General features: G+C 41.8%; 3 protein-coding genes and 1 long non-coding RNA gene across 7 annotated transcripts in view; 3 read left to right on the forward strand and 1 right to left on the reverse strand.

Annotated features, from left to right (window-relative positions):
* The first annotated feature begins 6536 nt into the window (after window positions 1-6536).
* On the forward strand, window positions 6537-10866 carry SPRYD4 (SPRY domain containing 4). The gene is made up of 2 exons (XM_081940656.1): window positions 6537-6691; window positions 9349-10866. The coding sequence occupies exons 1-2, from the start codon at window positions 6598-6600 to the stop codon at window positions 9894-9896; spliced, it is 642 nt and encodes a 213-aa protein (XP_081796782.1). The 5' UTR covers window positions 6537-6597; the 3' UTR covers window positions 9897-10866.
* Window positions 10311-37750, reverse strand: GLS2 (glutaminase 2). The gene is given in 17 exon segments (XM_081961556.1): window positions 10311-11057; window positions 11681-13167; window positions 14713-14726; window positions 15525-15674; window positions 18858-18989; window positions 21191-21367; window positions 24709-24819; window positions 26237-26296; window positions 26678-26814; window positions 29011-29177; window positions 29931-29989; window positions 29993-30010; window positions 30993-31122; window positions 32807-32919; window positions 37100-37124; window positions 37479-37572; window positions 37575-37750. Coding segments are annotated over 16 exon segments (1644 nt in total). The 5' UTR covers window positions 37675-37750; the 3' UTR covers window positions 10311-11057; window positions 11681-13010.
* Window positions 37751-56391: 18641 nt separating this feature from the next.
* Window positions 56392-63992, forward strand: LOC309389010. The gene is made up of 3 exons (XR_014174875.1): window positions 56392-56490; window positions 62585-62759; window positions 63737-63992. It is a non-coding gene; the product is annotated as an uncharacterized lncRNA (long non-coding RNA).
* Window positions 63993-68263: 4271 nt separating this feature from the next.
* RBMS2 (RNA binding motif single stranded interacting protein 2) overlaps window positions 68264-72089 on the forward strand; it is an 82134-nt gene continuing 78308 nt past the window's right edge. Inside the window, exon 1 of one of the 4 annotated variants that reach the window (XM_081955387.1) lies at window positions 68264-68453. In XM_081955387.1, coding sequence (XP_081811513.1) covers window positions 68388-68453 — 66 coding nt within the window. In that variant the 5' untranslated portion in view covers window positions 68264-68387. The remainder of the gene's footprint in view (window positions 68454-72089) is intronic. The other 3 variants (XM_081955385.1, XM_081955386.1, XM_081955388.1) reach the window with 3 other exon arrangements.

Below are 72089 nucleotides of genomic sequence, written 5' to 3' on the forward strand. Positions count from 1 at the left end.
AATATGGCGGGGAAGAGGGAATGGCCTTGAAGGCAGGAGGAATAGCAGTTATTAAGGCAATAGTCAAGAGCAGATTGAGGCTGGGCCAAATATACATGAGAAAACATCTCAGACAAGCCCCTCCTAAATTCACTTGAAGATAGAGGGAGGGAGGGAGGGAGGGAGGGAGAAGCACATTCAGATGCTGTTACAGTACAATAAAAGTAGCCCTGATCTACATGGCATTGGTTTCTTAATCTGGAGACCTCCCTGCTTCCCCCCCAGCTCCTGCGAAGAGTGTGGCTGCTTCTGTCTTAATTGAAGGAGGAAGGAAATGTACCCCAATATCCAAAGTGCACTATTAGACCTGTCCCCAGAGGAAACCTGTACTTGAGGGCAGCTCAGATTAGGCAGCAACAGGAGCGTTCACCACAACAGCTACTGGAATCTGAGAGGCTCCAGCCTTTGCTTGCCATGTTGTTTGCTGTCATGTCAGCATCTGACTCAGCAAAAGCAAGGTCTGGTGCTGACCTCTGGCTGACCTAGGTTCCCCCATCTCTCTGTTTGTCCCCTTTCTGTGCCTGGTCTTTGCTGACTTACTACAAACAGCTAGAACAATCCTGCCAGTGGAAAGGTAGCAACCAAAAGTCATCCATCCACACCCTATTGCAGTCATGTGTCCTTGTTGCATTGAAATAGGGTTTAGTGGAGACTCGGAAAGCCACAAGGAAAATGAAGGGAGCAATTCAGAAACCATCCACAGGAAAATAGAGGCAAAAAACGAGGTTGCCAAACATTTGCAGGAATTTGGAGTAATATTTTCCACATTAAATCTGTAATACCAGGGAACACCAACAAAAGAACACCTCGCTCTGGAACATCATCCCCACAGAGATTAGAATGGCTCCCAGTGTAGCACTCTTCTGGAAGGCGCTGAAGACCTGGTTCTGCCAACAGGCCTGGGGAACCCAGAGCGGGATGGAACTTATTAAATGGCTTGTGTGAGGTGCTGTCACCTGGGCGGAGGATGAGGGGGGGTGATTTTAGTATATTTATTTATTATATGACTTATTTTATTAGTTTTATTGTTTTTATATGGTATTAGATCGGCGCAAATGCAGCAGGCGAGAGTCGCTAGTGATTTCAGCACTTTTTATTTCCAGCAAAATGTGACTGCGCTCTGCCGGCTGGGCTGCCGGAGCTTGCCCTTTAAGGAGCTCCAGGCAGACTAGCCAGCCAATGACAGCAATTCAAATTCCCCGCGGTTGGGACAGCCAATCCGCAGCGAACATGACAACATGTAGATTCTAGCCAATCCGTGGCGAGCATGAAAACTTATGTAGATTTCTGATGTATGTCCATACGTAACACCCCTCCCCTCCTAGAATGAACAGTGTCCAATCCCCTGCCTACATATGTGATATAGTTCTCCAGGTAGGCGGGGTTCGCCGACTTCCTACTGGACCTGCGCAGTTCACTTGTCCCCGAGATTTCGGCTGCAGCAGTCGAATCTGCTGTTCCTCCGGCTGCCTGGGTTCCTTACCTTCTGGAGCTCCTCAGCCCACGAGTTGAGTTCCGGCCTGATTCCTTTGGCTTCCGAGACTGTCGCTTCGCACTGGATACCCTCGATCCCAGATAAGTGGTCGCTGCTCAGGTTGGCATGTAGTTCCCCTGTTGGGCCATTGGGTAGGCCTGGTTCCCGCTCATCTGCTTCCTGGCTGGTGGGTGAGTGTGCTTCTCGGGGTGGAGACCTCAGGTTCTGCAAGGGTTGCTCTGGCCCTCCGGTCGCGGTCCAGTCGTCCTGGTTCCTCAGCTCGGTGTCCCCCAGGTGGTGACTGAGTTGGTCGATATGCCACCTGCAGATTCGCCCGTCCTCCAGCTCAATGCGGTATGACTTGGGGCCAGTAACAGCCACGAACTCGGCCCGCCAGCCAGGTCGGGTACCCCGCATAGTTGTGTGCGAATACCTGGTCCTGTATGTTGAATGCCCGCATGGGCCATGCAGAGTCCAGAGGGGTCTCAGGAAAGTAATCTGGTTGGTATTGGTCAAGTCGCGACCTCAGCCTTCTTCCCATCAGCAACTCTGCTGGGCTCTTGTTGGTGGTTGCATGGGGGTAATGTGTTGAACGAGGAGGAACTGATTGACTTTTTCCTGCCAATTCCCTGGGCCCATTCAGGTGAGGGTTTCCTTGGTTAGTCTCACCATCCGCTCGACCTGCACATTGCTTGCTGGGTGAAAAGGAGATATGAATACAATATATGAATCCCTAGGGTTCTGCCACCTTTCTGGGTACACGCGGTGGATGGTGTTGTCTGCGTCATCCCAGTCATCATCGTACTCAGGGACTTTGGTTGACCAGTCGGGCTCCCAGTATGTGTGGTGCACCCCGCTGGTCTTCCTCACATTTGCTGCCGAGTTGTCTGGTGATTCATGAGTTTGGAATGCCTCCTAATCTAGGAACAGCCACAATTGATGCATTAGATCAGGAGTTCCAAACTGGCAGCCCACATGCCGGAAGCATCACAGACAGGTCACACCCACCCGAGCTCCGCAAATGGGGAAAACATCACGAAATGTCACGTGATGACAACGTGACACGGCGAGTTTGACATCTGTACATAAGATGAACCTATATGGAGACCTCTTGGCTATAGCTGCCAACTTCTCTTTTGAGTTGGAATTGTAAATTCAAGATGACCTTCAGATTGAGCACCAATCTCAAATGGAGAAGTGTCCCAAGTATTACAAGAATGTGCAAATTCAGGTGAAGTGGATTAATTTTGAAGAAAGCAAGAATTTTCTTATTTTCTATATAGTATTGCATTTTTATACTACCACACATTACAGTGTATATGTAACATCCACACCATTACTATACTGTAACAGTGAAACCCCAAATCCTCTAATTGAAACCACATGCACTGATATATAAAATATCTGCATATCTTAATCATTTAGTTGTTCAGAAGTGTGGGGCAAGAGACGTCGGAGGAAGATTCATGAATCTCAGAACTATAATACTCTAGTACACTATGTATATAGAGCAGTGATGGCGAACCTTTTCGGCACCGAGTACCCAAACCGGAACATGCATGCATGTGTGGGTGCCAGAGCGCCTGAAACCAGAAGATCAGCTGGCCAGTGCGCATCCATGTGCCAGCCAGCTGGACTTCAGGTTTCTGGCATGCAGACAGCTGGTGTTCATGCGCACTGAAGCACCAGAAACCTGGCCGGCGTACGCATTCCTGTTTTTGGCTGTTTTGGGGAGTGTTTGGGGGCTGTTTTGGGGGACATTTTCAGGCCATTTTTGGGCCGTTTCAGACTGTTTTGGGGGACATTCTCAGGCGCTCCAGTGGCCTGCGTAGATGTAAGGACTGGAAACCAGAAGAGCAGCTGGCGACGGTTCGTGTGCACACAGAGAGGGCTCTGCGTGCCACCTGTGGCACGCATGCCGTAGGTTCACCATCACGGATATAGAGGTGATGTTTGGGCTGTTGTGCTTGGATTATCTCTGCATAAGGGCAAAAATGTGGACTAACAATGTTTGTCATTTCCGTACTAATGATTTATTACATCCTATAGTAATCTCCAGCCATTGCTGTGCAAATATATCAGTAATGAGGACAGGCTTTGTATCTCCCTGGTGCTGGCTGGAGGATTTTATGTTATATATCTCCATTGCCTTGTCAAATTATCATAATGAAGTATGCCCAATGAATATTAAAAGATCTATCCAGAAGAAGCTGCTGCTTTACCAAATTATTTCTTTCCAGAATGACAGGATTAATTATTCTTCATACCCAATACTGCTTCTTGCATGCAGCCCATGGGAAAAAGGAATAAATTGCTGTTGAATTCATTTAACACTAGTTCTGCTAGCCAAAGCAAGAGCAAGCTGTACATTTCTAATTGTTGATTCAGCAAGAAACCAGTTAAAAAGTTGTAGTACGATCCAGTCCCTGAAATCCAGGAAGTTTTTTCGATGGCTGCCAAAAGTCACCATTCCTTTCTTTAAAAGATTTCTTCATCAAAAGAGTGTCACTTCCTTCCACCCTCACCGAAAATGAACATCTTGGGGGAGTAATTCATGTTGGAAAAAATAGCACAAAGGAAAGGCTTACAAAGATTCTCATATGACATAGTGCAACAATCCTAGAATATATGAGTTGGGTTGAACTTTATAGGTCCGTGATGGCGAACCTATGGCATGTGTGACAGAGGTGGCACACAAAGCCCTCTCTGGGCATACAAGCTGTCGTCCAGCTCAGCTTCACCACACATGCATGCGTACCTCCCGCCGGCCAGCCATTCTTCAGGTCTCTGCCACACATGCATGGGGGGGGGGAAGGGATCATGAACGGGAGATGCATGCACATGCGAAGGGTTGCGCGCATGCACAGGTACATGCATGCATGCATAGGGCCATGGGAACATGCACATACATGAGAGCAGGGGACATTGAATTTTGGCGAAGTGCATGCGCGCTTTGGGCACTCAGTGCTAAAAATGTTAGCCATCACTGTTATAGGTCATGTAATTCAATTTTCTACTCTATGCAGAATTCTTGGTCATCCTTCACAAATGCTATCCAGTTGTATTTAAAAATACAACTCCCACAAGGGAGTTGATCCCTGTTCTGTGCTCAGTAGATCAGGAGTCCCCCAACCTCCAAGTGCCAGATCGGTACTGTTAGGAACCAGACTGCAGAAGTGAGTAAAATTGCATCGGTGTATACACAGGGTGTAGGTAGCATGTGAAACAATCCCCCTCTGCTTCCCCCTCCCGCCATCTGTGAAAAAATTGCCTTTTTCAGAAACTGATCCCTGCTGTGAAAAAGGTTGGGGACTGCTGAAGTAGATTGTTCCATTGTTTAATCAGGAAATTTCTTCTAATATTCAGGCTGAGTCTCCTTTCTTTTAATTTCAGCAGGTTGCTCCTTGTCCTACTTTCCATTTCAACATAGAAAAACCTTGCCTCTCTCTTGCATATGATCGCCTTTAGATATTTTAAAGATAAATAAAGATATTTTAAATATTTTCCCTTAGGTTTCTCTTGGGCAAGCTAAACATATTCAGGGCCTTTAATAGCTGCTTATAAAATTGGATTACCAGAGCCTAAAATCATTTTGGCAGCTCTCATATGAATCCACTCGTTTCTCCAAATCTTCTTTAAGAGATGGTGTTCAGTACTCTAAGGGTGCTGTAACCAGCACACTTTGCAAAGGAATGATTAATTCTGGGAATCCAATACTTTTTTATAATACACCTGAAGTCTTTGCTCCATCACACTACTACTTCATGTTGGCTGGGGTCCACCAGATATGTATAATTCAGTTCCTTCTCTTCCTTTCCCTTATCCAACACACATTTCTCCTCCTATTTTCCCCATAACAAGAACCCTGTGAGGTGAGTTGGGCTGAGAGAGCGCAACTGGCCCATTTTAAAATCACCCCCAAACTTGAATTACATAATTTTGCTAAAATCTTGCTTTAGGAAAACAAAACTCTGATCCTTCTTCCAGACATTCAATTTCTTAATGAACTAAACAAGATGGAAATTGAGGTATCGGACAATACATTTTTGGCTATGAAGCCAAGGATCAACTACAATAGTACGATATTTCGTTCCCAAGTTTAATCATTCTTTATACTGATTTTTTAAAAAAAAACTTGAGCCCATTTAGATAAACGTGATTTTCACGTTTGTTATGATATTATATTACTAGAACTGCTGGATTTTCAGACACAGTATCATTTTTTTTCTGATACAGGTAGTACTTAACTTATAACTGTAGTGATCGTTCGAAGTTACCATGGCACTGACAAGTGACTTATGACCATTTTTCACATTTATGACTGATAGATTCCCCAGTCACATGATGTACATTCAGGAGCTTGACAACTGATTCACATTTATGACGGTTGTAGAGTCCTGGAGTCATGTGGTCCCCTTCTGGACCTTCTGACAAGCAAAGTGAATGGGGAAACCAGGTTCACTTAATACTCGTGTTACTAATCTAAGAACTGCAGTGATTCACTTCACAAATGTGGCGAGAAAAATGCGCTTAACAAACTTCTCACTTAATAACATAAATTTTGGCTCACTGTTGCAGCCGTAAATTGAGGACTATCTGTATTTCCAAACCCCAGAAGCATGTTTTTCCTTCTTTCCTTCTCCTTTTAGATTTTTAATCATTTTTCTGATGAAATTGTGACAAAAGGCCAAAGTTTGCATTTTTAACCTACTGTGGATATAAATTAAAGGATATATATTAAAGTGGATATAAACTTTTTTCTTCTCTCTCTCTCTCTCTCTCTCTCTGAGAAAATCGGCCTACTTTTACAAGCCATTCATCGAGCATTTAATCAATGTAGGCACGTGATGCCAGATAGTCCATTGGAAATGAAGCTTCTTTGCAGATTAAAATGGCTCCGCCGGGATGTTTTCTGAAGATGCCGCGCCCTAAAATAAGATGGCGGCCCCTAAAACGCGTTCGGTATCCACAATCCAGCCCTTTGAATTTCAAGATGGCGGTTGTCATCTATAGGTTGGCTCAGTTATGCCCGCCTCCAAGATGGCTCCCATATTTAGCTTCAGACCGCTAGTTTCACGTGACTTATGAATTCCAAGATGGCGGCGCCCATCCTGAGAGGCGTGAGAAGTCAGGGCTGGGGTTTGTGCAGCCTCGGATACCGCCAGATGTTCCGGAGAGGTAGAAAATTTTGTCCTTCGCCTAGAAAGCTGGCTAATCGTAGAGAGCGGCTAACGCTGCAGCCAACGCTCCCACTGTTTCTTTTGTTCCTTCAAGACTTTGGCCACGTATTTGGCACTCCGATTTATTCTTTTAAAGTGCTTCTGTGCCCTTCGCTACTTCGGGAGCTGTAGAAATTCAGTAGTAAAAATCTCTTCAGCCAAAGCGTTTTCTGTTGAATTTTTCAGTCACGCTGCTGTTTAAAGTTACACGCAAGATTTAAGTTGAGGATGCATGGACTTTTTTTTCTGGTAGTCTTTTATAATATTATAGTCTGATATCTTTTGGAAATTAAAGGATTTGACCCGACAATATTTTTTTGTTGAGGCAAATATCAGTTTACTTCTTTTAGTAACGGGATTATTAGCAGAGCTCCAGGATTAAATAGGCAAAGGGGAAAAGAGTGCAGTTTTTTCTAGTTTCGGAAAATGTGTATTTTTCAAGTGAATGTGCTATTCCTCAGCGTGAACTGCACCTACTCATAACCATCTTAAGTTTCATTGAGATTGTTTCCAAGTAAGGTTGTTTAGAGAGCCCGTATGAATATTAAAGCATTTAATTAGAAATATGCAATAAACTGGAGTGAGACTTAAACATGTTTTAAAAAGCTTTCTGATGCTAAACTCTTACTTGAATTGACAGTTTTCTATTCTCCTATAGTTCTTTATAGTCATTATATGAGAGGGTAATGTATTTTTTCCGCTTTTGTTCTTTTTCCAGTGGTTCACTTGTTTATATTTTGCTCCATTGTATTTTTACAAACTCATTGCTATGAGTAACACTTTTTGCCTAGAAACAACTTTAGAATCAATAATAATTGACAGACCTATTCCCAATTAGCATACAGTGGATAGCCTTCAAAAATTGTCCTGGAATCAGGTGGCCACTAATAGTATTATACACTATTATTCTGCAAGTGACTGGTTACTTATCCACATTTTTTAAAAAAATCTTCCATCTTTATATATGCTGTCACGGAAAAATAATGATTGCAAATAAATTATAGCTACTGCCTTCTGGAACACCATCACTTCCCCCCACCCCGCCCCCATATTAGATTGGCCTTGATCTTACTTAACATCACTTCAGTAAAGCATTGCAGAAATGTCTGTGGTCCAGGGCACGGGAACAGAATGTTAAATGGTCCATGAGGGCTGACACTAGTCTTGTTGAACGTTTTGACAACTACTGTACCACAGTTTTTAAAAAAGTTTTGTTGATGCTGTTCTCTTTTATTTTTTGTAATGTGTTATGAACTATACAGAATTTCATTTGTAAATTGGATATCCATAAAAATTGATTTACTAAATACAATTCTTTATTTGGTGACAGGTGAAATTCCAGTGAGATGTAGCCATAACTACATCTCTTTTTAAATATTAAATGTCTGTTATCATTAACATCTTGCCATTGCTTCTCAATACTGCTACGTTTTCATAGGTTAGACTTCTCTGCTCTACATTTCACTTGTTAGATTGTGAGCTGTCAAGAATCGTTGAGTCAGTCAGTATACAAGTTTTGTAAATTTATTTATGTAAGATTTGGGCATAGATGGGCGTTCCACTCCAAAATACTGAATTCCCTCCAAGTATATTAACAATTACAGCACTTGTGGGAATCAATTCTATGAGAGATATACCGGTAGGTTTTTGGTAAAGTTTGCTATTAATGTATTGCCATTTTCAAACATATTTGGTATAATTTTAATTATTAAATCTTTTAAAATGTTGGTTACATATGTACGTATTATAGCAAACTTTTTCCAAAATAATTTAGTTATAAAGTGCAGCTGCGTAATTTTAAGGAAAAATATTTTGTACTATAACTGCAAACTGATGCAAGCTTAACTCAACCCGCTAAGTATATTTAATTGAATGAAAGAGATGCATTTACTAAACTTATCATGGTCTCATACCTTCCTGATACTTTGAACTGGAACTCCTAGAACTCTTGACCTTTGGCTATGTTAGTTAGGAATTCAGGGTGTTCTCAAGCATCTGGCAGATACCAGATTGGAAAGGCTACCGTATTTTTCGGAGTATAAGACGCACCTTTTTCTGTCAAAAAAGAGGGTGAAAATCTGGGTGCGTTTTATACACTGAGTACAGCATTTTTTTTGCCTCCCGAAACCCTGCCTCCTTCACCAAAATGGCCATGCATAGCCTTTAGGAGGCTTATAGAGTGCTCCTGGGAGCTGGAGAGGGCAGAAATGAGTAAAAAATGGGCCGTTTTTTGTTCAATTTTGCACCCCCAACCCCCAGGAGCACTCTATAAGCCTCCTAAAGGCTATTCATGCCCTTTTTTTTAAAGAAAAAAATGTGCCCGTTTTTGGGAAAAACGGGCCTGTTTTTGGGAGGTCTACAGAGCGCAAAAACTTTTTAAAAAAAATCTGTCTCTTCAAAATCTTATACTCTTATACTCCGGTGCATCTTATACTCCGAAAAATACGGTAGTTAGCCAAAATATAACATTATTGAATGATTAATAGAAATGTATTGCTGTCAACAGAAGTTGGTAAATTGTTTATCTAGTTAGGAAGACAATTCTTAAGAACAAAGGAGTCACATATAAAGGTAAGGCAAAAGTTTGGTCCTTATATATATTTTTTCTTATTTCAGAGATCAGTTTCAAATTAGATGAGAAAACAGCCCACAGCAGCTTGGATTTATTCAAAAAGGACACTGGGGTCCTCTATCGTATGCTGGGGATTGACCCCACCAGAGTGCCCCGAAACCCTGAACGCTTCAGAGACTGGGCTGTAGTTTTGGGTGACACCACCATCTCCAGTGGCTGCCATTACTGGGAAGTGACTGTGAAACGATCCCAACAGTTCCGCATTGGGGTGGCAGATGTGGACATCTCCCGGGAAGTCTGCATAGGAATGGATGACAATTCCTGGGTCTTTGCCTATGGAAATCACTGCTGGAATGCCATGTTTGCTAATGAAACCACTCCAATCACTAACATTGGCCAACCAGAAAAAGTCGGCCTATTCTTGGACTATGACCGCAAAAGATTTAGCTTGATAGATATACGACAACATATGTTTATCCACAATACGTCGCCAGAGTTCCGAGGTCCCGTAGTGCCTGCCTTTGCCCTCTGGGATGGTGAATTGCTCACCCACTCAGGCCTGGATGTACCTGAGAAGCTCAAGCAAAGTTGAAATCTATTCAAGAGTATTGATACTGAGAGGTTTTTTTTTCTGTTTCCTTGTCTTTCGTGAGTGAAATTTGCCATCATTTACTTGTGCCATATTTATCTTGCACTGCTATTTTGGTTTTGTCAGGAAAGGGTTGCTTAAAAAAATGAGCTTTTTTAAGGCAGCAATTGTTTATGTGATCAATTGCACCATTTGATACCTTACCTCATAGGCCTCTAGTTCTGTAGGAGTCAGGACATTCCCTTCTCTTGCTGTGTTGCAGAACCATTGTTCTGCCTCAGGACAACCAAAGAGCCAGCCAAGGTCATTCCCATGAACAGTAGTTGCCTTGGGGTGGATGGTTTTCAAGACCTCTACAAATTCTGTTCCTGTCAATGGCCTCCATCAGGAAAGCTCTGGAGCAGCTCTATGTGAATATGGATTCTTCCTCTAACCCCTCTGCATCAAACTTAAGCAAACAATATCTCAGTCTGACTATAGAAGGACCACTTTATGCCTTTTAATTATGTAAGATTTCCTTTTCCTGTTAGAAATGTTTGCTCAAGCTTTCAGATATTTGAAGGGCGTTTCCATTTTGATAAGAACAATGATTTTTAACACAAAGGACCTATTGCCTCCTGTTGGTGGGGTCAGAAGACAAAATTAGCTTGGAACTAAGCAGATGGCATCTCATGACCAGTGAAAATCCAACTCTCCTGAATTCATAAACAATACAGTACACAAATTAATGTTGTAGGAATTACTTTATTAATACCAGCCCCCGATTATCTTTTGTTAGATTGGTTGAAAGAACAAGAATCGTCCCCATATACATCTGCAGTTACAGATATTCATCGAAAAAGAAAGATAAAGAATTTGCGACCGTTTATTATAATCACATTAATTAAAATTAGCTGAAATCAACAGATATTTAAGCAGTGTTTTCTTTTTCTTGATGTTGGATGTAGCAAGAGCAGTTCTGTATGCTGTGTAAAAATAAAAGCATCTAAAACAATGTTATTTTATCTGGACTTCTGATTGCAGATATCCACTGTTTGGAAATCTTGTGATAAAAATGCACACAGTAGTTAAAAATTCTAGATGGATAAATTAGCCTACCAATCTTGTTGGCAGCAACATTGAAACATAGCATTGTACTGCTTCAAGATTCCTGTTCCATAGTGGCTGATATTTTTTTTTTCAAACAAAAGTTTTATTGGTTTTTTTTCAAATATTTTGGGGAAAAGGGTACATAAATGTGGGAGAAAAATTTTTGACAGCTACATCATACGGAAGGTGGTACTTCCCCGGAATCTTACATCTCTTCATGTTTTATATATATCAAAATATCATTATTACATTTACATTAGCAGTTATTTTACTCAATTCTTTAGCATCTTCAACCATATTTTATATCACTTCCACATTTCATTGTATTAGCAATTGCAATATGTTTTTAAGAAGATGGAGCTGACGCTGGCTTGGGTGGGGGCTTTTTTGGAGACATTTCAAAGTTCAGGAAAAGTTATAATTCAAAGCAGGAAAAAAATGGCGTCTGTAGGGATGCGCCGCCGGGCGGGACCAGGAAACAGGCAAAATCTAGTGTGGGATATTGATCTTCAATACAGCTCCCCTCTAATTATATTTAATTTTCCCCAATCCAAGGGGTTATATAAAGAGATTCCTCTAGGTTCACCCAGGTTTTATAATTCCAGCCCAAAGAATTTTTCAGAGACGGCAGTTCATTTGTAACAACAACACGAGCGCGGGATGAAACGCCATTTTGGCTCAGCCTTCCCCATAGTGACTGATTTTGTGATGGGTATTTTGCCATTCTATTCCAAAATAACCGACCACTTTTATTGGAGCTGCTGAAAAGACAGGTGCAGGAAAAATGATAGTGCCATTTCAAGCAGCTGATGGAATGTCTTATGCCACGTTAGATTGCACATATTAGCCCTCAAAGGGGACTTATTTCCTGTGTGGTAATGAATGTGCTTAAGATCGGGCAATAGTTTTCTGTATATAGGGTAGTGGCTGGACCTGGAAGTATCTTCCCATACCTGTGATTAATTTTGGGGGGAGGAGGAGAGAAATGACTGATTGGTGGGTGAACAAGTGTTTGAAGTAGTGACTCAGAATATGAGAGAGCAACGGTGTAGATAAAGGTAGAAAAGCTATTTCCCCGTTTTTGCTTTCCATTCTGGTGCTTGTGTAAATTATTTTTAGCTTCTTGAATTTGCCTTTCTGAAAATGGAGGTTTGTGAGTGATTGCAAGTATCATAGAAGTCATGTTGTGATTGTGCATGTGATGAAAATTTTCAATCAGACAGTCTATCAAATCGCACAATCCAAATTTGACATCGTTCATTTTTTTTTATGGAAACAAGAAGCAGAATAGATGCACTAAATTTCAAATTTGGTCATCAGCTACTACACTTTAAAAACCAATTCCCTAAAAAGCAAGAGTTATATCTCCACATCCTCCAGTGGCATAACTGTATTATGAGATAACTCGGCAGCCTTCCCAGATGGTATGGTGTGTAGGAAAGGGAATGTAAGTGGCAATAATAGAAATGGTTGACTATTTTTGAAGGTGGGGACAGACAAAAGTCAGAAATCCTTAAAAACATTAGAGACAAGTATGTTTTCCCTTCTTGCTTAAATATCTATTGGGGGAACGGTTGGACAAGGGAGAGAATGGATTCATAGTGGAGGAATTGAAAACAATCAATGTGGAGGCTTCATTAAGTTACGAAATTGAAGGTCGGAATTGAATACTTTCAGCATTTATAGTGATAGCTACTTTGAATTTTATCAGGCAACCCAAAATGGCAGTTGAGCATACTTTTTCTCCTTTTTCTACACCTAAAATTAGTTTCTCACCAAAAGTTGCTAACTCAGTTCCTGGGGATTTTATCTATTTTACTTGTGCTGTCGAAGGGGAGTACTGAACTTTCATACAAGGTTCACCGGAGAGAGTCTCTTGTACAAGACAATTGTGGAAAAATACAACTCCGCCTTGCTCAACCGAATGGAGTAATTTGGAATGAGGAGAATGTCGTTTCTCTCTGTTCGTCTATCTTCTTGTTCGAGTCCTTAGCAGGGCTAACAAAGCAATTGTAGAAACTACCATTCTCACACCATACTTTCCAAATTCTCCTTGGAGAGATCATCAGCTGCCTCCTTGGCCTTTCTGGGACCCAATATGTAGCTTTCTTGATAATCCTTGAGCAACTTCACCACTTCCAGGTGATGAAACTGGATGGCATCATCCAAGGCAATGTTTCCCCATCTGCAAAGAAGGCAACACTATGAAGATTTGTATATTGTAATCGCTGTCTAGTGAAAGCAGCTTTTCTCAGCCTGATGGCCTCTAATGGGTTGAGGGTATAACTCTTGTAATTTCTAACAAAGGCCATAATGATTAAAAACCCTGGGAACTATGTTCCCAACATACGCTGGAGATGCCAGAATGGGAAAGACTGTTCCAGGTGCTGAGGAACAACGGAAAGCTTGTATCCACTCTTTCTCAACTAAGCAGATTGTCAACCCTGAAACTGATCTGACTGAAGCCATTTTTGACAGCTTCATTATCACACTGGAGCTGAGGGAGAGGGATTTGAGATAGTTGGGATTCTGGCATTCTGTAGCCAAAACAAAATATTTTCTCTTGGGAACCAAGGACATTCTCAGACCTGGTCGGAGGAAGGCGGAGAGATGTCACCCGGCACCTTAAGTGGACCATGTGACTGATTATTTTGAGAAAGTGGGAAACCTTTTATTTTTAATTAAGTGAAAACCGTGGAAGGCTTCGAGTCGGTTTTCCCCAGATCTGTGCCAATATGGTATTTCCAATAAGCTATTGTTTGAGAAATCTACCTACCTTGGAGTTTCGCTTGATATGGAATTATAACTTGGAACTCTGACACAGATCCAAAGTAAGTATTTGTGGATCAGATTCCCTATTGGCTTAAAACTAGGACAATTCATATACCCCACCCCCCAACCACTACGTTACAAAGGTTACTAGATTGTTTTGTACTATGTTACAAAATAAAGATTACTATTAAAACAAGTAGGGCTTTTTATTTCTGGAGTATCAAATCATATTGTATGCACTAGGAAGGAGACTAAGTTCTTAGGCCATCAACGAATCAATGAATCTTTCTCCCAAAAGCAAGATACGTCAGGTGATAACATTTCCCCAAAGTTATGGCACACCTTATTGACACAAGGAATCTGACAGTTTTAGTACTGTTATGGAAGTTCCTAATGTAGCAGGGAGAAATATAATAGAGACTTGTCAATATCCAATTCTGAATTAACAGAGCATACTAAATTGAAACAACAAATTAGACTTAAGTTTAGCAATATATGAACCTTCTTTCTACTCTGGATCATCAACTGTAATGCATCTTTTTTTCACAAAGAAAGGAATTTTAACAGATTAACAGAGTTGGAAGGGACCTTGTAGGTCATCTAGTCCAATCCCCCTACAAGCAGGAGACCCTACAACATTTCTGACAAATGGCAGTCGAACCTCTTCTTGAAAGTCCCAAGTGATGAAGCTCCCACAACTTCCAAAGGGAAGCTGTTCCATTGGTTGATTGTTCTCACTGTCAGAAAGTTCCTCCTTGTTTCTAGGTTGAATCCTCTCCTTGGTGAGAAGAAGCTAAATTACAGTTGAGGCCTTTAGGTATGCACAGATGTCACGATAGTCACATTGCACAGACTAAACTTTATTTTGTTCACAGTTCTGTCCACAACTGAGGCCAACCAGTCCTAAAACAAGTTATGAGTATGCAAACTTCTTGAATAACAAGAACATGAAACTGACCTGATCAAGGAGTTCTAGACAGAGAAAGGGGAAATATATTATAGGCAGCTGCTGGTGGAAACAGTTCCTTATGCCGAATAAGGTCCCGGTCAGCCTCTGTTCTTGGTTACTTGCTTACGGCTGCTTTGCTACGCTTGCTTGCTATCGGCTGCCATAGGAACCGGGGGTGGGGGGGTTTCATAGTTTTGGGGAAGGGAATTATATTGTACTGGAGGAGTCTTGTTCATGAAGATGAGTTATTGTAAGCCAGATGCACTCAAAATACATTATTTTTCAACAAATATTCTGAATATATATCCCAAAACAAAATTCTTCCACAACTGGGTTAGAATTGAATGAATGGATGGATAAATGAATTCTTGAAACCAAGAAGGCAAAGATATCCCATGTTTTTAATATCTGTACTGCCCTCCTGAACTGAGAGTCTCACCCCTCTAGGTTGGCAATAGCAACAGCACTTAGACTTATATACCGCTTCACAGTGCTTTCCAACCCTCTCTAAGCGGTGTAAGGAATCAGCATATTGCCCCCAACAATCTGGGTCCTCATTTTACCGACCTCGGAAGGATGGAAGGTTGAGTCAACCTTGAGCCGGTGGGAATTGAACTGCTGGCAGTCAGCAGAAAGAGCCTGCAGTACTGCATTCTAACCATTGCGCCACCACGGCTCAGAGCAATCCCTATTCTGTGCTCTCTAGGACTTCAGGTGTATCAGTTTCTTGATAAAATATTGCTTTTATGCATCTTAAGCCCTGTGCCATTCACTTACCTCTGCTATTCTAACCTTCTTAAGTCCTCTGAGTTTCTCTCCTATTCTAGTCCACTTAAATCTGTAGTATCTTTCCAATACAAGGGCCCTTGGTCTCTTACCCTAACTTCATCTCCTTCACAGCTTGGGTCCATCTTGCGGGTGCAATGCAGCAAGTTGTCATAGTTGTGAAAATTGAAGAGGGACACCAATTCCTGAAGCAATAACAGTCAAAAGACAAGAATAAGCATCAATAAGGAATGAAATGAAAAGTTATGAAATAAACTGTAATGCTTTCTAGTAATTGGTTAAAGAAGACGGAAGCAACAGCAGCATCCAAGATGCCACAGAACAGTGGTTCTTAAACTCTGGGCATTTTCCTCCAAGAGGCTAATTTGAACATATCCTGGGAGTAATGAAACAATTTGTAGCTGCTTGTTAATGACTTGATGTTCCAGTTTGGAACTCCTGCTGCAAAATGCTTATGTAAAACAACAATCTGGGGTTTTTTGCGTGTAGTGTGTGAGGGTAATGACATTTGAGACCAGGAAAGGGGAGTAATTAGGTTTATTTATTTATTTATTATTCATGCTTCTAGACCGCCCCCTCTCCCAAAAAGGGACTCGGGGCGGTTAATCGGGGCGGTTAATCGGTTTAAGAATCATTCCGTTAGAAGATATTCCCTACTTACAAAAATCTCTACATTAGAAGATAAAATCAGATAAGCGCTCTGGTCATTACCAAGTCCAAAGACAATAGGAATTGATGAAATAGCTACAGATATGTGGCCAACAACAGAGGAAAAACCAGTCAGTTCTAGTTTGGCTCTAACCAAACCAAGCCAGCAGTTCTGAAGTACGAGACCCTAGCCAATAGAGTCAGTCTTCTAGTACCAATATCAAAGAAAGAAGACTTAATAAAATGTGCAAACAATTGTCCAGTATCCTTTACTCCATATGTCAAAAAATAATGCTCAGGATCATCCAATGCAGATTGGAGCCCCTTGTGAAAGGGGAAATACCAGATGTTCAAGTTCATTTTAGAAAAAGCTGAGAATCAAGAGGCAATCCTGTTGAGGCATGCTGGAAAATCTAAACATCCAAAGAACATCAGAAAGAATCAATTATTTATTTTATTTTTATTTATATGCTACTTTTATTTTTATTTTTTAAATAAATTATTCAAGGAAGTGAACATAGCGCATACTCCTTCCCCCTATTTTCCTCACAACCCAGCCTAAGGCAGGACTAGAACTCACAATCTCCTGATTTCTATCCTGATATCTTAACCAGCAGACCAAACTGGCTTTTAGCTCATGCTTCATTGACTGCAAAAAGTCAATTTAAATTATTTTCCTAAGTAATATCCTTAGGAAAATGGAATCCCAAATCATCCATAACCTCATGTGAAACGTATATACGAGATAGAAAGCCGCAATCCTGACAACATGGAAAAACAGATTGGCTCCATATTGATATTCCATACAGAAATGGAACAAGGCTATAGATTCTCGTCTCCATATTCACCCTGTAATATGCTTAATGTACAGTAAAGGACATTATCTGTCAGTCCTAGAGGAGATGAACCCTGATTGCCCTTTAGAAGGCCAGATCCTGAAGATGAAACTCAAATACTTTGGCCACTTCACTGGCGAAGAGCCTAATGCTAGGAAAGTTTGAGAGCAAAAGAAGAAGGGGACGACAAAGAATGAGGTGGCTGGATGGAGTCACCGAAGCAGCCAGGGTGAGCTTAAATGGACTCCAGAGGATGGTAGAGGACAGGAAGGCCTGGAGGAACATTGTCCATGGGGTTGCGATGGGTTGGACGTGACTTTGCGACTAACAACAGTACAGGAGGCTGGATTGGAAGAAGATGAGAATGGTTTTAAAAGTTAAAGGAAAAAACCTCAATAAACTGCACTATGCTGATGACCCTGCTCTGATGGTTGACAATAAACCACAAGGAGTATCTAGAAAATTGGATTAACTATGTGTAAACTATTAAAAAGTACAGCAGCCAACCTTCATACTAACTGAAGACAGGTAGCTTCTGGCTTTTAGGACTGACTGCCTAGCAATCAAGAAATAAGTCACAAACTAGCATTTGATAGAAGAGAAATTAAAGCCTTTAAAAAGATACGACAATGTGGCTACCTATAAATATCAGACTCATGCATGATATTCTTTTCCCTGGGACAGGCTAGAGAAGCAAAAGTCAAACTCTGAAGAAGCAGGATAGAGTATTGACACTTTTGAATATAGGTGTTAGAGAAGCTTCCTGAGAATACATGGATAACCACCAACGAATGGATCAAAGGACAAATCAATCCGGAATTCTTATCTGAGACTCAGATGATCATGTTTTGGATTTATTATGCGAAGACTTAGCCCCTTGAGAAATCCAGGATGATGGAAAAAGGGGAAGAAAAGAAAAAAGAAAAAGAAAAGACAACCAATAGCAAGGCTGATGGATGTGATTTCCGCAGCCATGAATGCATCACTGGAAAACCTGAAGGGCCATGTTGGGGGACAGATCATCTTTGAGAACTTTTATTATGTAGTTACTAAGAATCAACATCAACTTGATTATCAATACCAATATAATCAAGAATTTCAAAATTTGGCATAAAAAAGTGGGGAGACTTCAGCTGTTCAAGTGCTTCATGGTAAAACTATTTGTACTTTCTTGTAGGTGTTCATTCTGATATGTTTTCAGGGTTATGACATAAAATATAGCCCATAAATTCCAGAAGCACATCAGTTACCGTATTTTTCAGACTATAAGATGCACTGGTATATAAGACGCACCAAGATTTCAAAGAGGTAAGTAAGACAAAAAAGTTTTTGTCCTTCCCCGGCCCCCAGGAGCACTCTGCAGGCTACAGCATGGCTGGGGGAAGGCCAAAATGCCTCTGTTTTTGTGAAAAATGGGTGAAAAATGGGCCATTATTTGCAAAAACGGGGGCATTTTTGCCTTCCCCCAGTCCTGCTGAAGCCTGCAGAGTGCTTCTGGGGTCTGGAGGAAGGGAAAACAGCTCATTTTTTTTTGCAAAATGGGATGCGGGGGTAGGGCTTCGGAAGGCCAAAAATGGCTGTATTCGGTGTATACGATGCACTAACATTTCCACCCTCTTTTAGACGGGGAAAAGGTGCATCTTATACTCCGAAAAATATGGTATGTTGTCATTTTCCCCCCAGTTACCCTTCATTTAATAGGGAGAGCGTTTTTCATTTCTATCTTTATTACAGTGTTACTCATAAGAAACAGAGACTGGAGAGCGACTTGCACAAAACCTCTGCCCACCCATCAACCCAGTTCTGTCACTTTTCCATCCATGGTTCTCACAGGCTCTCTTAAAAAGGCTCCTTCTGTCATGTCTGTAGTTTCATGAAACTTACCTGACAAAATCCAATTCCTCTCGTGCTGTTGCCAGCTTTATCCAGAGGGGGCGATAGACCCATCATTCCCATAACATTGGGCACCAGCAGCAGGATAGCCCCAGAGACTGCAGATTTGGCAGGAAAGCCAACCTGGTAATGAGAAAGAGATTACGTGAAGGATATAACAACCCACATTTTAAGTATCTCAAAGCTCTTCCTCCTATTCAGCGTTAAACCAAGTAAGTACAATTGAGGGACAAAGAGATAAAGTTGATCGCTGCCAATGGCAAAGCAGATACCCAATTTGCAGTATATTCCGGTTGTGTTATTAATTCTGGAAGCTCTTTGCAGGTGTAAATTGGGCTTTGCCTGGTGCAGAATTACATTTCATGCTGGGCTGGGGAAATGAAAGTGGTGGCTATTACCATGCAGATGAAGCATGGAAATAGCACTAGAGAGAAGCATTTCGGAAAGCAGAAGTGAATGTGTATACAAGTACTGTAACCACAATTCTGGTCTGATACACGCACACCCATTTTTAAGAATGGTGCATTTCTGGTTGCCCCTCCTTTGCAAAGCACCATGCCAGGATGACTGAAGAGAGTGGATAGATGCTACAGACAGTGATGGCTAACTGCAGAGCCCAAACCATGTGTGCATGCACACAAACGCGTGCATGCATGAAACTCCAAAATGCAATGCAAGTGCCCCCTGTGCATGCACCTTGCTCCCCATGCATGCATCCTGCCCCGTGCATGCATCTGCCCCCCCTGTACATGTGCCCCACCCCCTGCACATGTGCATGCATACCCGTGCATGTGCCCCCCCTCGCCCATTTTTGGCTTCTAGGTTGGTGCAGGAGCTTTCTAGGCCCAAAATCGCACGTGGCAACCCCCCAAAATGCAATGCAAACACTTCCCCGCACATGCGCCCCGCCCACCCACATATGTGTGGCAGACAGCAGAAAATCAGCTGGCTGGGGGGAGGCATGCGCACAAGCCTGGTGGAGCTGGGCTGGGGCAACGGTTAGTGTGCCCATAGAGAGGGCTCTGCATGCCACCTGTGGCACATGTGTATCAAGGAACAAGTGCCCAAGAGAGGAGATTGCATTGCATAAATAAATTGCCCTATGTTTTTCCAAAGAATGTCAGCATACAGCTGTCAGAAATGAGCTGAGATCAACACAAGCCAAGAAGTATCCTACAGCATCTCAAGCCTCAGCACATTACAGCAGCAAAGTGTCTTCCCCACTGCTGAACCACAAGTCTCCAGCATGGACATAAGCCTCTCTAGACAAAATTGTACCATCTCCTGATATCTTGAATATTTGGGTGAGGCAAATGGAGTATGTGGCAGCTGGTACAACCTTCCCAGATCTAGTTCACACCTCATACTATGATATCATGTGGCATATTTGGTTTTAGCCGACTATGTCATTTGAACCCAGGCAACTGTACAGGTAGTCCTCCACGTACGATTGCAATGAGTCCCAAATTTCTGCTGCTAAGCGAGACAGTTGTTAAGTGAGTTTTGCCCCATTTTACGACTTTTCTTCCCCCGGTTGTTAAGTGAATCACTGCAGTTGTTCAGTTAGTAACACGGTTGTTAAGTGAATCTGGCTTCCCATTGAGTTTGCTTGTCAGAAGGTCTCAAAAGGCGATGACATGATTGTGGGACACTGAAATCGTCATAAATATGAACCAGGTACTAAGCATGCGAATTTTAATCACATAACCATAGGCTTGCTGCAATGGTCATAATAAGTCATAAGTCACTTTTTTCAGTGCTGTTGTAACTTTGAACAGTCACTACATGAATAGTTGCAAAGTGGTCTACCTCCGTTTTGTTAAATGAGTCAAGCCATGGCATAGGCCTCAGCATGGTATAGGGACTTTCAAAAGTGTTGTTTCCGCTTCATTTCCGTCTACATATGGTATTTCTTTGGTCATGTGAGATGCTCAGTAGCACCTTATTCATCTGACCGTTTCAATGGATAGGAACAGCCTTTAGAAGAGAATTCCCACCGAGATCAGCTGTCATAGCAAGAGCACTTTAGACTTATATACAGCTTCATAGTACTTTTACAGTCCTCTCTAAGCTGTTTACAGAGTCAGCCTATTGCCCCCAACAATCTGGGTCCTCCTTTTACCCACCTCAAAAGGATGGAAGGCTGAGTCAACCTTCAGCCTGGTGAGATTTGAACTGCAGCTAGCAGTCAGCTGAAGTAGCCTGCAGTACTGCACTCTAACCACTGCGCCACCTTGGCTCACATGAAAATAGTCCCATCCTCTTTCTGGATGCTCACTCCTGTGTCTTCTTCCAACCCCACCCAAAACAGAGCAAAAACTTACATGGAAGGCAAACTGCCCCGAGAAGTTGTACATGCCACAAGAATGCATGAGGCTAAGGGTATTGCGGATGGCTTCCTCACTGAGGACACACTCGCCTGTGATAGGGCAGATACCACCATTGGCAAGTGTGGCTGCCATGACACTTCCAGACTCACAAGTCACTTCAACAGAACAAAAATTCATAGGAGGGGGCAAAGTTGTTTTTTTTTAAAAAAGGAGAAATTAATTTTAATAACATCTTAGTAAGAAGCCCAGAAATCATTCCTAACCAACGCTTGGAGTGAAAATTCAGGATCTATACACAAATTTAACACAGAGAAAACACCTGATATAATATTTCTTGAAAAATGAAGGATTACAGATGTGAATTCTGATTATGTGAAAGTCTCTTTTCAGGTGAAAAAGTAATATGCAATGGAACAAAGAATGTGGCAACTTGCGAAGCTTTCCCGACCGACTCTTGAGTTGCCATAGGCAGGGGGATGGGGAATTGAGCCTTGCAGCTGTATCAAGGAGTTTGCACCTCAGTCAAAACAAAGCACATTCCAGACAGCAAATGTCAAGGCCATCTACACGGAGATCCATAGTGGCCGGAGGGAGTGACTTTTACAACACACAAAATTGCTTCATTGGGGAATGTAACGGATGACACACCTTGCGGGGGAGGGGGAAACAGGGTCAGAGCCAAGGCCCAAATTAAGTGAGGTCAGAGTTGGCTTCACTTGGATTGTGCCGACATGATGCTCCTAATAAATAACTGGATTTCTTTTAAACCTCGGCTTGAGATTCATGTTTTAATTAGGGCACTGGTTGGAATCCTGACAATAAGGTTCTGGCCAAATATACAAAATCAACCTTTTTGACCTGATGCCTGTCTTATGCATCAGTGTAAATTGTCAATGCCAAGAATCTGCTAAATGGGGATGATGGGGATTATAGTTTTGTAGATAGTTTTGAAGACACTGGTCTGTGGGATATTAATCTACAGCAGGGGTGGGGAACCATGGCCTCTTTATGACTTGTGGACTTGGGAGTTGAAGTCCACAAGTCACAAAAGGGCCATAGTTCCCCACCTCTGATCTAGAGGAATAGGTTTGGAAAACTTATTCATCCAGCCCTGTAATATTTACTTAAAAAAAAAAGATTCACCCTGAAATGGTTTTTTTTTTGCCTCCCTCAAACTCAAAAGGGTTGTTTTGGATATACCAGCTCAGCTGCAGTTCAAAATGCAACTGTCAGGTAATGAGGATTTAATAGCTGCCAGCTGATGTAAGGTTGTAACCTGAAAGCTGATGCAATGTAAGACTGATGCAATGTGGTGTCTATATATATATAGGAGTATATCAAGGAGTATATGAAATCCCATGCCCCACCTGCCCCACCACATACATCGGACAAACCAACAGAAGAATAAAGGCACGCATTGAAGAACACAAAAACTCAGTCAGAAAGGAGGAACCAACTTCTTCCCTGGTCCAACACCTCAAAGCCACAGGACATGATATAGACTTTAAAAAGACCAGAACTATTGCCAAAATTGAACACTTTAACAACAGAATAATCAGAGAAGCTATTGAGATAGAAAAACGACCACACAGCATGAATAAACGAGATGATACCTCCCGCCTACCAGCCATTTGGAAACCCGCCCTCACTGACAAACGAGTCCCTAACACTAAGAATGATACCAGACCCACACTCACGAAAACCACACAGGATGTCACTATCACACATCCACGCAAAAAGCAAGCCCAAACCCACACCGATAATGACCACAAACCAGAAGCCCGACCACAAACCAGAAGCCAGACCACAGCTGCATTATTAGCCACCTTAAACCCCTCCAATCCATACATGAAGCAAACTGATGCCCACCACGGAGATGTGGCACGACCACAAACGCGAAGCCAAACAACAGTAACGCAGCTCACCAGCTCAAATCCCTCTGCAACTCAGACTAACACAAGCACAACCAGGCCCCCACCCAAACAGAACACGCCCCCATCCAATCAGAGCACAGCCAAACTCCCATCCAATCAGAGCACAGCCAAGCCCCCTACCAATCATAATACACCTCTACCCAATCAGAATGCAGCCAAGCTCCCACCCAATCAGCACAAACCCCCACTGGCAGTTAAAAAGAGGAACCGGCTGAGATCTCACATTGCTCCTGGAAGCACCAAGCCAGAAGCACCAAGCCGGAAGCAGCAGCCTGAAGATGATGAATGAGACTTCATCGAAACGTCGTGAAGATACTTCCAATTCTACGCGGGAGAAAACCCGAACAACCAAAGACATATATATATATGTGTGTGTGTGTGTGTGTGTGTGTGTGTGTGTGTGTGTGTGTTTGTGTTACAACCCCTGGTATGACCTAATATGGGAGGGAGCTCACTCCTCCCTCTTTCTGTCCTTTCGGCTCATCACAGAAAACCATCCAGGCTGAAACCCATATTTTTATTTTTAATGTTGCCTTTTTATATTTGTGTTGTATTTGTGCTGATAAAATAAAGGGAGACTAGTATAGATCCATTTTGAGCTATTTAGCTCTCATATGGCTAGCTGATGAGAGCTAAATAGCTCGAAATGGATCTATACTAGTCTCCCTTTATTTTATCAGCACAAATACAACATATATATATATATATATATATATATATATATATATATATATATATATATATATATATATATATATATATATATATATATATATATATATATATATATATATATATATATATATATATATATATATATATGGTGTGTGTGTGTGTCCATTAGAGGGCGATTCTTTCTCTCATCGTGTATCTCATTCTCTCTTTGTGTCTGTAGCTGAGTGATAAGGTGATAAACTACTATTAACTATATAAAGGCTCTGTGTGCTGTATGCTCTGTTTTGCTCCTGGGTTTATCTCATAATAATAGTCACGCTGCCAAAACTCGGACAGCAACTTACCTGGAAATCAGTGACGTGCGGTGAGGTTTATGGCTGGTGAGGCTGGTGACATCATCAGGAAGGCGGGGAATGAGACCACCTGTGCAGGAGGCTGAGGCAGCCTCAGCCTCCTGCACACGTGGTCCCATTCCCCACCTTCCTGAGTCAACATGAAGGGGACCGCAGAGTGAGAGCTGCGGGACCGCAGAGCGTGCTCCGCAGTCCCCTTCATGTTGACTCAGGAAGGCAGGGAATTGGACCACGTGTGCCTTTTCCCTTTTTTTCTTTTCATAATGAGAGCGGTGAGGCTCTGCCTCCCCTGCCTCCCCTGACCGCACGTCCCTGCTGGAAATACAAGTCAAGAGCTGCCATTGAATGCTCCTGCAGGCTGCAGCTTCCCCGTTCTAATTGAATCCATCAGAAATACTGCTTGCCACTTTGTCATTTAGAAAGCATGCCCTTGTGTTCTGCATGTTTTTCACCCTTCATTGCTAAATACTCCAGGAGATTGTTAAACAAATGACTAAATCACACGGCAGGATTGCATTGCAAGATAAATGACTCGATCAGCCCGCGTTGCCAGAAAATCAATTTCTCCTCCAGCCCTGAGGAAGGGCACTATGGAGTTTTCCGGCAGGGAAATGAAGATCACACTCAGGTAGTCAAACTTCTCTGCTTTCTTGCAGCCCATCTAATGAAGAAGAATGGAAAAAAATGAGAGAAAAGAATCAAATTGCCTTTTGAGACAGAGTTTAATCTTGACAAATGTAAGCATTGGTTAGAAAGTTTAAAGGTAAAGGTTCCCCTCGCACATATGTGCTAGTCATTCCCAACTCTAGGGGATGGTGCTCATGTCTGTTTCAAAGCTGAAGAGCCAGCGTTGTCTGAAGACGTCTTCGTGGTCATGTGGCTGGCATGACTAAACACCGAAGGCGCACGGAACGCTGTTACCTTCCCACCAAAGGTGGTCCCTATTTTTCTACTTGCATTTTTACATGCTTTTGAACTGCTAGATTGGCAGAAGCTGGGACGAGTAACGGGAGCTCGCTCCGTTATGCGGCGGTAGGGATTCGAACCGCCAAACTGCTGACCTTTCTGATCGACAAGCTCAGCGTCTTAGCCACTGAGCCACCATGTGTAGTTTAGAAATACATTATAGGTTTAGCCATGCATTCTAAAGCTTCTAGTTAAGATAGCTACAGGGGCCCCAGATCAGTTCTTGAAATGGATAGAAGAGCTGTTAAATCTTGTGTAGAACTTTAAGGACATGGAGGGATATTTTGGCTTTGTGAGAGTTTTGGGTAGATGAGAAGATGCTTGAGCTCCATATGCATCTGCCCTATGAAACAAGGGATCCCTCAACTTTGGCCAAGAGTGAAAAAGCAGGACAGTTGCAACTCGGACAAAGGAAGAAAACCAATGGTGAAATTCATTTTTTTTTTACTAATTTTTTTGGGGTGTGGCTTGGTGGGTGTGGCAGGGGAAGGATATTGCAAAATCCCCATTCCCTCCCCATTCTGGGGCCTGCCAGAGGTGGTATTTGCCGGTCCTCCGAACTACTCAAAATTTCCGCTACCGGTTCTCCAGAACTGGTCAGAACCTGCTGAATTTCACTCCTGATGAAAATCATAATGGGAAGATAATTGTAGCGACAGCATGTTGTAGCCTATTGGTAATGGCAGCCATGACTAGAGTGCAGCAAACAAACCCAAACATTCTGTAACCTCTCACCCTGGAGATAAATTGGAACCAGAATCCATCTTTGTAGGACAATATCAAACCTCATCCTTATGGGATAGCCCACATGTTGTTTCTGGGGTAGGAGAAGTAGAAGTGACAATGTGTGCATTGCAATATAGACTTTGCAGTTTGAACCTTATGTAGATCCCCTTATATGGCAATGGGAATTATTCACACAGTATCCAGAGTTTATCAAACACAGCAGCTAATGTGTTCAAGTTACATGCTAAGCCAAAACCAAACCAACCACATTCCAGCATTTGCAAAGTGAGTCCAGAGACGATAATGTCTTTAATCTGAACTGTATCCGGTGTCAAGGGACTCCAGCCCATGTATAATGGCGGTACTAGAGCCGAAGAAACTTTTACCTTGATAAGAGAGCTCACCACAATGGCTCCTGCATTCACCATGCATTCAGTGTGGAATCCCTGAATGCAAAGGAACGGATTAAAACAGGAGTCTTTGAATTATGCATCATCTTCCTCAGTTAAGGTTTCTCTAACTCACTGGCCTTCCCAATATGTGGAATCGGTGTTGATTGGGAGATGGAACTGCCAATCAAAACATGGTCATATAGGGCAACTCCTTTCCGTTTACATTCTAGAGAGAAACTGAGGAATCATGGATTTGGGAGGTGTAAGTGAATGGGCAAATCTGAGGAAGGCTGAGAGTTTTAGCCCTGGAAATCCTCCATCAGTCAGGGAGACAGGATTAGGGCTCTATTTAGTACTAGGTAAGCAAGTCATGATTGGCTGTAACTGTACAATAGAACAGGGGTATCAAAATGGGTTTCTTTGAGGGCATTGTACTCCTATGCGGGCTGGCCGGGAGACAGGACGGATGCCTTCTGCAGCACCCCGCTGGTGAAAATGGGGCACAGAAGGGCGCATGTGGCCCCCTGCACTGTGTTTTGGCCACCAAAAGGTGCTGTAGGAGGCGGTCCAGGCTTAAAACAGGGCACGGGGGAGGGGCACGCACAGCCCCTGTGCCCCGTTTTGGCTACCAGAGGCACCGTGGGTCAGTCCTTTGCTATTTCCAAGCCGGCCCCATGGGCCAGATTTAAGCACTCTGCAGACCAGATCCAGCCCACAGGTTTGAGTTTGACACCCCTGCTATAGAATCAGGTTAATTTCTTTAATAAAACTATTTAATAGCACTTAGCAATAGCACTTAGACTTCTATACCACTTCAGAGTACTGTTATAGCCCTCTCTAAGTGGTTTACAATCTGGGTCCTCATTTTACCCACTTCAGAAGGATGGAAGGCTGAGTCAACCCTGAGCCGGTGAGATCTGAACTGCAGAAATGCAGCTAGCAGTCAGCGGAAGTAGCCTGCAGTACTGCACTCTAACCACTGCGCCACCTCGGCTCTTATTTAATGTAAATTTTAAAGTTCATTTATTTCTTTGTGTTCAAGTTAGCCAAGTAACAGTTGTCTGTTATCTTCCCACATGTTCCACTTTAGTCATGTTACCTCAGAAATAAATGAGAAATAAAGCTGCCTGGAATCTTTCTAGTTTGACAGCCTTATAAATCTAAGAAAAGAAAAAGAGAATTTCTAAACCTCAGCAGGGTTATGATGGCAGGGAGACAAATAGATCTTGCAGGGATCTTGCACAGTTTATGGGATGCACTTTAAAATTCATTAATTTTACATATTAAAATTAACAAAAATAAAAGGATACTCTCCTCAAGAGGTCTGATTGGTGCCAGGTTTTTTTTTTTAACTTTCTAATTGGTTGAGTTTTATAGCTTTGAGAATGATTTTATATGCTTTTTAATTTTTCATTGGGAGCTGTCCAGAATTGGTTGAAAGATGGGAGGCTTTATTAATGTTTTTAAATAAATAAGATGGAACCACAATTCTCAAATCCTCACCCAGTACTGACCAACTTTTCTGGCTGAACTTTTTAGCATCTATAGAAGCCACCGATCTGCAGGAGCTCTGAGTTGGTAAAAAGCCATAGTAGTGCAGTGCTTAGAATGCAGTATTGCAAGCTGACTCTGCCTACAGCCAGGAGTTCAATCCTGACTGGCTCAAAGTTGACTTAGCCTTCCATCCTTCCGAGGCTGCTAAAATGATTTTTGGGGGCCATATATTGACTCTATAAACTGTTAGAAAATGCTGTAACTGAAAAAGAAAAAAAATCACAATTACTTTAATAAAGGATGCATTTTTTCATAGGTTTGTTAAGTACCATTCACTTCATAATAAAATCATAATAAAAAGTAGGACCAATGAACTGTTAAACATCTACCTAATGATCAAACACATAGAAAAATAAACATATAATGTTTGTAAGCTATTCTCATTTCCCCCTTGCATATGTTCTAGGAAATTTTGCATGGAATTTAAAGTGGATTGAAAGAGGAAAAGTTTTAATGGGATAGATAAAGATTCAGGGAAAAGTTCTCCTTCTTACTTTCCATGAGAATATTAATAGGGGAAATAGAGATATTTTATGACCAGCATTTCCATACTACCTTTCAGTATACCAGGGCTTGTACAATGTTACTATCCCGGAAGGTTAAAACAAATATTTCACACACAGTACACAATAGCAAACTGTGGCTTTTCTTTCAACAGCGGTTGCACCCTGACTCACTCATTGGAGGTATACAGATGTTTTCATCACAACTGGAATGGTCTCATTCTCACGGTAAGGCTTTCAGTTGTCAAAGGGGCTGACAAAGGACAGCAGCTGTGTTACAACTGGGTGTGCAAACATGGTCTGGGTCAAAGGTTGGCAACCTTAAACACTCAGAGAGCCATTTGGACCCGTTTCCCACAGAAAAGAAATCACCGGGAGCCACAAATCCCTTCCCGCGACTATTTCCTGAGCGCCCCCAAAACCAGCATATGTATTTGAATTAAAGGTTCTGCTTTCTTCTGAAACTTTTCTTTTCTTGGATTTATCCATGGTTGGCCTACTGGGGGTCGAAAAGCTCAATAAATCGCGTGCTGGCAGGTGTCGCACATTGGCAGTTGTGACACATATTTTGAGCAACAGGGAGCCGCAGCAGAGGGATGAAAGAGCCACATGTGGCTCCAGAGCCGCAGGTTGCTGAACACTGGTCTGGGTGGTCCATATTTGGGTGGTCTCCTGTTCCCCAGCACACTGGGGCTCCTCTCCACTACTCACCTTCTTCATTGAGAGAGAGTTTGTCGTAACGCAGCCCACTGGGCTCTTTGCCCACATACTGATGGACTTGCTCTGTGCCCAATTCACTGACAGCAACAGCATATTTTAAGGGCTTGACACATGACTGCAGGCAGAAGGGAGTCTTAGTGTGGCCCCCTGTGGAATGCCTAGGGAGATAGTGAGAGAGAAATAATGCCAGCCCTTTTGTACTCAGTGACAAAGACATGGTGACCTGATCCTTGTGCAAAGGTTGGAACGCTGTTCCAAAAACATTGTCTTATACAGGTAGTCCTCGACTTACAACAGTTCAAAGTTACAACGGCACTGAAAAAAGTGACGTAGGACTGTTACTCACACTTACAACCATTGCAGCATTCCCCGTGGTCACATGATCACAATTTGGATGCTTGACAACTCGTTCCTATTAATGACAATTGCAATGTCCCAGGTGTGTGTGTGTGTGTGTGTGTGTGTGTGTCATGTGATCACCTTTTGCAACCTTCTGACAAGAAAAGTCAATGAGGAAAGCAGATTCACCCAATAATTGTGTCACTAACTTAATAATTGCAATGATTCACTTAGAGTGGCAAAAAAGGTGGTGCAAAACACACTTAAGAAATATAACTCACTTAGGAACAGAAATGATGGGCCCAATTGGACCCGATTATAAGTCAAGGACTGCCTGTATTACAATTCCACTGAGTTTGTGCTGATGATTAAAACGCCCGGTAAGAAACCACAAGATTGTTTTCAGTCCCCGTCAGACAGAAAAACTAGCTTGATGACTTTGGGCCAGTCACTCTCTCTAAACCCAACTCACCTCACCAAGTTGTTGTTTTGAGGAAAATATTTTTTTCCTATTCTGTAAGGTTCACATACACACACACACACCTTTAGGCATCCCGGTTCTTTATACATACCATTGTCCGTACACTGTGCAGAGAGATACACCCCAGATGTCTGGATTATATCTTGCCATTTATGGAATGTAATTTGCTACCTATATAAAGGGAAAGAGAAATTGTTCGGATGTGGGACAAACCCTAGGGCAGTGATGGCTAACCTTTTTCCCATTGTGTGCCAAAAGCGGGGAGAGCGTAGGGGGGTCATGTGCAGACGTGCCCACACCCATAATTCTATGCGTGCAACATCCCTGCGTGCATGTTTTTGGCGCATTATGGACCTGTTTTTCACCCTCCCCGGGCTCCAGAGGCTTTCTAGGAGCCGGGGGAGGGCGAAAACGGCCTTTCCCACCCCCCCAGAGGCCCTTCAGAGACTTCAGGAGACTTCCCTGAAGCCTCCGGAAGGTGAAAAACAGCCGAAAATGAAGGCCAAAGTCAGCTGGCCAGCACGCACATGCACGCTGGAGCTGACAGAGCAACGCCTCGCGTGCCCTAACAAATGGCTCCATGTGCCACCTGTGGCATGCTTGCCATAGGTTCGCCATCATGGCCCTAGTGAAACAGTCATTAACCCTTTGCAGCCTATCTAACAGAGGGCAGTGGAGGAAGTTTCCCCCAGCCTCCGTTCTACACCAGTGAGATTGTAGGATTAAACTGAAACTTAGAGCAGCAGCCTGGATGAGTGCACTAACAAACAAGATCAGCAGCCAAGGAAGAAATCCTAGACTGCCACATACATTTGTGGCTTTATATTACCATGATAATAGCCCTCGACTTACAACCATTTGTAGTAACCATTCAAAGTTACAACAGCACTGAAAAAAGTTTTGCAGGGATTTTAGTAAGAGTTAAGGGCACTTAAGGGTACTTAATTCAAGTTCCCTCTTCCTACGCTGGTTGCATAAAACAATCTCTCTCATTAATTCTAAGGCCAGCCAGTCATTCTCTTTGCTTTCTTATCTGCCACTCTCATATTCTACCCAAGCACTGGGGAGCTTTCCATACAGATTTTTTTTTTTGGAAGATAGCAGAGGGATCGTATCATTTATCCTCTGGCTAGGTGCAATCAGATCTTTTTACCTTGCCCTCCCTAAGTCCTTTGGTACGCTTAAAGATCTGCTCCACATGTGATGTAAACTCCTCAAAGTCGGGGATGACAAATTTCTTCCGGAAAGCCTGGGTCAAGAGAATTATATTGCTACTCACACACCTGAAAGCCAAAATTATAGATGAAATAATTAGTATTGGCAGTTTTAAATTTCTGGGCATTTATATCTCGGAGGACCAGTCATGGACTATGAATGCTAACATGCTTGCGAAGAAGAGGCACGAAGAGACTGTACTTCCTGAGAATGCCAAGGAAGATAAATCTATCTCAGCATCTAATTTTGTCCTACTATCGCAGCACCATTGAGAGTGTCCTGACATACGGCATTCTTGCATGGTATGGGAGTAGCTCTGCAGCAGACACAAAAGCTCTACAGAGAATCATTAAAACTGTCCAGAATATCATCAGGCTGCAGCTACCAGCCCTGGACACTGTTTCAGGAAGTTGCACAATATTCTTAGAGACTCCTCCCATCCGGCTTACCATCTTTTTCGACTGTTGCCTTCTGGCAGAAGATACAAAACAATGAAAACTCAGACTACACATCTTCTGAATAATTTTCATCCCAGAGCTATAACTGCACTCAACGATGAGCTAAAGGGCCACCATCAGGGAGCTGTTGGACAGCATTACTTGGTCTGTTGTGTGGATGTTGGGTGGTTTAGGGGTGGGGAATTTTTGGTGGGTGGGGTGTGTTGTGGATTGTCATGTGTGTTGGGACTGGTCTCTGGGTGTTATGTGAATTTCGTTGTACAATGATAATGAAGTATTCTGAAATATTGAATGGCACATAGGAGAAGAAAGTAAGATATCTTATTTAGTGACCAAGCAGACATGAAAATTGTAATGACTATTTTATCTTCTACTTCTTTGCCTTGAAAAGCAGCTGACTTGACAATACCATCCAAAGTATGTTTTCTCTTTTCTTGCCCTTTGAACATCTAAACTTAACAAGTTAGCCAATTTTTGTTTAAAAAAAGAGCTCCCAGTTTTGAAATGCTAACTGATTTATCTCCTCTCCTATCTTTCTCTATAATTCTTTTTTGAGATAACCTCCTGCAGTTTCTAGCTGCCACATGTAAAGCTCAGAGCAAAAAGAAGTCACAGAATAAACTTTCCATTCCCATATATATTGGTTGAATTGTATACTGCACTGTGGTATGGTTTGCTTGGTTGCAGTTTGTTTGCTAGACCAGAGTTATCTGTGTTCACACAACATACTATGTTGTGATTGACAAAACCTCCCGGTTTGGGTTCGTCCAACAAAGAGCCCAATTGAAAAATACCACATGAAAGTACAGTATGTTGTTTGAATGCAGCTACCATTCAATCAGATGTTAGGAATGGAGTAGAAATTCAACATGTCCAAATAAAGACTTGAAGTTTTTCAAAATAATTGGACATTTTTTTAACATTCTAAAGCTAACCCTATTATATATTTGCTGTTCCCAAACGTGCAAATGTAACTACTGTAGCATGTATATTGTTAACCAAAGTAGCTCTCATGTTTTTAGGCTATGAAAAATTGTGGTGGGCTGAGGGGGAAGAAGATATAACGAAGTAGGAAGAGATGCAAACAGGAAATATGTGAGACTAGCACTGCAGAAGGAATTCTGTGAATCGGAGTGTGATTGTTTAGAGAACAAAATTTGTCTGCAACATGATGAACAAAAACTAAATTTGCCTGCAGAAGCTGATATGCTTTGTTAAACCAACATAAATTCAGGGCTCCAGTTGCGAAAGAACAGCCACAACACCACCAGGGACACTTCAATGTAATTCCTACCTCCGAAAAAGTTCTCGATTCAGCATTCCTCCACTGCTAGCTTCTTGAGTTGCGGTCCACATCAGATTCATGCAGTCGCGAAGACGTGGATCTGAGGTCCAAAGACCAGTGCGCTATAAGTCCTGAATTAAGAACCAGTCATGGGTGAATATACGGCAAGATGGCAATAGCAGTTAGACTTATATACCGCTTTACAATGCTTTACAGCTTAGTACTTCATGGTCTTTACAGTGCTAAGCAGTTTACACAGCCAGTATATTACCCCCAAGAATCAGGGTCCTCATTTTACCCACCTCGGAAGGATGGAAGACGGAGTCAACCTTGAGCCTGGTGAGATTTGAACTGCCGAATTGCAGGCAGCCAGCAGGCAGCAGAAGTAGCCTGCAGTACTGCACTCTAACCACTGCGTCACCATGGCTCAAGATGAGGGTAGCTAGAACTGGATGCAATACCCAGTACTTTAGAACCCAGCAGTATGTAAGGTGAATTCTTAATTACACTTTGGTACATGCATACATATGCTTTTACATGTGTGTAAAACGTGCACATGCTGTTTTTCAGAGAGTGAGCGGATCTCTACTAAGAGGAAATTGAAGGTTCCAGTAAAAAATTATGCATATTGCCCAGAAAAATTAACTGTGAGAATAAATTGTATTATAGGTAAAACAGTAGTGGGGCCTTGGGTGCCAACCGTAATCCATTCCAGGACTTTGGTCGGCACCCGATTTGATCGTGACCAGAAGCAAGACAAACTGTGCATGCATGCACACACAAAAAATGGCGCGGCAGGTGAAATTGCTGGTGCAGGGAAAATCGCCGCGGCTGTGTTTATTCGACTCCCGAGGATGTGTTTGTGACGTAAGTGAAACATTTAGCAGATTTTTTTGTCGGCACCCGAATTGTTCGTGGTCTGAGCCGTTCGGGATCCGAGGTCCCACTGTATCCATAGATACTCCATTTCTGTCGGTATTAGAATAGCAGATGTTATTGTAATCTTTATTTCCTGTGGGGTAGAAATTGTGACAGTAGCATCACAGTAGCATTTCAGACAAGGTTCTTTGCAAAGGATGTCCCCAGTCTTCCAGCAAAAGGCTTTCTCAAAGTGTCTGATGTCATACTGGATGCTCCATCATTTAAAGCCATGAGATCTATTTTATTTTCTGATGGTGCAGAATTTGGAAGGCATTACACAGAAGTTGTGCGCATCTTTAAGCTCTACCCATTTTATCACATAATTTTATGCATAATTTAGGTTCACAGGGACCCTATATATGACACACTTATCCTGTGTCCACCATATTTGTTCGGTACTTATCTAGTAAACATTTATTTCTCTTATATTCACCAAAATTTGTGATTTAAAAGCATTGCCAATCATATAATACAATCATATAATACTAACATACAATCATGAGCAGCAAAGTTTAACTGCATGTATGTAATGCTGCAATTAGCAATGCACAAAAAAACCAAACCCCATATCCATTACTTAGATAATGGAAAGTTATAGGTTTCAAATCCAATTTAAAGGGAAATTTGCACTGAAAAGATTCATTTGTATTAGAAATCAGGACGGCAGTCCAACGTTTCCACCCAAGCAATCCTAGCCATTCTTAAGGGTCACCCCACCAGCTTCCATGCCTAAAGGAGAATTAATGTAGGTCTCTCTGCTCCTGTATACCAAAATTAATTAATTCCTGGGAAGAGAAGTATCTCCAAAAAGAAAAGAATATGGGCAAATTAAAGCCATGCTACCAAGAGAGACAGGAAACATTTTCCCCACAGGAAAACATAATTCCACACTCAATTTATTCTCCTCATTAGCTCCTACGGGTCTGCTTCTCAGTATTCAGACAATAGGAAAATAAGATTCCCCCTCACTGAAGTCAGAGTCACCAGCATCAGGAGAGGTTTAGAGCAGGGTTGATGGGATTGTACAAGGGCTCAATGTTGTTGTTATTTGTAATATCATTAAAGTAGTATTTATTACATTATTTTCATATAATGAATGTTTGAGGTTTGAAAAACATCTGAAACTTCATGGGGTCAAAGTTAACTACGTAGGCTACTTCTGACTCACGAATTCTGGGAGTTTATGCTGTTCCAAATAAGAAAATACCTCATCATCAGAATTTTCTGTGTAATCCTACTGGGGTAACTCTCCCAGTCTAACCATTTAGTGTCCATTCTCTCTATTGTCATGGGCCATGGGAACACGGAACAGACAACAAGATAGTTAAGGGAGGAAGGAGGGCTGGCCCATAAGAGATTCTTGAATCCCAGGGAAGCAATGGTGAGGTTCAATTTTTTTTACTACTGGTTCTGTGGGCGTGGTGTGGCTTGGTGGGCATGGCTTGGTGGGCATGGCAGGGGAAGGATACTGTAAAATCTCCATTCCCTCTCCACTCCAGGGGAAGGTTACTGCAAAATCCCCATTTCCTCCCGATCTGCTAGAATTTGGGAGGCAGAGAATAGATGGGGACGGGGCCAGTCAGAGGTGTTATTTACCATTTCCCCTAACTACTCAAAATTTCCGCTACCACTTCTCCAGAACTGGTCGGAACCTGCTGAATACCACCTCTCCGGGTTAGCATTAGAAAGACAGTAATTCTACCTTAATTACACTAGATATAAGTTGTACAGAAAAATTACTGTGCTATGCCTTTAAGATTTTGTTGTATTGCTATAAATAAATAAATATCTTTTTGTTTCCCATGGAACTTGACATCTACCTACAAAACTCTAAACTGGCTTTTGCTTTTTAGTCATAAAGGTGGATTCAAAAATATCCCTGTATTTTTTTATTCCTGAAAAATCCATTATACCGCATTTAAATTCATGTTCAATAATTCTTTGGTACTAAGTGACATGGCCGGTTGTTTTTATCTTCTCCATCTTTATTAATTTATTTCTGGCAAGTATTTGGCATAGTAAATGTGATCATTACATATATAATACATTCCATTCCAGCATTTAATATACAAAATATGCAAGAATCAGGGGGAAAGAAGAAAAGAAGAACTAATTAAAATTTAGAGATTTAAGTTAAGATGTAAATTGTACAGTGGATAGTAATTCATTATGTTCCAATGCTATTATTTTATTATTTCTTGTTTAAAATTAGTCTGAAGCAAAAATAATTTCTAAATGAATGAATTTGAACCAAAAAAGGTCTATTTAAAATTATTTTCAGAAATTCATGGATTCTAACAAGGAAAGAAGCACGTCACTGTAATATTGATACAATGGACACTAATCAATATACATTCAGGTAGCTGCATGTTGAATTGCACTTCTATGAAAAAAGGAAGACAAAATATCAGCCTTGCACAAGTGGCAAAAGAAAGATTATGTTTAAAAAAAACCTCCAATATTTCTCAACAACTTCAAATGTTATTTGAATGCTAGAAAAACGCATTCATAAGTAAAATGCATATTTTTATGTTTTAACCTACAAAGTCAAATTACGATCATGCATCCTACGGAAACATAATCACCATCATTTAGTACTTGGTGGAGATTTTGTGCCCTGGAAAAAAATCCCCCAAAGTATTCACCATGCCTGATATATTTTAGATCATAAAATAGCACCAGGGCTGAGTTTGTTTCTTCTTTTCCGTAGTTGCATTTTGGATCAAAGGCAATTCCGCTGCTGAGGGGATGTTTCTATGGCAGCCCGCATTTCTGCTGGGAACAGCCTCAGTTCTTACCCCACAGACTGGCAGAATTGAAGATGCTTAGCATGTCATAGATTAAAAACATGAAATGCCAAAAATCAATAGGCACCAACTAAAAGACAGTGACAATGACTTCTGTATATTTAAAGAATTTAGTATAATATTTCTTTTGTGTCTTGGACTGAAAACTCTCTGATTGTGGCTGTGCGGGCAGTGTGAAGATCTAGTTGCATTTTTTTAAAAAAGAATCACTGAATGAAACAAATTAAAAGGCTAACACTCTGCTCTAGGCAAGGTTTCCTTTGCCTCTCTACTTCATTTACTTGACTGAACAAATAAATAAAGCTGGAGTACAGATAGTCCTCAACGTACGACCACAATTGAGCCCAAAATTATGTTGTTAAGTGAGTTTTGTCCCATTTTATGACATTTCTTGCCACAGCTGTTAAGTGAATCACTGCAGTTGATAAGTTAGTAACCCAGTTGTTAAGTGAATCTGGATTCCCCATTGACTTTTATTGTCAAAAAGCCACCAAAGGTGCTCACATGACCCAGAACACAACAACGGTCATAAGCACGGATCAATTGCCAAGCATCCGAATTTTGATCACATGACCGTGGGGATGCTGCAGAGGTGGCAACTGTGGAAAAAACGGGTCACAGGACACTTTTTTCAGCTCACACACACCCTGGATCTATCACAGGGAGAAAGTTGTCTAGTATTGTATCTTATGATTCTTGATGAATGTATTCTATTTTATGTTTCTTTATGTACACTGAGAGCATATGCACCAAAGACAAATTTCTTGTGTGTCCAATCACACTTGGCCAATAAAGAATTCTATTCCATTCTACTCTACAAGGCAAGGGGTTGCACTCCAAGGGTTGGGAGTAAAGTGATCTTGCACATTTCGCCATTGGGAATGGCCAGACACACCCACCCACCCCAATTTAAGATCCCCCCGAACTACAGCGTGACAAGCGATAGTCCTTACTAGTCAGTGAGGCGCTGCTTAGGCGGCGGCTGGTGACGGCCATTCATCACCGCCTCTTTCCCTCCGGCGGAGTAGTGGGCTCTGGCCAAAGCCGCGGAAGGACCAGCTCCAAACCGCATCCCGACGACCCTCTTCTCCAGTGGCGCCGGATCTCCCGAAGCTGCAGCGCTCCTGTCACGATCCTGAGAGCGCCCATGACTGCAGTCGATGCGTCCGGCTCTCCAGATCGGGAGCGCACCTTGAAAGGTACGGGGAGGAAGCGCCAAAGGACAAGGCTGCCGCCCCCGCGGCTCCTGCCCCTTTAAAAGAAAAACATCAGGCCGGCGGTTTCCAAAAGGGGAGGGAGGGGCGAGGAGGAACTCCAGCCAATCAGCAAAACAACGATTTTAAGGAACTATAGAAAACCAATGAGGAATGGCGGGAGGAAGGGGCTTTGCGTGGGCTTCGCATTTCCTACCCTCCAAAAGTAGGGTAGGAAAATACAGGCAATGCTTCTTGGGTGTCTAAAGGCAGTCCCTCTTTCAGTGACCCGAGGAGACTATGATATTATAGGCATCTGTCATTGCTTTTGTGTACAGTATTCACTGTTTGGGATAGCGAGATACTACTCACACGATACTTCCTTGGAATGTTAAGAGGGGCAGCTTGCATTAAAGTTGTCCTCCCTGTGCTTACACTTGCTGGAGATTAAAGGTAAAGGTTCCCCTCACACATATATGCTAGTCCTCCCGACTTTAGGGGTCACTGCTCATCTCCATTTCAAAGCTGAAGAGCCAGTGCTGTCCGAAGACGTCTCTGTGGTCATGTGGCCGGCATGCTAAACGGAACGCTGTTACCTTCCCACCAAAGGTGGTTCCTCTTTTTCTACTAGCATTTTTACATGCTTTTGAACTGCTAGGTTGGCAGAAGCTGGGACATGTAACGGGAGCTCACAGCATTACTCAGCGTTAGGGATTCGAACTGCCAAACTTTCTGATCGACAAGCTCAGCATCTTAGCCACTGAGCCACTGCATCCCTCTGGAGAGTCATTAATAGCGTTCTAATTTTGATAGTGGTAGAGATGCAGTGATTGAAATTTATGGGTATATAAAACTTCTGTACTTTTGAGACTTACTTTTTAAATCCTGGTTTCATTGTTTTTTATAAATAAAAGTGGGGAACTTTCCTAATATTCCCCCCCCCCCGTATTTTCCCTAAAATAACAGGTAAGTTGGGTTGCAAAAGAGTAACTGGCCCAAAGTCATCCAGCCGGCTTTACAGTTTTGAAGGTCTCTTTGTTGAAGGCAATGGACTAGTCTATGGTTGAGAGAAAAGAACTGGCCCCAAATCATCTAGATGGTTTCTGTCCCTAAGGGAGGAATGGAAGCTGGTTTTCCTTGTTCCTAATCCAACACCTTAACCACAGCACCATATTGATTTTTAATGTATATTTGCAGATGTGCTAATATGTGTATGTTACGCATGGTTATGGAATTAACATTTTAATGGTGGGTTCCGCATCCTGTTACAACTGGTAAGGTTGCAACGGGGCCCGGCGTCCTCCACATGAACGCGCACAGCGCGCGCATGCATCGTACCTGCCAGCGACGCCTCCGCAACACTCCAGCTGCTCGGCAGAGCATCTCGCAGGCACTGAATGTGCCATGTGCGTGCGCAGAAGCACCAAAGGCTTTAAAGGACAGGTAAGGAGCAGGTGGGTGGGCCCTCCGGGGCACCTTACAGGAACGGTACCCAGTGCTCCGGGCAGGCTCTGGTACACCCATACCGGGGCGTACCGCCTGCAACCCATCACTGAACCCTGTCCTAACCATATGTCCCCATTTATACAACACTCATGTCTGTAATATGTTGGACAAAAGTGTCATTCATTATGTGATACGAAACCTGCTTCTATCTGTCATTTGTTCATTTGGATATGTTGACATTCTTAGATTATTAGGTTCATGCATTGCAATGAAAGATGGATTGTTATAGAAGGCTCCATGTTGTGCTCTTTTCAACATATTTTCTTCATGTGGCCAATTGTTTCTTGAATAATTTTGATATTTAGCTGCTTCTCTTGAATTAAACTAATGCTATACCATATGTTTCATTGTTCTATCAAGTTTTTAAAAAGTCAATTTTTCTTCCAGTACTTCCAAGGAATATATATGTTGCATTTTCCTAGTCTCCTTTTATACATGAGAGCAAAATGATAGTTTCCTACCCCCACCCCCTACCTCACCACTACCAAGGGAGTAGAATAAAGTCTGAAATAAAGACCTGCTACCTTAAAGTTATGTGGAGGTTTTTATTTTATTCAGAAACATTTTACTTTTTTAAAATAGTTTTATTACATTATAGAATACAAATAGCCAAGTAAAGTGGTACATATATAATAGGAACTAGAAGATATTAACACTGTAATGATTAAACTATCTTTCAAAGTAGAAAATGTATAATCAATGTTAAATAAGTTTTCTGAGATGTAAATGGACAGAGCTGGTCAAATCATACAGTTGATGCTGAATATTAAAAATTATGCTGAATTATTTGTAATATGAGCGTTTAGATCTTTGAGGTTAATAATACAGAAGTCTCCACTGTATTTTTAATTACGAAAACTAAAAGAAAAGAAAAAAAGAACAGGGGGATGGAACGCTGAGACAGACACTCACAGCTTCAGTGATAAACTTTGCCCAACATTGGAAGAAAGATATAACACCTATGATATCCAATTGTGAATAAAACATCGACAACACATGGCAATGAAACTACAGATAGTTCTTGACTTACAGTCATTCACTTAGTGGTTGTTCACTGAAAAATGACTTATGACTGGTCCTCAAGAAGAGCCGTGGTGGCGCAGTGGTTAGAATGCAGTACTGCAGGCTACTTCTGCTGATCTCCGGCTGCCAGCAGCTTGGCAGATTGAATCTCACCAGGCTCAAGGTTGACTCAGCCTTCGGTCCTTCCCAGGTTGGTAAAATGAGGAGCCAGATTGTTGGGGGCAATAGGCTGACTCTGTAAACTGCTTAAATAGGGCTGTAAAAGCACTGTGAAGCGGTATATAAGTCTAAGTGCTATTGCTATTATAATCATCGCAGCAGCTCCATGTCATCTGATCAAAATTCAGGCACTTGGCAACCAGCACGTATTTACAATGGTTGCAACAGTCATGATTTTCCCAGATGGCTTCTGACAAGTAAAGTCCATGAAGATTTGCTTAATTACCCCCTCAGTTGCATAACCCATGCAGTGATTTGCATAACAACCATGGCAAAAGTGTAACATTGGGCATGATTCACTTAACAACTGCCCTGCTTACCAACAGAAATTACGGTCACAATTGTGCTAGTAAGTCAAGGACTACCTGAACAGCATATGTTCACAATAGAAGCTTATCCAAATTCAAGAAAGAATGGCTTCTCTTCATACAACCCATCAGGCAGCAAAGCAAATGCAAACATTTACAGTTTGGTTTTTAAGAGGGCTTAAATATTTATAAACACTGCAAATCTTTTGGATGCAGAGAAGAGGGAAGTTAGAGACCAAATATCCACTTTTTGAAAGCAGCTTTGTTTGTTAACTTACGGTATTGGACATCCAGTATAGGTGGTTCTTGACTTACAACAGTTCATTTAGTGACCGTTCAAAGTTACAACGGCACTGAAAAAAAATGAGTTACGGACATTGCAGTATCCCCGTGGTCACATGATCAAAACTTGGCAATTGACTCATATTCATAGCGTCCCAGGATCATGTGATCCCCTCTTGCGATCTTCTGACAAGCAAAGTCAATGCGAAAGCCAGATTCACTTAACACCCTTAAGACCCACCTATTCCAAGCAGCTGGCCTGGCTCAACTTTGATCTAACCATATCGCTCCTGATGGGCTTTTACTGGGTATTTTAATTATATTTAATTATCTAGGGGTTTTTAAATACTGTATTTTAATTGTTTTATTTATCAGCCGACCTCCTCCTTGTGTATGTCTCGGTATATGTCTCTGTTATATGTTTGTTTTGTCCATATTTATTTCATATGTTTCATTGTACGCCGCCCCGAGTCCTTCGGGAGAGGGTGCGGCTAAGAAATAAATATTTATTATTATTATTATTATTATTATTATTATTATTATTATTATTATTATTATTATTATTACTAACCTAACAACTGCAGTGATTCACTTAATAACTGTGGCAAAAGAAGGTTATAAAATGGGGCGAACCTCATTCAACAAATGTCTCACTTAACAACATAAATTTTGGGCTCAGTTGTCATAAGTCAAGGACTACCTATATTGATACAAAAGGTAAGTGAGAATACAGTTGGGGGTCAAGGGTTGGCTTTAAAAAATAACACAAAATCTTGCAGTTGCTTGTAATCAAAATGGCCATTCCTGAAAAGAAAATTCTGTCTGAATGGTGTCATTTCCAATACTACCATGTTTCCCCCCCAAAAAAGACAGGCTCTTATTTTCTTTTGATCCCCGAAATAAGCACTTGGCCTTATTTTCGGGGAGGTCTTATTATTTTTGAGGTGCAGGAGGCGGCATGCATGGTCACCTCATGGCTGCTGCTGTGTTGCAATATTTTCAGGGAGGGTTTACTTTCGGGGAAGGGCTTATTTTAGCGCATGCGCTCAAAAACTCCATTGGGCTTATTAACTGGGGAGGTCTTATTTTCAGGGGAACATGGTTTGTTAAGTTGCTTTAAGCTTCTTACTCATAAACAGTTATTCAGATCATAAAAATTGGGGGCAAGAACATACTCTATAGTTAGATTCAACCAATGTTTATAGCCTTACAATCATTCAGAAAAAAAAACACCTTGATTCCTTTCTCTGGCCTTAGGGAGGAATACTGTGTAAAACTTAGTATCTCCTCACAGTCGTTTCATTCGTCAAATGAATGGTTTTTTTCCCTGTCATGAGACCCATTGCCCCTGAGGAAACCATGTTTCCCTGAAAATAAGACAGGGTCTTATTTTCTTTTGAACCCCCGAAATAAGCACTTTGGCCTTATTTTCAGGGAGGTCCTATTATTTTTGAGGTGCAGGAGGCGGCGACCATGGTCACCTCATGGCTGCTGCTGTGTTGCAATATTTTCAGGGAGGGCTTATTTTAGCACATGCGCTCAAAAGCCTGATTGGGCTTATTTTCTGGGGAGGTCTTATTTTTGGGGAAACAGGGTAGCAGTGGGGAAGACCAAAAACAGAAATAGGGATGACTTGGAGTAAAAATGGTGGCAACCCAACTGCCTCCTTTTCATCCCCACTGCCACAACATATTGTCTTTTTTTAAATCCTTTTTTTCCTCTTTTCCTATCTCTTATTTCCCTGCTTTCTTTTGGCTGCCAGAGACCAAGGTCCCTTGGGCTCAAGGGCTGATTTCATCCCCACAACTTCAAATGTTGAGTGTGACAGATTTTTGTAATTAGGATTAATTGCTAACCTCTCCTCTGATTTAAAGAGTTGCACCTGGCATTCAGTGGTGGGCTTCAATTTTTTTTAGAACCTCTTCTGTAGGTGTGGCCTGCTTTGTGGGAGTAGCTTGCCGGCCATGTGACTGGGTGGGCGTGGCCAACTTGTAAAATGTGGTGAAACTCACTTAACAATGCTCTTGCTTAGCAACCAAAATTGGCTCAGAAACTCTGGCATTTGAAGCACACAAGTCTTAAAGCTGTCAAGTTACAAGACCCTTGCACCCCTAACCCTTTAGAAAAAAAAACCCAGGGGTGTTCAAACTTGACAGCTTTAAGACTTGTGGACTTCAACTCCCAGAATTCCTCCTCTCGCTCTTCATCTTGATGATGTGCGGACAGAAGGGGGGAGGGAGCTGGAACCGGTTCTAAACGGCACTGTAGATTTGTGGAACCTCTTCTATAGAAGAGGTTAGAACTGGCAGGAACTCACCCCTGCTGGCATTATAGACAAACGTTTCACATTGTGAGCTTTACAGGTAGTCCTCGACTTATGACCACAATTAGGGCTAGAATTTTGGTTCCTAAGTGATGCCATTTTAAGCAAGTCATCACATTACCAAACCCAATTGCACAACAATGTTAATGTAGTTGTAAAGTGAGTCATGTGGTTGTTAAGGGAATCACATGACTGTTAAGAGAATCCGGCTTCCCCAATTGACTTTGCTTGTTGGAAGCTAGTTGGGAAAGTTGCAACTAGCGTGTGGTGTGACGGTTGTATCTTCAAAGAAGCTAGTTGGGAAAGTCGCAAATTGCAATTGCATAACCATAAATGCTGCATAGTGATTGTGTGACTGTGGTGTGGTGTGACGTTTGTATCTTCAAGGACAGGTCAGTTTTTCTGAAGTTGTTTAGCTGTTTTTAAATGAATAGTAAACCAGGATTACCTGTTCTTTCTTTCAATCCACGATTGGTTGGGTTCACACAATCTGCTAAAGGTAAAACAACGTAAGCCATATTTAAACTTAGTTTGTATTTAATAATCTTGGCCACAAACCCATTTTCTCCTTCCATATGCTCCTGTTCTTGGCTGGTTTCAAAAAAACTGTTCTTGAGTTCTATTTTACTCAAGTTGTCTGAATTAACATAATTAACAAGATGTTTATTTCCTTATACATCCTATTTCAACCTGGGACACACAAAACCTATGTCAGTATCAATCATCCTTGTCCATATTGCTTGGGGTTATTACACATCACGGTTCAGCCAGATCTGGTAGTGGAGGGGAGCATTTTCTGAAATGGCTTAAATATTTTTAAAACCGTGTGGTCATTCACTACTGCATTGAGAGATGCCACTAGATGGTGATAGTTCTCCTGCTTCCCAATCAATTGACAAGTCTCTTTTATTAAGAATTCTGAAGAGGTTTGGAAAATGTAGGGCTCCAGAATTACAGGAACTAAATGAAAAAAAAAAATAAGCAGTTACGGAATAATGGAGTTTGGAAGGGACTTTGGAGGTCTTCTAGTCCAACCCCCCTGCTCAAGCAGGAAACCCTATGATTTCAAACAAATGGCTGTCCAATCTCTTCTTTAAAAACATCTAGCTTAAAAACATCTAATGTTCGAGCAGCCACAAAACTTCTGGAGGCGAATTGTTCCGCTGATTAATTATTCTGTCAGGAAAGTTCGCCTTAATTCTAGATTACTTCTGTCCTTGATTAGTTTCCATCCATTGCTTCTTGTTTTTTCCTTCAGGTGCTTTGGAGAATAGCTTGACTCCTCCTTTTTTGTGGCAGCCCCTTAGATATTGGAACACTGCTATCATGTCTCCTCTAGTCCTTCTTTTCACGAGACTAGATGTACTGTTCTTCATATGTTTCATCCTCCAGTCCATCCTCCAATCATCTTTCTTGCTCTTCTCTGCAATCTTTGTAGAGTCTCAACAACTTTTTTATATTGTGGCAACCAAAACTGGATGCAGTATTCCTTCTGGAGCCAACACTCCAGAAGATAGGCTTAAGATACAGAAGGATCTTGACAAACTTGAACATTGGGCACTATCTAATAAAATGAAATTCAATGGTGAAAAAAGTAAGGTTCTACATTTAGGCAACAAAAATGGAATGCACAGGTATAGTATAGGTGGTACCTTGCTCAGTAGTAGTAACTGTGAAAGGGATCTTGGAGTCCTAGTGGACAACCATTTAAATATGAGCCAGCAGTGTGCAGCAGCTGCCAAAAAAGCCAACACAGTCCTAGGCTGCATCAACAGAGGGATAGAATCAAGATCACGTGAAGTGTTGATGCCGCTTTATAATGCCTTGGTGAGGCCACACTTGGAATACTGCATTCAGTTCTGGTCGCCACAATGTAAAAAAGATGTGGAGACTCTAGAAAGAGTGCAGAGAAGAGCAACAAAGATGATTAGGGGACTGGAGACTAAAACATATGAAGAACGGTTGCAGGAACTGGGTATGTTTAGCTTAAGAGAAAGAAGGACTAGGGGAGACATGATAGCAGTGTTCCAATATCTCAGGGGTTGCCACAAAGAAGAGGGAGTCAAACTATTTTCCAAGGCACCTGAGGGTAGAACAAGAAGCAATGGGTGGAAACTAATCAAGGAGAGAAGCAACTTAGAACTAAGGAGAAATTTCCTGACAGTTAGAACAATTAATCAGTGGAACAGCTTGCCTCCAGAAGTTGTGAACACCCCAACACTGGAAGTCTTTAAGAAGATGTTGGATAGCTATTTGTCTGAAACGGTATAGGGTTTCCTGCCTAGGCAGGGGGTTGGACTAGAAGACCTCCAAGGTCCCTTCCAACTCTACTATTGTATTGTATTGTATAAGTGTGGTCTTACCAAGGCATTATAAAGTGGTATTGACACTTCACGTGATTCTCTCCTTTTATTAATGCAGTCTGGGATTGCATTATACTTCATATTTCACATTTTCATGAAAATCAGCAACTTCGAGGATTGTAGATCCATGATCTTTTTGGAGAGAAGATGGTGTTAATAAATCCCACATAGTGTATGACCCTTTATAATTCAGTGGGTCTTGCATATCTAGCAAATTGAATAAACCTTAGTTACATTATATTGATTTGACTTCACTGCTTCTCAACTAAGCAATTCTTCTCTGTGATTAGAATCTATACGGCTGGCACCATGTGTGTGGGGAAAGGTCAACTGTGAAAGAGTGTCTGTTGTAACAAGTGTGTGCGTGCGTGTGTGTGCGTGTGCGTGTGTGTGTGTGTGTAAAAGAGATCTCAAATATTGAGAATCATCCTTGTTTCTTTTTGCCCATCCTATTTGGATTTCTGTTTCTTGGGCTTTTAGGCATGATACGAAGAGATACAGATCGATTTACAACTACAATTAAGCCCAATTTTTTTGTTGCTAAAACCAGAAAGTTATAAGTGAGTTTTGCTCTGTTCTATGTCTTTTCTTGCCACAGTAGTTACTATAAGCGAATCACTGCAGTTGTTAAGTTAGTAACATGGTTGCTAAGTGAAACTTAATTCCCATTGACTTTGCTTGTGAGACGTTCGAAAAAGGTAAATCACATGACCCCAGGACACTGCAACCATCATAAAAATAAACCAGTTGTCAAACATCTGAATTTTGATCACCATGGAGACGCTGCAATGGTCGTAAAAGTGAAAAATGTTCATAAGTCACTTTTTTCAGGGCCGTTGTAACTTTGGTCACTAAACAAATGGTGCATTGCTCATATTTTTTTCTACTTTTTTCGGTTGCCCTTTGGCAGCAGTCTTTCAGTCAAGTTGTGGCAGAAAAAATGTTACACTACTATAATTTTATTGAAAGGCCTCTCTTAGCACTTCTTTTTCTTGAATAGGATAAACTCAGGATAGTCCTTAAATTAATTCTCAACCTGCACGTGTGTGTGTGGTTTTTTTCTCGTCCCTCCCAACCACTTTTCCACTTGTGATATATTCTTTAAAATATATACCTGAAAACAGGAAGTCTCATTACTGCTTTTTGCTTTTTCACTGCAAACTATGTGTTTAGGTAAAGGTAAAAGTTCCCCTCACATGACTCTAGGGGGCAGTGCTCATCTCTGTTTCAAAGCCAAAGAGCCAGTGCTGTCCAAAGACGTTCTCCATGGTCATGTGGCTGGCATGACTCAACGCCAAAGGCGCACGGAACGCTGTTACCTTCCCACCAAAGGTGGTTCCTATTTTTCTACTTGCATTTTTATGTGCTTTCGAACTGCTAGGTTGGCAGAAGCTGGGACAAGTAATGGGAGCTCACTCCGTTAGGCGGCGCTAGGGATTCGAACCACCGAACTGCTGACCTTTCTGATCGACAAGCTCAGTGTCTTAGCTACTGAGCCACCACATCCCTTTTTAAGCATGTGTTTAGGCATATACAAATTGTGGCCAAAGAAACTGGAAAAATTGTAGACTTTTCAGCCAGTCCCTGTCGATATACTTTAATATCATTATCTGTGTTAATTCTGATTTTTATGCTGCAGCCTCGTTGTTGATCTTTGCCTCCAAAACTGAGTTACGGAAAAATAGCCAGCTGTCCTTTACTCTTTTTTCAACTCCTGTGGAGACCTCTTTTGGAGTTCCAGAATTTGGTACAATACAGCTTTGAAGAGGAAATATTTGAAAGGTGTTTCTTCTAAGATGGCGATGTGTTTAATTTTGTCAAAGACTTTTTAAAAAAATGCTGTCTGCTTTTTTACCCCTATCTCAGGCAAGCCTATACAGTACACACACCAGCCTTTGCTTTTCCATGCCAAGAAATGCAGACAACCAATAATAATATACTTTAAAAAAAAAAGTGACTCCTGGCCTGGATTTCCTTTATTTGGAAGCGGTGCAAGTGTAGAGGGATTAAATAAAACAACGGCTGGGGTTTGCCATTGTTTTGGTGTTGTTCCCTTGATGCCAGCTCCTCTTCGAGCCCCATCTCCAGCAATATATTGTGAAGTCAGCCATTTGGGGTCACTACAAAATAAGACCCACCCATCTCTCTCTCTCTCTCTCCCTCTCTCTCTCTCCCTCCCTCCCTCCCTCCCTCTCTCTCTCTCTCTCTCTCTCCTCTGCCTGGACAGAAAACTGGTCTTTCAGCCAAAACAAACTGGCTACATATTTCCCAACCATTTTGCGCCCTCCTTCAGGAAGAGTTGGGCTGGCATCCAACACATCTGCAGTTACGGTCAGACTTGCCAGCTGGAAAACCAGAGGCTGTGATGCTAGCGAAAGCTGTTTGGCCTGACGGTTCCCCAGATCTCACCCTTTCTACTCTGGGGGCGGGGGAGGAGGAGGAGGAGGAGGAGGCTTCCCCTCAAGGTAAAAGCAAGGACTTTCTTGGGACAACACAGTGCCTCCAGAGATATTAGATTGGCTTCAGCACCAGAACTGATATAAGGGCACATGAAAAGCTCTGTAAGAAGGAATAACACCAGCAGATCTTAATATGTTTCCAGCAAGGCTACCCCATCATAGCCAAGTCTCGTAAATCAAGAATGAAAGGGCAGAGCTTTCCAGACAGTGTCCGTGCTTCGTGCTTCACCGTAGTTAAGAAAGATGTGGTTTACTCACCCAACTTATGTGTCGGCATTGCACAACAAACCGTAACCTAACCACAGAGATTGGATTCATAAAACAACCTAGGTTGGAATGTGGTTGACTAGTTTGTGAGCCTGCGTCATGCAAGCTCACAAATAAATAATGATTTTTTAAAGTGAAGGTATAATTAAAGTTTGTGTAACTCCCCATGCAAATACTAACATTCACTTAATAGCTATTTCCTTCTCTTCCCAGGAAATACTGAACTGTAGTCTTGTGAAACAACCCTTCCTGGCCTGCAAACCCCAGAAGTCTGCAAGTTAGTTTCTAATTGTAAAATAAGCTTAAAAAAAATAGGGGAGAAAGTAAACCATGTTTGGCAAATCTGTAGGATTTATATCCCACTTTTTGCTACTGTATTGTTTTAGGTTAACATAAAATCTGGTCACTTGCTTCCAAATCCCTATCCCACTTTTATAAAATTTAACAATGTGTTCCCCTCCAGGGTTGCATTCTTTAAAAATGGAGATTTCCTCAGCTGGCCAATGAGATGTTCCATCCTGTTAGATACGTGCTTTAACTACAGTGGTTTCCACCAGTCGGAACAGAGGTTTAATCCTATTGGTTGAAGGGTCTGACAGCTCCCTATAAAAGGGCTGCTGTCAGACTCAACCTTCGCTGGATTGTTCTCACTTGTACTTAATAAAGAGCTGTTGTTACCATTAAGCCTGTGTGTGCCTATCCATTACCCAATCTAACATTTGCAATGAAGGTGGGATTGGAAGGCAACTAGGCGAACCGAAAAGAGTGAAGCAATCCAGCAAGTACATCCAGCCCGGAGCTCAGCGCGGCTTCAAGCAGCCATTTTTGAGCGGCAAACTCAAAACGCCCTCTAAAGACAAAATGGCCATGCATGCCCCACCGACTCCGTATGACCCAGTCACCAAGCACTGGGACTCGTACATGCTACAATTTGACTGTTTCCTCGAGGCAAACAACTTCATAGGCTTTTCTGAAGGTCGCAAGAAGAACATGTTCCTCGGGGACTGTGGCCGGGAAGTGTTTGAGACGGCGAAAGACCTCTCTGAGCCGACACCGCTACAATCAGTCGCCTGGTCCATGCTTCAGCAGACAGTAAGGACCCACTATGCGCCCAAGCTGTCCAAGCACATTTGCCGGCATGAATTTAACATCAGAAACCAGAAGGAGGGTGAGTCAATTAACGAGTACGTTGCGGCGCTCCGCAAGGCCTCAGTGTACTGCAAATTCCGAGACCTGGACGAGCTGATTCTGGACCACATAATTTGCGGTGTATGGGACATTAACCTACAGAGGAGGTTACTCGATAAATCTAACCTCACTCTGCAGATCACCTTGGACGAAGCCAGGGCATCCGAATCAGCCGTCAAATCTACTGAGACTCTGCAGCGCCAAAGCACTCCACAAGAAGCACAAAAGAGTACATGCGTACATCGCGAGGCTGCAGAAGGCGAAGAAGATGACAGCTGCCCCATGCGCAGTAGCCGCGCCCAGCCGGCGTGCAAATTCAAACTGCGTCTCCCGCCTTGCACTAGCTGCGGAGGAGACCATGCCAGATCAGCTTGCCGTTTCCATGACACAACCTGCCAGCACTGCGAGCGAAAGGGGCACATCACCAAGATGTGCCGGAGCGAATTTCCTGCCACTGCCTGGCAGCCTAGAAGCGCACCAAACCGCCAACAGAGGCCCAGTCAAGGGGCCTGGCGGAGGCCACCGTGGCGCTCAGAGGGCGACAATAGAGTCACCTACCACACATCAATCGGCCAAGTCCGCACCAGGCGGCCAAAAAAGCTGAAGGTCACAGTCCTCATCGAGGACTCTCTATGTGAGATGGAGATCGACACCGGGTCATCACTGACCATCATAATGTGGTCTACCCTAAAGCAGGCTATCCCTAGCCTAAAGAAGCAGCATCTTCACACCCTTGACATCTGCATACATGATTACCAAGGAAACCGGGTTCCCATCGTGGGTCAAGGCACCTTCCAGGTGAAGTTCAAGCAGTTCGATGGGAAACTCCCAGTGACAGTGGTAAGCGGCAACCTGCAGAGCCTCCTCGGGCTAGATTGGTTCCAAGCCCTGGGCCTAGAGGTGACCGGTATCAACGCCTTGAAAGACGGGAACAGAGGTTTAATCCTATTGGTCGAAGGGTCTGACAGCTCCCTATAAAAGGGCTGCTGTCAGACTCAATCTTCACTGGATTGTTCTCACTTGTTGTACTTAATAAAGAGCTGTTGTTACCATTAAGGCTGTGTGTGCCTATCCATTACCCAATCCAACACATCCCACTAACCGTTTTCAAAGATACTCAGCTTTAATCTTATTTATTTGGCAATATTTGTCACATAATGCTGATTCATCAGTCATGCTAATCCATAATGTGGTGATTTGGTTTTGGATTAGCATCTTGGGCAAACTAGCCATTATAGCTTGTAAGAGAATTCATAATTTAATGGGTAAAAACCAATCATTGTTTATTTAGTAAACCATGTCTTGCTGGAATGTCATTTATTTACTTAGGAATGTACACCCCACCTCTACCTAGAATATAATTTTAGTCTAACATCATTGAATCCAAAGAAATATGCATAATGTTGCTTACAGTAGTTGCTTACATATGTCTATTTTTTTCCAGTGTATCAAATTGGGTTTACTCCTGGTATAATAAACTGAGTTTATAATCATCTCCATATTTGCTTAATGGTAAATCTCACTGAATGCAGTGGGACTTATTTGAGAAAAAAGTGATAACTCTCTCTAGTACAGCATAATTCTACAAGTAAAAAAAGCAGCTTTCTACAAAGCGGCTGCTATTCTGACTCCAGAAATATAAATCTTGGAGTCAGAGCAGTGGTGGGTGGCAGGCGGTACGCCCCGGTACGCGCGTACCGGAGCCAGTCCAGAGCACCGGATACCGTTCCGGTACAGTGCTCCAGAGGGCCCAGCTGCCTGCCTGAGTTCCTTACCGGAGTTTAAAGGCTTCTGCGCTTCTGCACAGGCGCATGGCGCATACATCACCTGTGCGACACTCCGCGGGGCATCTGGAGCGTTGCGGAGCATTGCGGAGGCGCTTGAATGAATGCGCATGCTGCATGCGTCCATGAGGACACTGCCGGCCCTGTTCCAACCGTACCGGTTGGAACGGGATTTCCAACCCACCACTGAGTCAGAGGCACACACTTGAGTAAGCTGCTCATCATGATTAAAAGGAAGGTTTCCCCCTACCCCGTGAGATTTGTGTGCCCCCTACTCTAACCTCATCCAAGCAAGCCTTTAAAACTTGGTTTTGCCCCTTAGGCTTTAGGTTATGTTTGGATGGTGGGTCACAGGAGGGAAAGCTGTATGTATGTGTGTTGAAAGATTGCTGCTTTTATCTTTCTCAATGTTTCGTTAACTTATTTGAACGGTTGTTATTTAAATTTGATTTTATGCTACCCAGATTTGCTTTGGCATAAGTGGCTTTCGGGATTTGATAAACAGTGTCAGCAGAATTGGGTGCCATAACCAGGTCCTTGTTATCACTTTTAAAGCCCTTTAGGATATAGGGCTTGGATACCTGAGGGGCTGCCTAACTCCCATGGTTTCTGCCCATCCAGTTTGGTGCACCAGGGTGTCATCTTATGAGACCCAGGAAACACATCTACAGTGCTTCAGTTGCAATGCCTTCCCTCTGGAATGACCACCCCCAGGAGTTCCATCAGGATTCATCCCATTCCAGTTGTTCTTTCAAGCCTTGCAGATACAGGGTGACAGCGGAGCTTGCTATTATCCTTTTGCTTGTTTAGTTTTGTGTGGGTGTTAGTTTGAATATTTGATCTTACAGTCAATTGTATATTTCATCTCTCTCTCTCTCCCTCTCCCCCCTCTCTCCGTCCATCCATCTATCCATCCACATCCATATCTATCTATCTATCTATCTATCTATCTATCTATCTATCTATCATTCATGTTGGTCCCAAGTTATAAGCTAACCAGAGTAATTTGGGAACCATATTTTAAATAAACAAACAACTGAGCCACAGGCAAGAAATCAGTTGTTCAAGTAAGGAGAGGAATAAAACCTGCAATTGATTATACATAGTCCTTAACTTATAACCATTAATTCAGCCACTGGCCATCCCAGCAACCCTATAATCATGTGATTATAATCTGGGCAATTAGCAACCTGTGTACACTTATGATTGGTTGCCAACCACCCCACAATCAGGTGCTTGCCATCTGCAACCCTTCCTGCTGGCTTCCCCAGAAACTCAATGGGAAAGACAGTAGGAAAGGTCACAAATTGCTGGGGTGGTCTCCCTCTCCCCCAGGCACACTGGCCACTCATGAATCACCATGCACCTCCCTGAACCATGCTTCTTTGCAGCCTTGTGCATCCTGTTGCATCCCCAACCTGCCCTGAACTTGGTGCAACCTCCCTGACCTGCACGGTATCTCTCACACATATTTGCACTCCTTCCTGAGTCCTGACCCATGCAGCACCTCTCGCACACCATTACTGAGCCACAAGATGCCTCTCACCCCCCCACCGTTCATTTCTTCCCTGCCCCACCTGGCAATAACACTTACCTGCCTGCCAGTCCTGGACTTGCAACTTCCAGATGGCTTCCCCACTGACTTTGATTATGGGAAGCCAACAGGAAGTTGTCTCATCTATGGATCGTGGGGTTCATTTAATGATGGCAACCAAGATCGCAAGGATTGTCACCCCTGTAGTAATGCAATCATGTTTTATGACCTAACAATGGTAATTCTTGCCCCAGTTCTCATCATAAGTTGAGGACTACCTGTATTGCCATGCACAGCCATATCCATATATCAGCAATTGTGGCAACAAATTGAATCAGAAGTTCTTAAGTCCCCAGCTTGAATTCAGTGGGTGGATTTAGTTCATACACTGAGCCTTCCATGCCCAAACTTGCTCCAAGAAAAATAAATGTTCCACCTACTGTTTGTTGAAAGTTTTCCTCATAACTTTGCCTCTATCTGTCAATGTGCTACCAAGACAGTCCAAGGATGGTTTAGATCAGTATTTCTTTTTTCTTTTTACCTTTAGGACCTCTTTTCACTTAAAAAAAATTATGGCGTATCCCTAAAGAGCTTTTGTTTGTATGAATTTTCTATATATATTAATAATTACCATATTAAAGTTTAAAATGATGCAATTGCTACCACTACTGTACAACTTCTTACTGTCGTTTGATGGGATTTTAATATTGTATTACAGTATTTTTCAGTCTCATTTGGTGAATAATTTTGATTTTGTGCACTTCGGAAAGTTTCGGGGGTCCTCGGAGCACACTTTGAAAGATATTGGTTTAAATAAGCCAGGTGGAAATTATATTTTCTGTGTTATGCCAGCAGAGACTTTTAAAGCAGATATTAGAACAGCATTTTTTTTCCTTTCTGTTAATACTATCCAAGGATAGACATAAGGCCTGTCAAGAAGATCGGTTAGCCTTTGTGCCATTTCTTGCAGGGAAATAAGGGGACTGCTTAAAAAGAGGCAGGATGGGAATTGGCAATGTTTTCTGCTAACCTAGATAGATAGATAGATCGATAGATAGATAGGTAGGTAGGTAGGTAGGTAGGTAGGTAGGTAGGTAGGTAGAAAGATAGATAGATAGATAGATAGATAGATAGATAGATAGATAGATAGATTAGATAGATGATGATAGATAGATAGATAGATGATAGATAGATGATAGATAGATAGATGATAGATAGATAGATAGATAGATAGATAGATAGATGATGGATGGATGGATGGATGGATGGATGGATGGATGGATAGACAGACAGACAGACAGACAGACAGACAGACAGACAGACAGACAGACAGACAGCTCACTGTAACATGGCTGGATAGTACTGCAACATGGCAGGGGGAATAAACAGACATGGTATTCAGCCAGTTCGGGCCAGTTTGCCCGAACTGGTAGTGGAAATCGCGGGTGGGCCTGCTCACCCGCCCCGGCTCCATGCCGTCCTATTTAGGTATGTTTTCAAGTCATGTGCATGCATGCAAACCGTGCATGTGAGCAAAGTGCATGCGTGGAAGGCCGAGTACATGCTTGGACGCAGCACATGCACTCACACTTGCGAACCGATAGAGAAAGTAAGTGAATACCACCCCTGGAATAAAGCCTTTGTCTGAAGTGTGAACTGATCTTCGATTGTGCTCACAAATTAAATCAAATGTGTTTGCTTTAAACAAGCCATGATTATTTAAATACAATATAGACAAAACCTTTTGAGCCACGGGTAAAGAATGGATGTCAGTGGTTAATCATCCCAAAATGACTGCTCTTGTAGGCCTTGCCTGTCACTAAAACACCTGTTTCCTACAAGATTTCCCAGGATTTTCTTTGTCATTGCAGTGAGATGTTTGTTAGAATCCAACATTTTTATTTTAAACAAATAATCAGCTGGGGATGGGGCAATTTCATATTTGATTATATTTAAAAGAACATGAGGTAGAATATAAAAGCTGATATCACAATGGGAAGTCTTTATAGATATGTTGGTGTCTATGGGCATTCTATTTCATATGCCTGTTTCAATCATGATTAGCAGTGGTGTATTAACCATCAAACAGACTAAGCACGTGCTTAGGGCACCAGGCCCAAAGGGACCACCACAAAGTTAAGAAAGAAAAAACAACAACAATGAAGATTTGTACAGTGTGGACAAGGGAAGGGGGCACAAGGTTTGCTTAGGCACCAGTGAGCCTTAATCCGCCACTGATAATTAGGTCTTTGAGTCCAGACAAGAAAGACATCAAGGCGTTACTATCTCCATTTTTATTGTTAGATTATATTTAATCTCTTGCAAAACTGAAAGTAAGCCCCCCTCCCTTTTTTTTAGTCTGAGTGAAAAACTAGGGAGGATCACTTCTGAACCGCTTCCCATGTAGATCCAGCTGCCTCTTATCAGACTATTACCTAGATTGCAGGCCTCCCTCCTTTCTCCCAAGGTCATTCCCACATATGGTCACATTTATGGAACAAGCCTTCTTAGCACATAGTTACACTATGGCAAACTGTCAGGTCTCAGTTGCATTATAACTCTGAGGACATGTACTGGTATGTGCTTTTTGCTAAACCATCATGTATGGGTGTTGTTGTTCAAGTGGAACAGCTTGCCTCCAGAAGTTGTGAATGCCTCAACACTGGAAGTCTTTAAGAAGATGTTGGATAGCTATTTGTCTGAAACGGTATAGGGTTTCCTGCCTAGGCAGGGGGTTGGACTAGAAGACCTCCAAGGTCCCTTCCAACTCTACTATTGTATTGTATTGTATTATAACTTGGCACCATGTCTAATCCAGTTGCTCAGTCCTTGTAAAGGCTGCATCTCACAGTATGCACCTTTGTAAGTTCTTCTGCTATTGGCTATTTTAAATACCCTGCTTTTAAAGACCATCCTGTATTGTGGGGAAAAGAAGAGAGAAGGCCAAGACGAAATAGGCTTTGGGGGTGGAGTTACAACAGTCTCCTCCGACACTGACTTAGAGATGCTATTACTTCACTTCTAGCCTTTTAGTGAGAAAGGAAGGGTGAGAAAGCATGCTACTATGGCAACCCTGTGTAGAGGTGAAGGAACAATGGGAATAACAATAGGGTTGCTGCAATTATTTGGGGTCATCAAATAATTAATGGTAAGGTGTGCCATCTCTAATAATGTGTTGATAATATATGTGAATGCTCTATTTTATCTTTGGATTTTGTAAACTGGCCTGGGAATTCTGCTAAGAGTGACAGGAAAAGAAGAGCTATATTTCTAGCAGAAGAGATAGGTTGCCATCTATTAAAATAAATATTAATGAGGTCACTCTACAATCTAACCAGGTCAAATTTCCTATCTAATTCTGGAGGCGGAGCCTCTGGTTTAAAATGGTTGGAATGTTTTCTCTCTGCTTTTGCATCAATCCTTTTCATTGCCGACTGTTCTGTTGGGATTTCTCTGGGATTCGGACGAGCTTTGTGTGGATAATTCAACCCACGGCAAGAGAGCTATGTCATATAGGTAAGTTTATAGAGAAGCAGAGAAAAGTACTTTCAACTTCATAATTTCTGTTCTTACGGCAGCTGGGCCATATTTCCACAGCATGCTAAATCATAAAGTGGTTTAATTAATTTTGGCTTAGCATGTGAACCAATTGTGTCTCATTCAGCAAATTGTAGCAGAGTCAACTCTTGAGTGAATCTTTAGGCCTCTGGTCCAAAGATGGTGTCTGGTAATATTACACTAAAAACTATATTGTGGTTAGTTTGTTTTGATTTAGCCCATCGCGTGTGAACTAAATTGCTTGTCTTTTAAGAAACCATAGTTTAAGGGAACCACCTGAGTGTGATGATGTGACCAACTTCTCATTCTACTCAGTTTAATCTCCTTGTTAGTTAAAAATAGCATGTCCTGTGATCACATCCCCTACCCAAAAACCAGGGCCTACACTAGAAGACTTAATAGAAAATATTAAATTTTCAAAAAAGTCAGTGGGTAGTAGGTAGAGTAAGAAAACCAAATATCGGAATATACATTTGCCACATTATATACTGTTGACTAATTCTAATTTTCTGAATTTAAAGTATTTTGTAAGCAGTTTCCCTTTTTTCTGATCCTTATTTTTATAATTTTCATGAACTTCAACAAACTAATAATAATAATAATAAAATTTTATTTGTTAGCCGCACCCTCTCCCAAAGGACTCGGGGCGGCGTACAATAAAAACACATAAAATACAAATATAGACAATACATACACAAAAATATAGACGTATACGTGGAGGAGGTAGACAGATAAATGGAGATAGAATTAAAATTACAATTTAAAATCCCCTAAGTAAAATTACAAATTAAAAACCCGTCAGGAGCGATATGATCAAACTATGGTTGAGCCAGGCCAGCTACTTGGAAAAGGTGTGTCTTGAGCTTTGCACGGAAGGAGCGGAGGTCAGAGGTAGTCCTAATATCCGGGGGGAGGTCATTCCACAGGGCTGGGCCCGCCACAGAGAAGGCTCTGCTCCTAGGCGCCGCCCCCCGACACTGTCTGGTGGACGGCACCTGGAGAAGTCCCTCTTTGTGCGAGCGAATTGGTCGCAGGGATGTATGGGGCAGGATACGATCCTGCAAGTAACTAGGTCCTGTGCCATGGACCTGAAGATTTGTTTGCCTGACTCCTGACTCCTCTTTTACATTTTAGTTTGGTTCTTGATTTCCAAACATTTTTCATACTTTAACTATTCTTTTACATTAAAATATAAGGAAATATTTTTCTCATTTAAAATACCACCCCCTGAAAGCCCCTTTTCCTCAGACTTTGTGTCTCCCCCTTCACTTCTATAGCAAGTGGCACTGACTAATTTTGGGGAAACAATGGATGCATTTTTTTCAATGATGGAGTTTCAGTGGGGCATTTAAGCTGACAAACAACTTCAAACCTATCCTTTTAGCTTCCAAGCCTGTTGAGAATGACATGATCTGGATGGAGATATTCAGATATTGCTACTGCATTGAATGTTTTTAGTGTCTGATGAAGAGAAATCAAGTCACATAGAATAAAGGATATCAGAATGGAAATTGAATTTATTGTCAGTCTGGCTCTGTATGAATTTGCCTAAAAGGGAAGGCAGAATTACTTCCTCGAATGAATAAGTTTTAAAATGGGAGTGCTATCTTAAATTCACCCAAAATATAATTATATTGATAAATGAGATTTTACTATTTAATGACTTTGGTGGGGGAGGACTTGTCTTAAATTGAGAGTTATTTTCTTTTTCCTTTTGGGGCAAATATGGATATGTTTCAGAATGTGCAGTTCCTTGTATGCTTTCTTCCTATAGTTTTTATGTGATTTTGGGTACGGGTGGTACATTTCTGATACTCCATTTCCAAAAAAAATATAAATTAAGGAGAGGATGTTGAATACTTTGTCCCAATGGATAAAGCCCTAAGGTAAGCAATGAAATCAGTAGATGGAACTGTCCCCGATTCAACTGTTTATTGCCATATTAATTTCTTAATCTAGTATCTAACTTAATTAGACAGTGGGAGTTTTAACAAGATTCTAAAGAACTGCTGATGGCCAGAAAACTTCAACATTTCAATATTTCATTAATAACTTGGATGAGGAGGTGAAGGGAATGATTATTAATAGATGGTAGTTACAGGTCTGAAGAAAACATGCTGTTGTGCAATTCATTTGTGGACATAGAAGTGGCTCTGAAGCCCCAGTCTGGGGCCACTGGTAGTCCATTGCTGTGGTAACTGAGTGTTATTCTGTGATGTTAATGTTTGTTTATTTATTTTTTATTAGTTTTGCGTGACATCTGTCTTCAAAGCCAGTAGAGCCTTTATTGCACAGGGTTCTCCAGCAGGTTCAACCAGCAGTTGCCGCTTCTAGTTTCCTTGGCTGAATGTCATAATTGGCATAGTGCTTCTTTCACAGTGTCTTTGTAGAGTTTTCATGGTTGACCTTGCGGTCTCTTCCCGGGCTCCATTACATTATGGAGAAATTGATGAGGCATCAATTCTGATGACATGCCCCACCCATCTTATCTGGGTTCTGATAAACAGGGACTCAATCATGGTGGTCTCCATACAATACAAGACCTCCAGGTTGGAGACACGGTCTTGCCAACATATGCTGAGAATGAAGTGGAAAGTATGCATGGGAAATTTTTTGAGTTACTGATGGGTCTGCAGTACAGAGTCCAGGACTCACAACCATATAGAAGAAAAGAGATAACTAGAGTTCTGTAGATGTTCAGTTTTGTGGAGAGACAGATGTTGGGTTGATCGAGCACTCTAGTATGTAGTCGCCCCAGTGCCTACCTGGCCTTGCTGATCCTGGAGTCAATTTCTTTGCCCAAAACCCATCGCTTGAGATGATGCTTCCTAAGTATTTGAAGCTGTTTACGTTTGTCAGCTGGGTATCAACAACATTGATTTATGGTTCTATGGGCTTGGTATTTAGCACGGGCTGGTAAAGTACTTCAGACTTGTTCAGGATGTTAGGTCAAAGAGCATAGTAGCATCTTAAAATATGTTCAGCATCAACTATAGATCCCTGTAAGGGTTTCTTGAATGACTATATAGAGGCACTTCATTCCAGTGGTGAAGGCCAGTGAGAAAGCTTTCCAATAAGTACCTGATGTACATTCCCTCGTTCAGATCTGGCTAGAATTTGATACCATGCATATACAAAGAACAGATTGCATAGGACTGGGGCTAGTACATAACACTGTTTTACCCCATTGGGAATGGCCGATGTAGCTGGTTGTAAAGAACCTGTCCTGACATTCTGTCATGGAGTAGGTGATGGTGGATACCTGGTTTGATAATAGTCCTTGTGAAAAAAAAAACACTGTCATAGTAGTTGATTACAAGCTGAATTGACAGAGTGACGTAACTGCAAAAAAGATGAATGAATGTTGTATCAGTAAAAATGCAGCTTTCTAATCCAAGAAAGTAGTAGGTCAACCCATCTTGACTTACAGCCATTTCACTTCAGGAAAGATTAAAGTGAACTGTAACAAGATGAGAGAAAGGGCAACAAGAACTAAAACATAAGATTGAAGGAATGTTTAGTCTTGAGAAGACTATGGAGGAATATGATACCTAGTAGTCTTCAAATATTGGAAAGGTGGCCACCTAAAAGAAGGCCAAGACTATTTCTCTAGGGTTCTTGAATGCAGGACACAGAATAATGGCCTTAATTGCAGCAATTAAGAATGTAGGTGTCCATTCAATATTAGGAAAAAACTTCATAATGATAAAAGCAGCTTGATAATGAGACCCGTTCCCAGAAAGATGGTGATTTCCCCTTAATTTGATTTCGATTCCTGCCCTCAGCAAAGAGTTGGACTCCTCAGTGCCACATTTCAGTTCTGTGTCCAGTGATGACTTAATATTATCAGAAAGTACTGAAGACTTAAGTCACAAGCAGGAAACCATCTCTCTCTCTCTCTTCCCTAGCTAAGGTTGTTGTTCTGCCCTTTGCTATTTCAGTTGTGTTTATGCCTGGCAAGCATCTTCCAGGGTAAACCACTTCTATTAGAGGGAAGATAGGAGACAGTACTCATAAAAGTGATGAATCCCTTAAGTCTGAAGGAGAACATATGAGTAAGATTCAGTATTAACGAATCTGGGGTATAAAGAGCGTGAGATAGATGTTTTGCAGAGCAAGGAGTGGGATGTGCACCAAAGTTAAATCAATCAAGAGATCTGGCAAGATTGCCTGTGAGGCCTAAGAGTTCCCACATCCATTCCAAGGAGAGAAAAGAAAAGGGTTTTTTAAAAAGTTTCTTCCAATGGTGCCAAAATGTGTAAGAGAAACTCCCTTATTCGTTCAATGAAGATTAATAAGTACTAAGTATTCTTCAATCACACCTTCCATTTTACTTATGATTACTTCTGTTAAATAAGGAGGGCTGAATTTGTATGCTAATAAGGGAGCAAGAATTTCCAGCCAATGAGAAAGAAAAATACCTGTTCTTGGGCTTTAAAAAAAGCACCCACTTTAATTTGCAAAGCTATCCTTAACATAGATATAGAACTGTTAATGTCTAACAATGTGTGGATGTCATGTATTACACTAAACTAAATGTTGGTTTGGATTTGGCTTATTGTGTGAACGCAGCTATAGTCATCTATAAATCATGATTGATTGATGGCTTATGAAATGTGGGAATCCAGACATTGTCGAGTATATCAAGCTGGTTTTAAAACAAGTTTGATGATCCTGTGTTTGATAGTGGTACAGGGATATATTTGTATATGTACACTGTGTGTATGTGGCCATGTGCATAAGCGTACCAGCGTGCCTACCGTCCCTGTCCTCCTGTCCCCATTTATTTATACTCATTTCCTTGTTCATGTCCATGTTTATACTTATACCTGTTATCTTGTACATGTTCGACAACCTAAATAAATAAATAAAATAAATCAATACACACTACAAGGGATTTATTTATTTATTTAGTTTATTTTTTATGGCTGACCCAAGAGATTCTGGGCAGTGAACAAAATTTTAAAATAAAAACAATTGCAGTAATATAAAAGATAAATATGCAGCAGCCGAGAATACATCACTCATCATATCACTACATTAACCAATAAAAGTCTACCTTCACATACTCAGGGCCTCAGACTTGAGCAAAGAGCCAGGCTTTTAAGGACATACCAAAAGTCAGTAGATTTGAGGGAGGAAGAATGTTTCCTAAGGTAGATACTTTGGCAGGGAGTGTTTTACTTGTGCTCAAAGTATAGCTTAAAATCCAGGCTTGTGGGTTGATACTAGACCCAATGTGATCAGTGTTCTGTGCTTGGATGACATAGCAAGCTAAAGAGGCATGGAGTATATTATTAAGATCTAAAATGGCCCCCACGATTAACCATACTTTTAGTTTAGCAACACAGTTAAGCAAACAGAGCTTTTATGAAGAAAGAAAGGCTGGACATAGGGAGAATGCTAGCCTATGGTATTGAGCTAATTCTGGCTTGTTATATTTCTGGTTTGGGGGCTTATAATTCTGGTTACAGGGGAACCTATTTTTATTTTGGTTTACCATGCAAATAGATTTGAAGTGCTATAATTATCTGGAACAAGATGAGCGCTCAAGAGAAGCTTGTTGCCTTTATGAATTGCGGGAAATCAAGTCTCTGTGGAGTTTATGGTAGCAAGAGGAGGGTGGATGCCTTTAGGCTAATGGTTTTCATACTGTTCCTGGACAACTCTGAGATTCTTCAGATGCCTAGTAAGGGCTCCTCAGGGCTATATTAGTAGTAGAACATAAGGTTGCCCGTTGGTTACCCATGTTTCTACTTGGACTAAAACTGTAGGGGACACAAATATTACCCATTCAGGTAGAGGAGATAGAAGAATGGCTTAATAGTGCATCATGAGTTACATGAATTCATTTCCCATACTAAACCATAATACTGTATGTTTCAGTTCACTTCTGAATTAGTGTGTTATGTTATTCATACACCATCCACCACCTTGGCTTAGTATATTACGTGAATACAGCCCTGGACTGCATGCTTAAGTCCTTTGTAAGATGTCGAGTTATTGAAACAATTCAATGAAATCGGAGCCTGATTACTGTAGTGCTTTCTAGATAACGTCCTAATTCAGGCAAGGAAAGATCCATGGCTCTCCAAATGTTGCAGAATTACAAATCTCTGTGTCCCTCATAGTTGGCCATCCTGCTGATGCTGCTGAAAGTTGCAACTCGGCCAGAAATTCCCAACCTGGAGGAGATACTTGAATTAATATGTTTAGTCCAAATAAAGGTTAGTAATGTAGATCAGCATGTGGGTGGGAATGTCACTGAAAATCTCCTCCAAACTTTCCTTAAAGTCACAGCTAATGAATATACTTGAAATCCCTTTAAACTTGCCCAATGCTAGAGGTATGTAAATTTTCTGGAATGCTTTGAGTTGGAAAAATGTTCTTTGCAAAAGGAATAGGATTTAAATTATCCTACCTGACTCAGTGTCCATGATCTGGTCAAATATTTGGATTACTTTTTGAAGTGAAAGTAACATTAAATCTAGCATATTTTACGTAGTTCTGCATTGAAAAAAACTAAAAGCTTCATATGGAGAAAAAAATATTTTTCTTGAGAAGTTGAAACAAGATTGGGCAGCAGGTCAGGAAAGTAGTATGCAGTTACAATGCATTTTTAGCTTCTGAGTTTTTTTAGAACAAGCACCTGAATAACAGATGTCATACAGCCTTGAAACATTTGAACATACTTGAAGTGGAAAATCTCTGCATTGCTGACCTAAAGCAAGTAACGCTTGTAAGTCCTCAGTGTATTCAAATACTGAATTTGCATATTGCTATAAAGTTTTTGTTGGCTTAGGGCAGGGGTGTCCAAACTTGGGAACTTTAAGACTTGTGGACTTCAACTCCCAGAATTCCCCAGCCAGGCTGGCTGGGAATTCTGGGAGTTGAAGTCCACAAGTCTTAAAGTTCCCAAGTTTGGACACCCCTGGCTTAGGGTATTGTGAAAACCAGCCAATTGTGGTTTATATAGTAAATATGATGAAACAAGCCATACATTAGTATAATGTATGAACTGTGGGGGTTCACAAAAATGAGGATCTGAATGTGATAAAAGAATGTCCAGATAAAGGGAAGAGAGTCTGCTTATTCCTTTGCTGTTTTTCCCCCAATCAGTTTGAGAATATGATGTTGAAATGCCTTTCTAGGCGATATTTTTGCATACCGTAATTTTCCTGTTCCTTACACTTGAATGTTCCAGTAGGTCAAGATCTAGCAATGGGAACTCTACAAGATCCATGATCCTTAGAGACTTATTCAGCTGAAATTATGAATCAAGAGGAAACTGGAAGGAGAAGGCAAATGAAGAAAATGAAGAATGTACCTACCAATGGCACATCGTTCACATGAGCAGTTCTTGGCCCTTGGTGGAATCTTCAACTGATTGCAGAAGTTTTGTAGATGGATCATTAAACTGCTATTGTTAATACTTAATGCAGTATGTATCATAACGGGAAAGAAAGGTAGGTGAATAAATAGATTTCTGATTAATTATTTCAGTGAAAGTTTTCCAAATCACTTTGAATTTTTCCAAGGTGATAGAAATATATGAACTAGATAATGATAACAACTTTTAAAACTGTGAAATTAAGCTATCAGCATAATCAGAATATGCAAGACTGACTCATTGAAGAACTGCAATGATTGAGCCTGGTAAGTATCATTTGGAATCAAATTGAACAGAAGGCCGTATTCCTCATGTCCATCAACTGTTCTTTTTGTCAGGCTGAATATGTGCTTTAGAATCTATGCTACTAAAATTCATCAAGTGGGCATAAACATTTTTGGACTTTAAAGCCCAATGCCTGTACATTGGAAACATTAGTATAATCACTGCAGCCAGTGAATAATATACACTTTGCACCTACCAGTATCAATATAAGTTTTCTGAGCTATCTTAAAAAGGAAGCTTTACAGAAATATGGACCATTTTCCAGAATACTTTAGCCAGCAATAGGCTGGGATTATAGTCTACATACTGGTCAGAATTAAGTTTGGAGATGATTACAATAGAACATTAAAAACTGAAATAAAATTTATTCTGGCCAGATGTTACCTCAATATGCTGTTTAAACTGGTAAGAATTATGCATTATTGCAGGCCTCCTAGATTTCCCATACTCCAGGGAACGTATCAAGGTCTGATTGTAAGCCACCATTTCTTGAAGTGTTGGGCTTCTTACCCACACTACTTTCTTCTTGCCTGAGTTAAGTCTTAGCTTGTGAAGCAGCTCCAGAGACCAGCTCAAAAGTTGCACAACAGAAAACAGAAAGAGGTGAATGCCAGTCCAAAGCTTTTAGTGATTTCATGCAGATAATAAAAGTTGAAGCAGATAGAACAGACTATTGTGGTGTCATATAAGACCCTTTAACACAGCTCTACTTTTAGAAGCCATTCCTCCAGGCAGGGCTGAAACCATCATATCACTGTGTTTCCCAAGACTAAGATTAAAGGCCAGCCCAGGAGTATCAAAAACTGCTAAGAGAGCCTTGAAGGCAGCTCAAAACTTCAGGACTTATTTAATAGCAATTACCTGCCATCAGTTCTCTCTGCTGGTTCTGAGTTACTTGGTTGCAGCAGTTACCATACCAAGGAAAGAAGGGAAATGTACTTTCCCAGCAAAAGTATACTGACGTGAGGCATGTCTGTTTGTATATGAAATAGTTGAATAGACATTAAAACTCCTTAAATGTGCAAAAGACAGGCTCCAGTTAGAACAGCTAAAAGTTTCTTGCTTTTAAGAGAAGGTATTTTTTCCTAGTGCAGGACAAAGAAATTCCTGGAAAATTTTGCACTCTTATAGAAACATACCGTAGTAATGGGCATTTTATACCTTTTCTTTATTTGTCATGACTTCCTAAATCCTCTGATTTCCTTAAAACGGAAGTGTAACTCTTTCGAATATTTGCAGATGGGAGAAACTGCATTGTTTTACTATCCTGCCTTATTTATTTTTATTTATTATATTTTATTTATTTATTGTATCCCACCTTTATTATTTTTACAAATCATTCAAATAGCACCTTCCTCTTCCTTCCTCTTCCTATTTTCCTCACAACAACCCTATAAAGTGTGTGGGGCTGAGAGAGAGAGTGTGTTTAACCCAAAGTCATTCAGCTGGTTTTCATGGTTAAGGTGGGACTTGAACTCACGGCCTTCCACTTTCTAGCCTGGTGCCTTAATCCCTAGCCAAGGTGACTCTCGATCCAAACTGACTAGAGCCAAAGTAGCTCTCTTATCCCCCATCCAAAGCTCTGCGGCTGAAAACATCCCATATCTGAATACTGTTCAGTTGTAATATTGTGATGTTGCTGAGTTTATACACAGTAAGACATGGTTTGATTTAACTTAAATACAATGGCTAGATTTATAAGTATACTAAGATTTGATTTGCCAAACATAATGTCTTAGTTAGTCCTTGACTTAAAATCATTCATTTGGTGACCGAAGTTACAACAGTCCTGAAAAAAACTGAATTACAACTGGATCTTGCACTTATGACCATTGCAGCTTTCCCATGGTTACCAAGCACCTGATCAAAATTCAGGCGCTTGGTAGCTGGCATGTATTATGACAATTGTAATGTTCCAGGGTCAAGTAATTGCCATTTGCAACTTTCCTAGCTGGCTTCCAACAAGCAAAGTCAATGGGAGAAGCCACATCTGCTTCAGAGGTGGTTTGCTCCCGGTTTGGCCTGGATCGGGCAAACTGGTAGTAGCAGCAGCGGGAGGCTCCACCTACCCGCCCAGATGCTTTTGTGCATGCGCAGATGCGGCACACGCGTGTGGGAGCGTGCCCAAACAGGTAGTAAAAAAATTGGCAACCCACCACTGATCTGCTTAACAACTGTGTGGTTCACTTAACAATCGCCATGCTTTTTTTAACAACTACAGCAAAAAAGGATGTACAGTTGCGTATAATTGATTTAACAATAATCTCACTCACTTAATGATGGAAGTTCCTGTCCCTATTGTGGTCACAAATCAGTGTAAGTGACCTGTACTATAGTTACGGTTTGCTGATATGTGTATAAAGGTTTATGAATTTAATCTCTATAGAAAGTATTATAGAAATTATACATTACAATCAGAGCTTTCAAGTACCTTGAGCTTATTTTTTTTCTTCCTGAAACAGAAGTACAGGTAGTCCTCAACTTACAACCACAGTTGAACCCAAAATTTATGTGGCTGAGAAATTGTTGAGTCTTGCCCCATTTTACAACTTTTCTTGCCGCGTTTGTGAAGTGATTCACTGCAGTTATTAAGTTTGTAATATGGTTGTTAAGGGAATCTGGATTCCCCATTGACTTTGCTTGTCAGAAGGTTGCAAAAGGTGATCATGTGACTGTGAGACACAGCAACAGCTATAAATATGAACCAGTTGTCAAGCATCTGAATATAAATCACATGACCATGGGGATGCTGCAATGGTCATAAGTGTGAAAAATGACCATAAGTCACTTTTTTCAATGCCGTTGTAACTTTGAACTGTCACTAAACAGTTGTAAGTCGAGGACTACCTGGACACAGTTGTGGAACACACAGTTCAATATCATGAAAGACGACTACTTGATTTGTTTTAAAGTCAATTGAGCTGAGAGGAAGTTGCATCTCTGCATGAGGACATGATCTTTTCTTGCCTCTGTAGAGTCATCCTCATCTCCACAAGAGGGTGGGTAATTCATTTGAAACTTATCAATGAATGTAGCAGAGCATTTAATTATTTCACATATTGGGACAACAGAATTATTGGCCATCAGGGAAAGCTATCTCCATAATGAAAAACCTGCTTTTTTTTCCAGACTGAAGCTGCCTCCAAAGCAATGCATTGTCCACAGTCAACAAAGAATGGTTTCTCTCCTCTGAGTCTGAACCTTGATTGTTAAGGGTAAACTTCTTTTGATTTTTCCCCCGTTAGGAAAAGAAAACTTATTCTAGAATTCAGAAAAAGTGTGATGCACTGGTGAAATTCAATTTTTTTTAAACTATCGGTTCTGTGGGTGTGGCTTGTTGGGCATGGCAGGGGAAGGATACTGAAAAATCTCCATTCCCTCCCCACTCCTGGGGGAAAGATATTGCACAATCTCCATTCCTACCCCACTCTGGGGCAAGCCAGAGATGGGATTTGCCGATTCTCCGCACTACTCAAAATTTCCACTACCGGTTCTCCAGAACCTGCTGAATTTCACCCCTGGTGTGACGGGCTTTCATCATTAAAATGCCGTGAGATTCTCCTTCCTCTCAATTGTAGAAATGACACATAGGAATCTGTTTTATCCAGGAAAGAAAGGCATGGTCCAAAAGACCCATGTGGGTATTGGAAACTGATTAACCCAGGAAATCCAGAATAAAGGCATAGTCTTTTGCAACACTCCAACCTGAGGTTTTAGTTTGGATCTGTGTTCATTAATCATGTAACATAGTTTGGGCAATTATTGGCATATAGCATCCTGTGTGGTGAAAAAAAAGGGGGGGGCATTGCCAGGGTTTGTTGGACACCTGATGAATAGCTGAGCCATATGACATTAATATTTTTCAGGGCAGCCAGAGGACTGCTTCTTGGCATGTAAGGTCGCTTATGGTTTCACTTCTGCACTTAAGTTTCCCAACATTTCCAGTTCTTTTCAAAAGCAAGGTTTGTCTAGGGCAGGCACTAGGACCTGGCGGAACGCAGGCACCCTAGTCCTAGATTCCAAGCTGGCTTGCTTTGGTGACGTAAGCCAGAAGCCCTGTCTCTCTCTCTCTCCCTCTCTCTCTCTTTTTTCTCTCTCTCTGTGTGAGTGTGTGTGTGTCTCTCTCTTTCTCTTCCCCCCTCCCCTCCCTTTTCCAAGCTCTCTTAACATTTAAGCGAAAATGCTTCTTTCTGTGCCTCCTCGTGCAGGAATTGCCACTTTTGGCTACAACAAGAGCAACAAGAAGGTAAGGAAGCCCTTCCACCCCGTGTGTGTCCCCCCCTCCACCCCCACCCCAACCCCCGCTTCCTATTTCCCAAGATCTTGGAAACGTCCTTGGCTTAAAACAGGGGAGGATAGGTTAAAAAAAAAAAGGAAGGTTGCGAAGGTTTGTCCCACCCCCCCACCCCACTCTTCCGAAAATCCTGGCATTGCAGGGGGAGGCTGGGGGTGGCAGCGATGAAGGAAATGGGGTCTTTCCAGTTTTGGGGAGACTAGAAGGTTGCCTTCTCCAAAGGGAAGCCAATCTCCGGGGTTGTTGGCTGGTCTTAGCTCCGTTCCCCGGGTGGAAACCACCCCCACCCCCTTGTCCCCATTCGGCGAGCCCTCTTGCTCAGGCCGGAGGGTTCCCAAGGGCGAGTTTCAGTCCGGAATTTATTTTAAATAAATAATAATTTTTTAAAAAAAGAAAAAGGAGGGGGGGGGAGACGAGAAAACCCAGGCGACGAAATCCCCATTTCACAGCACTGGCTGACTTTTTTTTTTTCCACGGACATCGATAGTGTCTCTCTGTACGTTCTTCCCAGCAACCCCCTGATTCAAGGACTTTCTTTGCCTGGGGAAGCGACGGAGGCGATGGATCCCCGAGAGACTGGGGGTGGTCTCTCTCTCTCTCTCTCTCTCTCTCCCGTTTCTGGAAAGAAGTCGCAGTGGGGAGATTTTAGACGTGGGCTTCAAGTCAGAACCACGCCAAAAGGCCCTGGTTGTTTTTTTTTAACCCTCTCCTGATGCTTCCCAGGGTGAGACAAGACTTCTGAGCCCACCCCTCACTGGGTGTTCTTGGAGGGTGGGGTTCCAGGATGTGGTTTCTATGGCATCCATGTGTTCTCAGGCAGCCTGTGCCATAAACAAGGCTCCTCGTCTCCCCCCCCCACCCCCTTTTTGTCCGCCCCCCCCCCCAACAACAACACCGTCTGGGAGTATGTGTGCCTGCCTAGGAAGATGGAACCTCCACAGCTTATAAGGAAGCTGTAAGGGAGTTGTAGCAAATGTCTTGGTGGGGTGGAGGTGGGTGGGAGTTGTGTGATCCCCCCCCCAACCCACTAGCAAGGCTGTCCCTGGCAACCTGAAAGGCCTTGTCGGCTAGGGAAAATGCAGGTTGGTTAGCCTGGTTGGTTGGTTGCTTCGCTTGAAGATCGGGGCGTGGATTAGTTTCCCCTGTGGCAAGAAGTGTGGTTTGAGTGTGTGGGTATATAGGGCGTTGAGGCACCTAAGTTATCTCTCCACCCGGGGTTGGGAAGGTGGGGTACAAAAGGCAGGAATTGAGAATCAAGACTTCCAGCCTTTTGAAGCGCTTATCTCTATTGTTGATTCGCCGAATGACCTTGTATGCCTATGTTGTGAATTTAAAAGAAACGGGGTGGGTGGGGAGGAGGGACTTCTGCTTTAAAACATATATATATATTCCTCTCTGTCTTCTCCATAGCCAAAAGAAAGAGCTGACGGTTTTTACAGTCAATGAATGGGCACATTAAAGCCACTGTAATAAAGAGGATGGGCAGGAACCTGACAAGAAGGAGGCAGGCTAAATTTGGATTATTAATTGTGTTTGTCCATATTGGGTGGGTATGGGTAAGCAGCAGAAGGATTTCTAGCTTTTTTATCCTCCCTGGGCAGCCAGTCTTTGAACCAGGGTCACTTTTTTGGAAAAAAAAAAAATTCATTCTGATTTATTGGATGATGGAAATATATACAGTACAAGTAGGCAGGCTGAACTTATAGGATGGTGGAAGAGAGAAGCGGGCCTGAAATGCTGAAGAGAAGATCTTTGTGTGTCATATGCTGTTTATGAATATACACATTCGTGAGTCCTAAAAGCCCACTTAAGGACAAATCAGCAGGCATCTTTTAGATTTGAAGTGGAGTTGCAATTACTTCTGTAGGTTTGTGTATAAGGATGTACGTTCCTCACTTTTCCCACCACGTGAATCCAAATTATATGTATAAGTTGCGTATGTGATTTTGAAAATGTCTTCATTATATTGCTGTATATCTAGGGTGTTTGTAATCGAATTTAATTTGGGCTAAAATTTGGTTTTATGGATTTGGTGCATGTATAACTGCCTGTTTTCTAGTGATTAGATTACCCAACAGTAAGTGTGTGGAGGAAATTCATCTTTCTGTGCACTGATGAACAGGTGCAACTATGATATAGGTGTGCAATCCCATTTAGATATTGACAATATTGAATTTGTATGACAGTAAAGATAGGGGTGTGGGTAGTAGCTGTATATAAATAGAATTTGATCCTGCGAAGTGTAGGTATACGGATGCATGTCTGGAAATGAGTCTGATGGTATCTGGGCATGGTGGTGATTTGGATCTACAACAGGAGTGCACCATCTGTGGGCCGGAGAGTTAACAGGCTTGCCTGGCACGTCAAGTGCAGCACTCCAAAGGGGCTGGGCCAGAATCCCTGAAGATCTTGTGAGCCTGAAAAAGTCTCTGCAAAACTTGAAGCACCAATTTTGCCCCTTCGCTTTTTCTCTCCAAATTACTTTAAAAAAAAGAAAGAAAGTCCTCATGTCATGCTCTGGCAGCATCAATATGGAAGGCTGGTAGGCTGTAAATAGACTGTTCCTTGGCTGTACCTTTGGCTCCACCGATGTACAATATACAGATTTTACTCCATCTGAAAAACTTCTAATTTCCCATCACAAAGGGGCTCTTTAGAAATAAATTTCACTAAAATCAATGGATTTCTGTTTGACTTCAGAGCCAAATGTAGCCAGCAGAAGCTTTAGGTGCAATCCCCAGAGCCCTTGCAAAATTTGTGACCAAATTGCAGTTGTAATTTGTTACAGAAGTGGAAATTATCAAGTACCTGGGGAGTAATCCCATTAACTGTTTTGAATTTACATTGAGTTAAATTGGAATTAAATACGTTTTTGTCCTAATTGAGGGAGAAAGAGGGAGGTGGGAAGAATGTTTAGGATTATAATGGTAGCCAATGGGTGTGTGCTGGCTTAGGCACAAAAACTGATTTTAAGAAAGCTCTGTGTTTAATCCAGTGTTTCTCTGAATTGGGTCTCATATTGAGGTTCTTTCTGTTCCCAAACCATTTGTGTGAACAATATTGCTCTTAAGATGTATGTTGATTGAAGAACCTTCCTTGATTTGGAATAATACAAAAATATGGCTCTTAGATTATTACGAGAAGTTATTTTAAATACAGGTTCACTCATTTGCATTGTTTACCTGAATGCAAGTAACAGAAATAATGCCATTGTGTGCAGAGGAGGATATCTCAGCCTGCATATCAATGGAACTGGCCTTTTGTGAAATAGGATTAATAATGAACTTGGTGGACATGTTTCTCTCATTACTCTGTTGTGGAAATTATACGTTCAGTTTGCTTTACCATGGATCCGCTTTGTGTAACGTTAGCATCAACGTGAGCCACAACTTGAGCATCCGAGTCTTAACCATGTTTTGTTGACTCAGTGATCTTAATAACCATGGCTTAATTGTGAGTTGTTAAATAATCCTTTCCTTCATAATTTTAAAACCACACAAACTACACAACGCCTTTAGTGCAAGGTACAGATTCATGTGTGTGTGTGTGTGTATACATACATGTATACCAGTGGTGGGTTTCAAAATT

This window comes from Natrix helvetica (genome assembly GCF_964273705.1).
Source record: "Natrix helvetica genome assembly, chromosome: 1".
Taxonomy (NCBI): Eukaryota; Metazoa; Chordata; class Lepidosauria; order Squamata; family Natricidae; genus Natrix; species Natrix helvetica.

Coding starts and splice junctions, on each gene's coding strand:
- SPRYD4 (XM_081940656.1), top strand. CDS start 6,598: ATGAATTCCAAGATGGCGGCGCCCATCCTGAGAGGCGTGAGAAGTCAG. Junction 6,692..9,348: donor CCGCCAGATGTTCCGGAGAG/GTAGAAAATTTT, acceptor TTCTTATTTCAG/AGATCAGTTTCAAATTAGAT.